Genomic DNA, 66,684 nt, shown 5'->3' with positions numbered 1-66,684 from the left:
CATTTTTAGAGGTATGGGTTTCTGAGGTGATCTGCAGCTGACTTTCCTTATGTGCTTTGGCCCAAAAAGGTATTTTAAAAAGTATTTTCTTTTACACATGATTATAACCAATATTGGATCTTAGTTTTCATTACATTCCTTAATTTAATTACAACTTCGATTGATAAGTAAAGTCATTAGCTTTATACATTTCCAGTTAGAATATTACACATGGGGGCCCATATCCAGTTATCTTGTCCCAGTTCCAGCTAAAGCTGTCAGCTGGTCTGAGAATATTTCTAAACACTGTACCAGTGTCAGTGTAGGGTTGAAATTTTCTGTTTCACCTTACTTATGTCCTCAATCTATGAAATAAAGGAGAGGAGACTGTTTTCACGTGTTATGTTGGCTTGTTTGCTACACCAACAATAAAACAACCATATAGCTCTGCCGTTGCTCATTTATTCACCTTTTTTTTTTTTTATCAAAACAATGTGAACTTCCTGGTCACGCTAAGGAAGCCTAAACAATTGGCAAAATATGTCTGAATTAAATCTTACCTATAAACAAACAAATAAAAACAGAAATATGTCCAAAACTTAGAGCAATAAATTTCACTTATATTTTTTATTAATTAGGCTTATACTAAATATTGAAGTATAAACCCCTGCAGTGGTTCTACAGGTTTGCATGCTGTCAACAGAGACCTGCATGGCACCAGGACAGCTGTACTCAGCAAGATGCTGCAAAGTTGATGGATGCGTGAGTTGGTCCTGCCAGCAGATGGCGACGGTGCAGAACAAAGTTTGCAGGTCGGAAAAGTTCTTTTTAGGCTCCAAAATTACAAATTATAAAACATATTATCTATTTGGGTCCCAATTAAGTTTTGGTATATTGTTTTAAAATGTAACCCTCTTCTAAAGTGTTTATAGACCAGCCAAGCTGAAATTATATAGATTTTGTCTGTAGATCAGAAACAGTATCACTGGGAACAACTAAATGCAGATAATAATTTTATTTAGGGGAAAATAGTTAAGGGGGCTCATTACAAATATATTCCACCAATTTACTTTTCAATAATTATAATCTGTAAAGTTTAGCCTTATGTGATAATAGATAAGGGCTGTCATTACTTTCATAAAGCATGTATTTTGACTTCTTTTTTTATGAATACATAATAAAAGTAATTCTGCATATTGTGACAAACCTTCATTCATCTGCTGACCCTGGTTCACGTGGTAGGCAGGTGGGCGGTCTGTACCTTCTTCAAGGGGAAAGGAGACTTCATAGGCGTTTAGATATAAACCTCCGCCTCCTCCCATTCCTCCTGTGGCTGATGAAGAAGATGATGACTGGGGGACGTAGTGCTCTGACATGTGGGAAAGTCAGAAAAACATTGGACAAAAAAGCTGACACATTTTGCCAGGAAGTTAAAATACATAAAAGCTACTGGTTTAATCAAACAAAATCTGTATAATTGTCTGAAATTATCATTCATTTCTATAGTATTTTATTCAAATCCACCAGAAATAAAAATTTTATTAATCTTCTTCCAATAGTTTTCCAGACCTTTGAAACACTTTTGTATTTCCTTATTAACAGTTTACAGGGAAAACTAAGGCTACAAATAGTGATTTTATGAGATGAGATGAGCCAAGGCTTCGAGGCATGTGTCGAGAAGTGGAAGGAGCTTTTCCACAAGGCGCGTATCGAGGCTTGCTTCATTTGGGGGAGGAGCCGAAATAGATGACGTCCGAAGCCTCTGTACGCCATTTGACCCCTTTAGGAAGTGGTTCAGCTCGCCCGGAACTTCAGCAGGCATTTAAACAGCCTCATTATTTTGTAGGAGAGTTGCGGTCAGTTGGATAGAGTTTGGATATACTCTAAGAATAGATTGGTGGTTTTTACAACCAAATTAGTTGGTTTAAACTAGTTTGGTTGGATTAAACAATGTAAAGATCAAAATCTGATCAAACCACTGATTAAAGTTATGACATTGGTGTTAAGTAGTATTGCTTTGTGGAGAGCTGTCACCTTACTAGTGGTGTCAGCTGTAAGACATAGACTTCCACTCCTGAGGTTGTTGATTCAAAAGCCGCCTCAGACTTTTGAAAGTTGCGATAAAACACAAGTATTTTGGCTAATGTAACTCATTTGTATCGGTTTGCCCTAGAACAAATATAGATTGGGTAAAAACACTTCCAAATTAGATTGGTTGGTTTAACCAAAAGATTGGTTTAACACATAACTTTCAACCCGACTAAAACCACAAACTATGGAAAAACTATTACGTTTGAATAAAAATGACTAACACTTTGCATTTTGCTCATCATTGCCCAATTTGCACAAACACCTTCACTTTCTGCTGGAGATTATTTCACTTAAATGGCAGAAAAACAGTGTAGCTTAAATAATTTTTCTCTTTTGAGACATTTACACACACAAAACTCAAAAAAGATTTTACTATACGCACCAATCATTAACAATTTCAAAGGAACTTAAAATAAGAAAAACAATTGCAAAAAAATCTATTATATCACTAACTGTAATTCTGCACTCCACCAGTAGGTGGTGACATGTTCACATGAAGCTTCAAGAACTGTGGGGATCATTAAAGCAATTTGCCAAAACGGTTCAATGCCTCATGAGGCTTAATTTCATCACCACTACCAAAAACAACCTTTAGCTTTAGTCTTTGACACCTTTCAAACACAAATACTGACCTCAATACTTAAACATTTTTTTAAATCTATTGCTGGGTTAATTTATTGCAGACACATCTATCTTTACTTAATCTGAAAACTACCTAAAGAAAAGGGCAGAGGCAAAACTGGAAATCTGTACTAAAAAGATGTCAGTGTGTTTTCTAACCACTGAGTTAATGACCAGGCCATGTTCTTCCAAGTACAATGTACTTCTACCTTGTTCTCATTCATACAAACGTTTTTTTTTTTGGCACTGCATGGCAGAAAAAGGTGCAGACAAACTGCATTTAAACGGCAATTATCATTGTTTTATTAGTGACTTTCTTGGATTCTGATGTATGTTTTTCCATATAGCAGTAAAAAAAAAAAAGAAGAAAAAAGAAGAAATATTCTATGTATGACTTTACCACTTTAATTGATAATTCCACTTAAAATTAAATGTACCCAATTAATTTTATGAAATGTTGTCGAAATCACGCGAGACAAGCCGAGAAATTGACAATTTATACAGTTATTACACAGAAAACACAATTATAGTGATAAATATACCACTGAAACTAATAAAATAGATATTAACCAACAGAAAGCTGAAAACTAGAGAGCCGTGGGAGTTTAAACGTCTTTGGGGAAACAAGAGTTGGGCTTACCTGGCGTGTTTGTGTCGTGTCTGCTGGTTGCGGGGTTCATGACTGCAGTCTGACAGGTAATGATGAAGAGGCTCAAGATTGGAGTAACAGTTAACACGAATTAACTTGTTAAAGTTGATGTCCAGGCGTCTTGTTCGCGGTTATACTTCAGTAATACAGCGTGAAACGGAGCCACGTCTGCCGCCAGCCTGCAGCAGCAATTACCTGATTATAATCAGCCTCCACAGGTGGACGCTGGATCCGCTGCAGCTCACACATGCGCAGAGCACATCTCTACCAGTTACATCTCATGCATAGAAAAAAATCTGTATGTCAAGGAGGATACGGAAGAGGATTAGGGCCAATGAAAAAATAAAAAGTTAACTGATTTTTAAATTTTATTTGAGTTTAATATAGGAAAAAAGTCAGAATTCTGAGATGAAAGTCAGAATTCTGAGAAAAAAGTCAAAATTCTGAGAGAAAAAGTCAGAATGATGACTTTTTTTCCACGTATCAAACTGAAATAAAATTAAAAGATCAGTTAACCCAGAATTATGAGAAAAAAGGCAGAACTTTTTTCCTCAGAATTCTGAGAAAAAAGTCAGAATTTATGAGATTAAAGTCAGAATTCTGAGAAAAAATTCAGACTTCTGAGAGAAAAAGTCATAAATCTAAGAGAAAATTCAGAATTCTGACTTTTCCCCCCATATTAAACTGAAATAATATAAAAAAAATCAGTTAACTTTTTTTAAAGGCTGAATTCTGAGAAAAAAGTCAGAATTCTGAGAAAAAAGTCAGAATTTATGAGATTAAAGTCCGAATTCTGAGGGAAAAGTCAGAATTTTGAGACTGAAGTCAGAATTCTGAAAAAAAAAAAAAAATCAATCCGAATTCTGAAAAAAAGAATTGTGAGATTAAAGTCAGATTTCTGATTTTTTCCCCCATGTTAAACTTAATTAAAATGAAAACTTATAAACTTTTTTTTTTAACTTATTAACTTTTTTTTATTTTTTTTCAGTGGCCCTAATCCTCTTCTGTAGGTACGGAAGAGGATTAGGGCCAATGAAAAAATAAAAAGTTAACTGATTTTTAAATTTTATTTGAGTTTAATATAGGAAAAAAGTCAGAATTCTGAGATGAAAGTCAGAATTCTGAGAAAAAAGTCAAAATTCTGAGAGAAAAAGTCAGAATGATGACTTTTTTTCCACGTATCAAACTGAAATAAAATTAAAAGATCAGTTAACCCAGAATTATGAGAAAAAAGGCAGAACTTTTTTCCTCAGAATTCTGAGAAAAAAGTCAGAATTTATGAGATTAAAGTCAGAATTCTGAGAAAAAATTCAGACTTCTGAGAGAAAAAGTCATAAATCTAAGAGAAAATTCAGAATTCTGACTTTTCCCCCCATATTAAACTGAAATAATATAAAAAAAATCAGTTAACTTTTTTTAAAGGCTGAATTCTGAGAAAAAAGTCAGAATTCTGAGAAAAAAGTCAGAATTTATGAGATTAAAGTCCGAATTCTGAGGGAAAAGTCAGAATTTTGAGACTGAAGTCAGAATTCTGAAAAAAAAAAAAAATCAATCCGAATTCTGAAAAAAAGAATTGTGAGATTAAAGTCAGATTTCTGATTTTTTCCCCCATGTTAAACTTAATTAAAATGAAAACTTATAAACTTTTTTTTTTAACTTATTAACTTTTTTTTATTTTTTTCAGTGGCCCTAATCCTCTTCTGTAGGAGAATGTTTTGGTTTAATTACTTTTTTTGAATGTTTACATTGAAGGGCAGAAGAGTTTTACGTTTTAAAAGAGCAGAGTACTCTATATTTTCCTTAGTGGTTTCTTTTTATGTGTAACAGAAAAAGATAACAGTGAGGGAAATATAAAAAATCCAGCAACTGATAAAATTTGTCATGTCCATCGGAAAAACAATATGGACTAATTATTTTTTTTATTTGCATTCTTCATAACATCAATAGTAGGCTATATGGTTATAGTTGTAACAATCTTTTGGTTTTATTGTTTTCTGATCTTTTTATATAAAAAAAAAATAATTAAATGGGCTTTTACTCAATAAGTATAAAATACCCTACATAAACAAAATATTAGTTTGAAATTGATAAAAATAATCATCTAAGCAGACCTGACTGTTATTGGCGACAAACCTTTGTAACTTGGCTCCTATCTCTAACCCGTAGCCTTTTTCACTTTGGAAACGCAAAAATTCAGTTAGTCCGTGAAGGCGACAAACCCGCGTGAGGAATGTCTCACCTGAGGGAGGGGCACAGGTAGGGGAGAAAAGTGAGGGCGGTAAACACGGAAGTGAAGAAAGTAAAGGGAAAAAACTTCTACAACTCTCAGCGGGCCGTTTTAATCAACACAAACTGAGCAGGAGTCGAAAAAACAACAAGTAAGAAAAATATTTAATTGGGATTGTAGTTAATTGTTTTATTAATCGAGAGGTAGATCTATGATTTAGGTCTAAAATCTCTGCTTTCTGTGATTTTAGGTGGGAAACATGAGATGAGCCAATTAACAGTCTAGTTGAATGTTTCCGACTTTAACTCTGATCTTTACCGTGTAGCTGGATAATTATTAACTCAGGTTAGACCATTTAATCTGCTATCCAGTTGGTATTATTTGTGTATAACTGCATATAAAATACTTTGTTTTCCTTACATACATGCATCAACCAGTCTAGATGCATCAGCATGTGCTCAGTGAGCTTCAGGTTATTATTTGCACGAAAGCTAGTTAAGATTAAAAAAATAATAATAATAATAATTAAATGAGGAAGACCAAAGCAGAGGAAACAGATTATTATCAAACCACAGAAAACACAAATAATTAGTTATTAAGCTTTTAGGAAATAAAATAAACTGAGAAAGGAAAGGGAAAAAAGCTTGACTAATGTTCTGTAGTGTTTTAAAAAGCTAAATAAATAAATAACTAATTAAATGATAAAAATGTATTTAAGTATGTAGCTCTACACATTTTTTTCTCATGCTTTATGTTAAGATAAAAGTAACGTGTTTAATGGCTTAATATACTATAAATGCTTTTATTATGAAACATGCAAATTCTCAGAGAAAACTACAGAAAAAGCAACAATTTTTATCATGCTATAGAAGTTGATTCAAGCAGGAGTTTTGGGTTGGTGCCATTTTTACTTTTGGATTCATTTGAATAATGTTTTAATCGTCTCTCTGATTTTTTTTTGAAGCATTAGAGGTTGTTTTATCTGAGAAGCTGACCATTTTCTGCAACTCTACATATATATATCTAACTGTGCAGTCATCCTTCTTATTAGCTGACAGGATTTACTCAGACTTTTCACCGTAAACCTGAACGCACCACACCAGCTTCATCCTTAAACCTGAGCCACCAGTTTGACACCTCATTATTTAGTGTCTAAACTTGTAATATTAGGGATTAGCCTCCTTTCATTCACTCAGGATCAGCAGCATAACTGCTGCGTCTTATGTTTTTTTTTAATGAATCTTCTACTCCTTGTCAGTCTGATTTCATATTTCTCTTGGTTATTAAGTAAAAACAAAAATTTTCTGCCCCAAATTTTAAAGCTATTCTTAACATTGGTTGAAATATAATCTTATATATATCAAATATTTCCTTTGTTTTGAAAGTTTAAATAATTGTTCTTAAATTTTTTCCACTTCTTTAATACATCCTCTGATTCAGCTCTCCTCATGTTTCTTATATTACTTTGTGGGCTAATTCCAGTTAAAAAACATACCAAAAAACAAACAAGAAAACATATATTTTTATATACTCTACAAAAAAAATCCTTCTTCACAACCACTGTTGAGCATTTTTCCTCTCACAAACAACTACAGGTGCTTGGCTCCAGGTACTTAAAGATTCACTTCCATACATAAAGCTTATATTCTTATCTTCAGGTACCACAGTATACATGTCAGATTCAATAATACTACTTAAACTTCAGCGATAGTATCAAGGTGTTACTTTACTGTATCTTTTATACTATATCCATTGGTTGTGCTGTTCTTTTTACATCTCTTTGCAGGTGATGAAGCAGACTGAAAATGTTTTATCGCTATCTCCCTTTTATCTCCTCTTTCTTTTATCTTTTCTCCTTGTTTTTGTTTTTCCTTTGCTGTTCTACTTACATTGCAGTGTCCATACAATCTGTAAAACTCCCTGCATGAATTATAATAAAGCTATTTATATGCATAAATCAAGCGAAACACTTTGGCGATAGCCGTACTGCTCCGCTTGTGAAAGCAAAATCTGATGGGCTCTCTTATTGGCATCAAGACAATTATTCTTATTGCCACATTGGCAGACAGGACACTGTTGAAAAAAAATAATAAAGTAAAAATATAACTGGTGCTTATGTGTTGTTATAAAACATAATAGTCGATAATGAATTTAGAAGATTAAGTAAATTTAAACAGGAAAACATTATCTCATCTAAGCTTCTTGCTGTCATGTTTACCACCATGATGGGATGTTTGCTTTAAAAAAAATTGTTTGGTTTTAGGAGCTTTACAACTAATTAGTTGTTTTATAGTTATTTCTCCTTGGCAGAATAAAAAAAAAGATTTTTCCCTTTTTCTCAGCCTCACCATGGGCCTGTGTGAAGACCTGTCTCACTGTAAACTGGCCCTGGTGTTTGCGGTGCTGATGGATGTGCTGGGAGGAGTTGCTCTGCTGGTGGGAGTCTTTGCCCCTTTGAAGTTTCATGGAGAAGAATTCGGGGACCTCCTGGTTTATAGCGGTAATTATCCAAATTCAGGATTTGGCTTTTTTAAATTTTTTTTATTTCAGAAACTGATCTTCTTCTTAATGATTATTATTATTGACTGTATGATTCAGTGTACTGCCCACACAAACAGTGGGTGTGCTGAGCAACATAGTTGTTTCTATATATTTGACCCTTTTTTAAATGACTCTTAAATGTTTCAAATCATCAAATAATATTTAGTTTAAAAAAAGAATAATAATATTGGCTAATGTGATATAAGTATCACATTATATAAGTGATAATAATATAATAATATAATTATATCTTAATAATAAGATATAATATAAGTGATAATAATAATAATAATAATTGAAACTATTGATCTCACACTGTAGAGATTTACCTCTGCATTTAATCCATCCCTTTGGGGGAGCTGTGGGCTGCCACTGTGCAGTTACCCAGAGTGCAAGCTGTGGGGATCGAACTGGGTACATGCAACCTTCTCAGAGTACAAGCACAAGATTGAATATAAAGGCAGTTTCCATAATATTTCTTGTAAATAATTCATTTAATTATATATTTGAAAGAATTTGGCATAACATCGAAACACTAAACTTTAAATTAATAAATTAATTAATTGCTAATTTGGTCACATAAACGCCTAGTAGTTGCCAAAAAAAATCACCAAAAAATAATGAACAGTTTCAGTGTAGAAATGGCCACAAAGCAATTTCTATTAATTTACTCAAAAAATTATTTTCTCAATTTAACAATAAGTCTGCTGAGCTAACACATTTTCTATAAGAGAATATTGACGATTCATCCAAGAGGTTCCATGGGAACCCAAAGCCACATCTAAAGCTCTAATGCTCTGTGGCTGCATTTTGCACCAGGTCTCAGAATACCAGACATGAATTTGTGATGGTTTGGGAATGTTTTGCTGCTTGCAGTACTTGGATGGATTGATTTCACAGGTGGAAATATGAATCTATCTGGCAAAACGTTCAGCCATCTGATGGTGATCTATTATATTTGGGTTATTCAGCAGCTAGAAAATTATCTAATGTGCAGCATCTGAGGCTGTTGGTCCTGCTCTGGATGCTCCTCGGCCACCTGAGGAAAAAGGTTCTTTGTCAGGTAACGCAAACAGGCCACAGGTTATTACTTTGAGGAGGATTTACTTTTCCATGAGTCAGGTTGCTTGAGATAGTAATAATAATAATAATTGAACATCATTGATCTCATGTGGAGAAATTCACTTTTGCATCTTAACCCATCCCGTTAGGGAGCAGTGGGCTGTCATTGTGCGTCGCCTGGGGAGAAATCGGGAGTCAAGGGTCTTGCTCAGGGATCCAGAGTGCAGATTGTGGGAATCAAACTAGGTTCTTGCAACCTTCTCAGAGCACAAGTGCGCTGCTCTAACCCACTAGGCCAACACCTCCCCAAGATAATTTATTACCCTTCGTAAATAACATTTTCCATTTGAAACAGCATGTTGGATTTACTCAGAATAAATTGATCTCATGTAAACTTTGTTTCTGAAACCAGCCTGCTGCTACTGCCCCCTATGGGCACAGCCAGGGTATACAGAGAATGTCGCACAGCTTTTCATACTGCCTCTGTTTTGTACATAAAACATAGTCTAGGTTTTGTACCAGATTTTTTTTATTTCCTGATTTTTAAAGCCCAAGAATTGACATTCTTCTTCTTGTTTTTTTTTTTTTTTTAAACAATGACTGGAATTTGTGAGAGTTTAAACCTGTGCTTCTTTTTAACCTCTGCCCAGGGGTCCTTCTCATGGTGGCGTCTCTGGCCGGGTGGGTCCTGTGGTACAGCGGGAACATCGAGGGCCTGACGCCTGAGAAGGATATGGGACATATCAGCTCCGCCGTCGACCGGATTGCTCGTCGACTCAGTCGGAAGATGTTCTCCCACCGGAAGCACTTATCTTATTCACAGTCAAGTCGTGTTTAACTCTATGTGTTGCTGAAAAAGTTGCCGTATTCAAACCAGTGTTACTGATGCGTATTAATCATTTCAGCAAATGTCGCTTTCTAACCTGTTACAAAGTATTTTCTTTTCTATTACATTTTAAAACGTGTTTATTTTTTCTAACTCCTGCTCAGTAAAAGATGTATTTTTACCAATTTCAATAAACAAAACACTTTTAATAATTCACCACTAGTGTTTGTCGTATTTTAGACTCAAATTTATCCAACACTTATTATTCTAACTATGAGGAATAATGCATTCCTAGATGTGTTGCTGCAGCATTTAAGGCCTAAAAAAGAGAGCCGGATGCCTACATGTACCAGGGCAGCTTTGCTCTGTAAAAAAGGAATCAAAATATGATATTTGATTGATTGTTTGACCCATTAGATTCAGATTAAATCAGGCAGGTAGGCATTGGAACAGGGCAAGATTTTGGTTAACAAACCCCACTACCCAAGCCTGCCACTATACCTCCCAGTGCAGGCCAGGCTTGGGAACCAGCTGCCTATACTGCTGTTGGCACAGAGTTTGGAATGAAACAGGCCACACATATCTGCATCCCTGTCTGCTTTATACATGATGTGTCTATGTTAAGGAGAAGAGGTACAATTAGCACAGCTGTGCATTATACACCTAGATAAAAATATTGATTATAGTGATTTCTATATTTCATCTTCCACTTTCCTTCAAATTTAATAAAAAAAAATTTTCAATCCAAAAAAGTGGATTGGATTGAAAAAGCAGTTATTTTCACGAGTAAAAAGTTGAATGCCACAGAGTTAGTGTAACATTGGGATAAAACAGTAAATGGCCTGTACTGCTACAGCGCTTTATCAAGTCCCAAAGAGTCCCCTATTTACTCACTAATTGTGAGCTACATTGTAGCCACAGCTGCCCTCAGGCAGACAGACAAACAGTGCGGCAAACGATCAGCGCTGCCTGGCCTCTGACCACCAAAGGCAGGAGTGAATAAGACTGATGGAGTGTGGGCTCGACCCAGAAACCCAGAAGCTTTAAGGAAAAACTCTTATATCCTGCGCTACCATTGCCACAGATATGTAAAAAAATAAATAAAATAAAAAATAAATTTACATTAAATTACATTTTTATAGGATACTGAAATGCATAATAAGAATAAAATCACATAAACGGCTGTTTGTTAGTTATATTATTTGTCTTTTATCTTTAAATAATGCTTATTATTAATTCAAATACAGGTGATAGAACTACTCTTTTATCCTCTTTCAGGGGATCATTTTATTAGCAGCCCCTGGTTTATACTGTGTGAAAATACCAAAAGTTTTATAATAACGAGGCCCCACTGTAACAGCTACATCTAAAACCCTGATAAATGCCCCACCTTTAGTGAAAATGGAGGTTTACATAGAGATTATTTTATAAAAAGATGTGTTATTTCCAAACTGTCTGTCTTTGTTTTAGTAAAGATATATGGAGACCTTTATATGTTTTAAATAGGGAGAGACAAATGCTGTTTAGTGCAGAACAGGCCAAAAACATTATACTATGAGGGCTATTGATGGTCTTGTTCTCTCTTTTTCTTTTTACTTTGCAAAGTTAAAAAAAGTGCCAACTGAGAGAAATCCATCAATCTCTGTTTATTTATCTGAAGTGAACAGCTGAATAGCTTTTTTCCCACAACAGTGGATTAGACTGAACAATTGTACATTGTGCTACGAAGGGAAAGTCATGTTACATGATTAATTATAAACCTCTATATAACGTGAAATTGACATTATTGTCTTTATTCTTTTATTATGCTGTACTCTTCCAGGATGTAAAACTATGTTTAAGATATTTTAAGTCTGTGAAACTACTCAACAAGGTGAGAATCCAGAGGTTTGAGGAGATTTAACAATGTCAGTTTCTCTCCTCTAGATGGAGCCATTGAGCTAATGTTCACAGCTGCCTCACCTGTTACTCTTCATCTTTATCATCTTCCTGCTACTGCAGATCACTCCAGAGAACAGCTAGTTAAATTCAGTCAATCCATTTAATATGTTTAAAGCTTATTTTAAAATATTTTCTTAGAACTTACCCCTTTACTTTAGTTCCTTCCTGGTGTTGAACGGTTTCTTCATCTGGTGCCATCGCTACAGGACTGTTTACAGATGAGCAGATTCATCTACTAAGCCTCCCATGTGCCCAAGGATATTGCTGTACCTACTCAGACTTGCTTTGCCTTTCTTGGAAACCTTGGAGAGCTCATTAAAGTGAATGCTGTAGTTTCAGACAGCAGGACATTTTATGAAAAAATCTGGTTAAACACAAAGGCGCCTTTGGATAGGTTTGATCCTTTTAGTTTATACCAGTACATTAAAAGTCCCCAATAACTATTCCAAGCTTTTAAGCTATACTGAGGACACAGCCTTTGTAGCTTTAGAGCAGACTTCTTCAACAGGGGGTCCGCGACTCCTAGGGGGTCCACTGAGGTACTGTATGAGGTCTCGAAACTTTTGGTTGAAGAGACTTTTTTTATATATTCCCCCCTGCAATTTTTTCCACTAATTGAAATGTCTTTGAATACACATTAACATGAATTCAACACACTTTAGTAAACAGATAAATGGAGGCAGAAGATGTCTGTCAGTCATCAATGCACACATTCAGCGACACACAGGAGCTCTTCTAAGCTCAGCATCGTTTCATTCACAACACCTGTCCCATCAACCAGGAATCAGAATCAGAAATACTTTAATAATCCAAGGGCGAAAACCTGGAAAACTTTGAAGACCCCTTCTTTAGAGGAAAATTTAAGAAGGAAAATTTCTATTTTGAACAACTGCATAATTCGGGGACTATTGTCTATATTCTATAATAGCAAAGACATATTGAAACAAGTTATAATTTAGAAAACAGTCAAAGTAGAGAATTGTTTTAGTTGCCTTTACTCACAATAAGTCAGTAATTGAACTAAGAAATTAGCATATTTTTTCTTTGATATTATCATCTTAGTTTGGTACATTAGTACATCTTTTTTTCAGATAGCAAAAGTATTCCAGAAGTAGTGGATAAAAGGTGGAAAGCACTTTACCTTTAAATAGGATTAGGCAAAAAAAAAAAAAAAAAAAAAAAATCAGAATCTGAGAGAAAAAAAAAGACAAAGGATTGGGATTATTTCCTCGAAACCTGCTGGAAAAACACAAAGACAATTACAAAGTATACATGTCAAAGGCATTATGAACAAAACTAGGAGGATTATTATGATCCCTTTGCAGCATGAAGAGTTTGTAAGATTAACTCCATGGAAACCTTGGAGAAAACCAGCAACAACTGGAAACATTCAGAATGTGAATGCATGAAAATAAATAACTTAAAAAAAACAACAACTCAAAATATTAAATTCTTGTTGACTATTTTTAATTGTATTTATTGTTTTTTATGATTCACATAAGAGTTTGACAATGGTAAATGCTCTTTGTTTAGTTATTTAGGCATCTTTCATTCTTTTATACATAACACATTAATTTTTCTATAGCTAAACCAATTAATATATGGCCATGTTTTAATCCATTTATAAAAAGAATAATTTAAGGACTAATTGTTCTGTGGATGGGCAATGAAGTGTTATTTGTGTTCTTTTTCATCCAGAAAAACTAAACAAAAAAATGTAGAGAATCCTGTTTCATAGCCAAGCCAGTCCCCACAGAGTCTAGGTCAGGGGTCACCAACCTTTTTAAGGCTGGGGGGCACTTCAAGGGTACCGAGGCGTAGGAAGGGCGACCATTACTGACCCATGAGCTGCAAGGGTTAGCATTAGCCTAAACTTTGTACATTATCAACTTATTTTTATTGTTTCTGTTCATTTCTAAGTTTATTTAGACATTGTCATTCTTGAAATCTCTATAAATGATTAAAAAGAAGAGCAACAGAATAAAATAACATTTCAAACTTAGCCCACTGGTGAGCTGTTCTTTATTTAGAAGACTCTGAGGGCCCCCCATGTGGTCCTTGAGCGCCCCTTGGTGCCGACGGGCACCGTGTTGGTGACCCCTGGTCTAGATGCAGATGTTAGTCTGGGATCTTGGTAAAGAATAGAAAACATGCAAATGAGTGTATGTTCAACACAAACAGCTCTGCATTGATGGTAGTGTGAAGTAATGTTGCTCTTATAAATGAAGAGCCTGGTTAGGTCTTTTAAAACACCTGCATTAAAATTGTCTCTAAAGGTAGAGGCTGTTCTTTCTGTAATTAGTAACAGTGAAGTGATTTTTAAAACCAGTTTTATTTTTAATGAAGGATGTAGTCTATGCTTATAATACCGATAATAAGGCATTTTATTTCTTAGTACTTCACATTTGTAAGACCAGATCTCAAAGTGCTATAAAGAAAAAGTTAAAACAGACAAAAACACAAGAGAGAACCAACAATAAAAAAAAAAAAAAAAAAAAAACTGAGAGCCCAATAGAATATTAGTGGTAGCCCTTGATTAATAAGAATGTTGAAATGGCTTATTTCCTCCTTCCTGCTTGGATCTGCCTTCCTCCTTTTACATGAAGTGGCCAACGGCCACATTCAGATGTGTGTTTTATATCATACCAATTATTATAATTAGATCCTTTACAGTTGCTTTTTGTATCTCTGCTTCAGACTCCTTGAACCCCAATCAGCCTCGGCAGATGCCTGGTTCTGCTGGAGGTTTCTTCCTGTTGAAAGGGAGTTTTTCCTCTCCACTGTCGCTACAAGTATGCTTAGTGTGAGGGATTGCCTTCGAGCCAATGAATCGATGCAATCAACAGGTTTTCCTTAGATACAAAACTTTGAATCAATTTGACTGTATGATCTGTTTGAACTGTAAAGTGCCTTGAGATGACATGTGTTGTGAATTGGCGCTATAGAAATAAACTGAATTGAATTAAAACTGAATTGAATTTACAGAATTGTTGACTGAACATCTATAATAGAATTTGAGAGCTTTGGAAGTCCTTTGGGACCCTTTAAATGTTCTTTCTGCTGGAAGCAATCAGTTCTGTAAATATAACGGACCTGTAGATGTCCCTCATTTCCTCCAGTCTGTACTTTATCTGACCTCACTTTCAGTCATGTTACTCTCAGGGTTTCTGGATTAAACTTTCTTTTTCTGGAAACAGATACCATGAGGTCTGGCCAAAGAGCTTTTAGAAAACTTTAAGCTCAGTGCTATTAGCGTCACCAGGTTTCCATGGCCCATAGTCTATCTACCTTGGTGCCAAATCCTACTTACACTGCACTGCGTCACCACCTTCGCTATCCTCGACTCCTTTTGGTTAAAGAATTTCCTTTCTTGAAACTTAATCCCAACCAGGTAGTCAGGGTCAAAGGTGAGACTGTGGATTGTGCAATGAGAAAGGCTGGTGTACACAGCCACACAACATCAACATTAAAAACCCTGCTAATCCAATCAACCAACAATCTTATCAGTCTGTGTTCTATAGGAGGATCCTTACAGTAAAAGATGAAAGATACCAGATCCGTGGCAACAAACAAGGTGATAGTCAGATGTACATTGTGAAAATAAAACAGGAAAACATATTAGTCACGTTTAGATTCAGACTGCTTGTAATAAGGCCTCCATCACTGCTCTGTTAAATGTAATTACTCCATTTTCTCTGGTTTCATTTCAAACTAGTGACGGCTGTCATATTGGGTTCTTATCAGTTGTTGCCGATTACATAATAAAAATGAATGAGATTTTTTTTAAGACAATTGACAAACAACAAAAATTATTCAGGATATACTTAAACAAAAAAATCTTGTACCACACAAAAAAGTGATTGATTACAGGTTAAGATTAAAATAAATTGATTTGGACATAGACAGAAGATAATAAAATAATCAAAATTATCCACTTAATGAATCTGCCAGTATACGTAGCCTGATTCATTTGTGATTCTTGATTATTAAAATATGTAAATTGTCCAAAAAGGGGTATGAAGAAATGAAACAGTAAAAACAGTTATACATTAAATGATAACACAGTTACTTCACAGGCTACATTTTGTAAAGGTTCTACCATATCTGAATGATGGTACATAGGTAGAAGAATGTACAACTACACTAATGCTGCTATGTATTTTTATTAATTGATGTTTTCCATCTTGAACAAATAATGTATAGAAAAAAAAAAAAACAACAACTGCTCTGGCTGGATGCAGGGTTTTTATTCTTACTGAGATGGGGACATAATTTGAGGAGGGGGGCATGCACAACGATTTGTCTGAGCAGAATTACAACACATTTGTGTTTCAACATGTGCAGTGAAATAGTGGGATGGATTAAGTTTAGAGCTTAAGCAATGTTCAAACATGACCCAGATCAGAACAAATGGCTCAAAAGTATTTTCTACACATGGAAAAAGGTTGGGGGGAAAAAAAGTTGGTTTGACGGGTTGTTGAAACTCTCACTACAAAATGAAATGAAAAAAATTAAAAATCCATAAAAATAAGACAACACATAATGAGACCTTTTGGCTGCTCTCTCCAGGGCGCAGCCTTTCCCGACACAATGATCCAATCTGAGTCCCCTGTTTTAAATATATATGGACTAAATCTATATTTTCTATACTTTTTAAACGCGCAAACAAAGATCTTCATCTTAGATGCATGTCGTGTGGCTTGATTAGAATAAAACTGAAGCTCAATCAAAGAAGGGGACACCTTGCCAGCCCAAAAGCACCAATGTTACTGTAAAGCAGATGGCAGCATCACATTCCACTGTTTGCTAATGCACTTCAGATCTTGATTATTTCATGAGGAAAGGACATAATTTGAAAATATGAAGAACAAAAAACAAAAAAATTGTTGTATGCTGTTTGCTTGGATTTTTTTGTCTTCTATAAGTTGTATAAGGAAAACAAAGCCAGCGTTTCAGATCTTCACAAGTCATATTTTGTACAAGTCATGTAATCCTGACTCAGATACAGCCGGTTTATCAGGAGTAGCAGGTCTGAATTCCAGAAAACTAGTGTTATAGGCTGGTGGAAGCATGTTTGAGACCAGGTTATATAGGGTTAAGGCACTTCCAACAAATACTATGGACATTTTAAGTTCTTTACTCACACAGAGAAAAGTTGCAATTAGAAAATATTAAATTTATTTATACAGGTAACACAATCATATTCGAAATATTTCTATCTAAGGAAAACAGGTTGATTGCATCGACTCATTGACTCTCCGCAATCCCTCGCACTGAGCATGCATGTAGCGAAAGTGGAGAGGAAATCTCCCTTTTAACATGAAGAAACATCCAGCAGAACCAGGCTCAGTGTGAGCGGCCATCTTCACAGGCAGACTGAGATTCAAGAAGACAAGCAGAAAAAGACACAAGCAAAGTTCTTTGGCACTTGCGCACCGGCAGAAGACTTCAATGCTTTGAATCAACATACGCTTGGATGAGTAACCTAGAAAAGGATTAGAGTAGTCTACCACTGGGGCCCGGCCGCTGATGGTGGAATAAGCCACTGGCTTATTGGGTGAGTGGGACTGAGTATGAGGGAGAGGATAGGGTGGAGGTGGGTGAAATTTAGCTTTTGATGGGAAAGAGAAGCAAGGCCAGGCACTAAATGAAGGGGATTTTGCAAGATGATTGGCTTCGGAGAAGGTTTGGTCCATAAGTCGATTGTCTGGAGCTGAACGAGGGACATGGCAGGGGCTTCAATTGAAGCTGATAAGAGTCTTCCAGGTTGAATTTAGGCTCAAGCTTCATTTCCCCCAAATATCTTTGTCTTAATTTTGAAATTTAGCCCCCAGGAATAACTTTACTGTGCACATTGCGCTTCAGTATCAGACAGTGGGAAAATCCTGTGTCTTTTATCTGTTTATGGAAACCTGGTTTCAGCTTATAATACTGAAATACGTTGAAAGGCTTCTTTAATCCACATTTCTTCAAAAGGTAGTTTCTTATTAAAAAAAATTTAAACAAAACCTGCAGGATGATGTTTAATTATAGCAACATTTATCTGCATGAAAGAAACATATACATGTACAACAGAGTTAAATGGTCTGTAAAGATCTACAAACATACCTCAAACAACTGTTTTTCAGTGTTTCTCCTTTCAAACTAGCTACAGTATTTTATATATGTTTTATGTTGTTTAGTTCAGAACCAAACCAGTTTGGTGATTTCAAAGATTTGGACAACACACAACTTTGCAAATATGATGTTTTAAATGGACTTAGTTATGATCAACCTGTTAGAAAAATACATTTATGCTTACTTTTTTTTTTAACTCAATCTATTTAAAGAAGTAATGTAGATAGCCTAGCAGTTTGAAAGGCCTTCTGTAAAGGAGGGAAGATACCTTTCAGACTGGCAGTTTAAGTTCTTGCAGAACTAGCATTGAACAGCAGCTTAAAAATAAGCAAGTTGACTGAACCACATTCACTCTGTAGGATTTAGAAGCCATAAAAATAACGCAGCGTTGTTTCCAAAACTGTTGTGAACCTTTGAAGAGTTCAGGACTTAACAGTTTAAATCCGGTGGGTGGAGGGTGGCTCTGTAGTCGGTACGAGATTTAAATGCGCTTAATTAACTAAGTGTTGGCTGCTGAATCCTCCATCTGCTTTGCTGTAACTGTAGATCTGTACATAAGGAAACCCGCACCTCGCTTTGAGCAGGTGTGAAGGCATCTCAGGGTTAGCTGATCTTTTCCAATCAGTACATTTTCATGCTCATATAGCTTCAATATAATAATAAAAACACTTTTAAATTTTCCATAAAAACAGTTTCATAAATTTAAATGTGTATGAAACCTAGACAATAAATATCAAAAGAAATGTCTTTTATATTGCATGAAGGTACAGGCAATGCAAAAGGTGAAATAAACTCTTCAGCAATCTTGGGCCTGTTATGCAACATCCTACTAACAACCAACTGGTCACCAATATCACCAATAACCAATATTATTTTATTGCACAACATTCACCTGTTATATACACACATGTCTTCTCTTTCTAAACAAAAGTTCAGTTCATCTACTCCAGAATGCTGGCTCCATGTTTGCCCCATCAGCTGGTCAGGCTTCTCAGAGATCTGCCAAACAGACTTAAGAAACATATCGCAGTTAATTCCAAACCCAGCATAACTCCTAGACAAAAACTGATTCTCTCACCTTCAAAGACAGAACAACCAAAGCTGTGTGAGTTTGTTCATGCGGTCTAGTGCAGCAAGGACTGCTCAGACTCTTACATTAGAGAAACCAAACAGCAGCTACACAAATGCATGGCACAGCAAAGGAGAGCCAGCAGCTCTGGGCAAGATTCAGCTGGATACACGTACTTTAAGAACAAAGAACACCACTAACAACCAAAATGTTCTGATTTTGGGGAGATGGCAGTTTGAAATAGGGGAGAAGGAAGCCATCTTCATTAAAAGGGAAAAGCCATCACTAGACAGAGGGGGAGGATGGCGGTTTCAGCCCTGAGGAATCATTCTGTCCTGAAAGCCATTCCAAAGAAAGTGCACAAGCATCTCCTTATAATTCAAAACTCAAACAATAAACACACTCTAACGACACAGGAAAAAGACAGGTGGGTCTATTATTTGCACCGCACTTGGAATGTGTAAATAGGGATGGGCCACTCGGAGCTCTAACTTGTTCTAGAGCCTCCAAACTGACTAGGTCTCCTGAACAAACAAAATGTTTTCTAAAAAAACTGAGCAAAAGTCCAGCTGATGCCAATTTAGGCCTGATTTGTGGACGTCATGGATTTGTGGACGTCAATTTGTACAGATATCCCTCCTAAAGGGCTGGTTATACTCTAGCAGCAGTGTGTCGCAGTGAGCTTCTTGCAGGTATGACGCAGATATTTTTGATTTATGCCCAATATTGAAGCGTGGTCTGTGTTGTTATTCAATGTTACAACGCCAGAGGGACAATCATGAACCAGCTGTTGGTCTAGATATGGCAGTGAGGAAGTGGGGGCAAGTTTGTGTGACAACGGACGGACATGAGGGCCAAAAAGAGCGGAAAAGAGGTCTCAGTTTTCTCACGCACCTCGGTCTTCTAGCTGGTCCATCTCATGCGTCGTTTTCCATAATGGCGCTCATACAAACAACACAAGTCGGTAAGGTACCAAACAGAAAATACATATAAAGTAGAGCGTATGTAGATTTGACCAATCAGAGGCCTCCTGTCTGTGGAACTGTCTTTGGTCACCTACAATTTTGGAGGTGCACCAGAGCGTCTGCGGTAGGGGTGGGGGCAAATTTGTTTTCACTGCGACACACGCAGACGACCTGGTTTCTGAGTATAAATCAGCCTTAAAACCTTATGGCTCCTCCAGTCATCTGTACTTCACATCTATCTTATTTTTTTGCCTTTCATAAACTTAAATAGCATAATATTCTTGTTTTTACAAAGCCATAATCATATACTCTGCTATGTTTATTGCTTAAATTGTCATAGGCTGACAAAAAAAACCTTTAAACCCTTAAGTTGTTGATATGAATTTCCCCTATACAAGGTATTTTAAAAGGTTTTAAAGCTTAAGGTCCAATTTGAGGACACTGTAATAGCTTCCATTATTGGTGTTAAATATTTTTGTTCATAGTTTCAGTTCTCTTTAAAGTGGCTCTCTGAAAAGGTCATTTCTTTTGTAACCCTCTAGTCTGTTCTACATTTTTGAACCACAATTTTCTGTTGTGTGTTTGAAAAGATAAAAATGCCAATATCCATTTCTTTTTTCTTTTCATATCTTGAGCATTCGGCCATATCCCCCATCAAAAGCTGCCAGACAACTCCAGGCTCATCAGTCAAATTGTTTCAAGTCAATGAATCCATAACCCAGAAGGGTCTATCTTAGTATTTTTCCCAATGATTGCTGGAGCCAGGCACCAGCAAAAGAAAAGGGATGAATCCATAATTATCTTTAAACTAACAGCTTTGGTTGAGCCTTTCTATGTACTAAGCTGCAACCAAAGGTTTTAAAAATTTGTCTTGAACTTGGATTCGCCAGGCCCACTTACCCACTTAGAGAAGGACTTTAAGCAAAGTCTGATCCTACATTAACATCACTGCTCCATATTAAAGATTAACACAGTCTGACAGTCATGGTTTTAATAAATTAGGAAACCATCTAACCACCATATGGGACCTTAGAGTTAGACCATTTTAAGATAAATGTCAGGTTATAAACGAGTAGCTCTTTAAAAACAACCTAGTTTTTACTGAAACATTATTTTGTAGACTAAAAGTATAACACATTCATGGCACCATTAATATTTTGAATTCAGTTAGGTAAATTATTTACTGATCTGATTTTACCTCATTGGGCTATACATTATGGAACTCTGAGTGTTTTATGAGGGCTTTATGAAAAATATTATTAAGATAATGACAAATGTATTGGTAAGGTTTTTTATTTTTAAAGAAAGTGTAAAAAATCAGAACGAAAAATCCAATCAATGGCCTGGAAACCTGGAGCAAATTTATGTGAGAAGAATTATTATTTAATTTCCTAAAATGAGAAGAAGTTCCGGAAGCTGGGGGTTGATGTTGGTGTTGGTGTGGCTCTGCCTGTGAGGGGGAATCCACTTTAATTGACTTATCTCAGCAGGTGGAAGCTGATTTCCTCTGCTGTTCACAGTCAGAGCATCATTGTTGGGACAGAACCGCTCCGCTGATTGAACAGGTAGGACACAAACTGAACTTTGGAGGCTGTTTGTCCATATTGATTTCACTATATATTGCTGTTTAATAAGGTGGACCTGGACTTTACTTGTTTTTCTCCGGCGTTTCTCTACATTTATCCGTGACCTAGAGTAATTATCTGTAATGAGGCTGGTGTTGGAAGTTAATTGTTCAGTATGTGCTTACAGTAAGATGCAGAAAACTATTTTTAAAATGTTCTAAATGAGAAAGTTACAGATTTTTACTTCACAAAGAATACCCTATCGACAGTGTTCACCTGCTCAGGACTTTAGATGTTTATGATTTCAGAAATCTCCATTTTATGTAAAATTAACTAAGGAATTTCTGCTGGTATTTTGCTGAATTTTAACCACCAAAAAAAAATAAATAAATAAATAAAAAAGTTTCGCAATATGTATTGAAATGATTCCCTATTAGTAGTCTCTATATAACATAGCCTACACAGAAATAGTAAAACATATTTATTTCAATTATGATGCAGATATAATATTTTTGACCAATCAGAAAGGGTAAGATTTAGTTTTCATTAAAACTATATCTTGTTTAACCTGGTAATTTCACTTAGAGGATAACTAAACCCTCCATCCATCCTCTATTGCCGTTATGTCAGAGTCATAGAGGCTGGTGCTCAATGCTAGAAGTCTATAGGTGAATGGTTGGGTACACCCTAAACAGGTCTATGGTCCTTCATGAATCATTGATTAAATCTCAGAAAAGTTAATATTCAGATGAGACATTGTTTGTAATCAGTGAGCCTAAAATACCACTGAAACACGTGCTTTAATTCTTTTTAGAAAACAGAAAAAAAAGGTGTAAATGAAACAGTTACCAAACCACCAATAATTAGTCATTTGACAATTTAATGAGCTAATTTTAAATTTAGATTTGAAAGAATTCTCTAAACTTGAGGAATAAATGGAGATCACCGTACAGAAAGTGCAAAGAAAGAAGTAGAAATTGTTGCAACCCTTTTACTGACAAACAACATCAATAGTATTCACACATTTCAAAGATCTGGGAGGAAGACCGAAGGGTCATCCTTCTGCTGTTCTGCAGGTGTATTTGGCTAATTTAATGTGATTTAGATTTCCTTTACATATAAAGCTTCTATACATCAATGTGTAGTAAAACTTGAAGAGCAGCAACCAGAAAATTGATAGAAATCAGAATCAAGTTTCAGGATTTGCTCTTAAACCAACATATATTTGGTTGTATCAACCATAACCAAACCAAATGTAGTAGAAACCCTTTTTTTTTATTTATTTTTTTTATTTTCTATATTAGCAGACTTGTTTCTGCCTTCTTTATCCCTGCTGCATCTCTAACAGCTTTAAACGCTGTGCATCAGGTCACTCCAAGTCGTTTGTCATTCTGGATTATGGCAGCAGGATTACCAGCGTCTGTAGATCCCAAGGCTCTTTCCCGTTTCTTCAGGTTTTTGTGAAAAAAATCCTTCCTTGGCCCATATAATCTGACTTAAAGAAGGAATAATGACACAACACACTTTAGGAAAATACTTGAATATACAGGACACTACATGTTAGATTCTATGGGGCATTATAATTGCTTCAGTCAAACTTAATCCTGTCTCTTCTCGTAGAATTTTTCTCATTTTACCTGATTTGATTTTAAAACCTCATTACCGTCAGAGGAACATTTAACTGAATGAAAAACAGGCATTCGAGATTTGACCTACGATAAAATGTCCTTGATACCTCTTAGTGGATCTACTCGTAGGCTTAATAAGCTTACCAAATGCCTTCTGCTCTTTTCACAGCATTTGCGTCTGCGAGTTGAACAGCAGACCTACAGCGCCACAGAGAAGAAAATTACAACTGTCACTTAGAAGTTGTCCTCATTTTGCCTCTTCGAAAAAACACTGGGATATTACTGAGATTGAAATTGCCAAGAATCATAAATTATTTAAGGGCTGCCAATTAAGCACAGATATCTCCTAGAGATTTCCAACACTAGCAGTTATGGGTAATAGCAAGAGCGGAGCTGTATCGAAGGAGATCCTTGAGGACCTGAAACTCAGTACCAAATTCACAGAGACTGAGATTGTCCAGTGGTATGAAAACTTCAAGAAGCAGTGCCCATCAGGCCGCATCTCAAAAGAAGAATTTCAGAACATCTACCGCAAGTTTTTCCCGGACAGCGATGCCAACACTTACGCCCAGCACGTCTTCCGCTCCTTCGACACTAATGATGACGGCACACTGGACTTCAAGGAGTACATCATTGCCCTCCACATGACGGCAACAGGGAAGACCACCAGCAAACTGGAATGGGCATTCTCACTTTTTGATGTGGACAAGAATGGATACATCACCAAGTCAGAGGTCACAGAAATCTGCACGGTAAGTTTTTGGGTCCATGTATAGAGAAAAGCGCATCGTCAGCATAGAGTTTGACATTAGAATAGCTGACATGTTTTCAGGTCTTGAAACAGTATACAAAAATGATGCTATTATCTCATCTTTCTAGACACTATGGAGTTAAGTACCATGAAGTAGAATAAATAACTGGCTACTGACTATTGGCATTATCCCCTTGACTGTTCTCGTTTTACCTATAAAAGATGAAAAACATATCCTAGAAAAAACTCAAATTAGAGGAGTAAAGTGATAAAAAAAAAACCTGGTTTGATAAATAACAGACCAACATTATTTAAAAATAAAAGGACATTAAACTGCAAGAACATATTTAAAAAAAAATCTGCAAAAACATGTTTTTTATTCTTAATGTTCTTCTTTTAATTTGAAGATTTAAAACTTCAACAAATTCTTTTTAAATATCTGGCAAGAAGTCAGTTCCCTAACCTATTTTCAGCTTGAAAGCCAGGGCCTTTCTCTAGTTAGGTAACGTTCTTTTAGGATTAATCTTTTATTCATGCCGTTAAACAGGTTAAGATTAGTCAGGAGCCAGAGGACAGTAAAGTAACACTAAATGGATTCACTTCTCAGTGTAAATTCACAACAGTCTAAAATTGAATAAAATCAATCAAGTCTTAAACGTATGTTTCACTTTTATTGTTTATCATCCAAAAAGAATGTTCCTTTGCTGTTTCAAGGCGTGGAAGGAAATGTTTGACTTCTATCTCAATAATTTGTGATAAAGTGATGCTGTATGTTGCACTAAACTTTCTCTACAATCTACAATTATTCTTTTAAAACATACAAAAAAAAAACTAACAAAAAAGAAAGGAGGATTGTACAACTTGAGTGATGAAAAATCAACCTGTGGAAAAAAAAGAGTAGAACTTTTCCTCTGTAGAATAAAGAGCATACATGTTTTTTTAAGGGCTTCTATGTGTAATTTTATCATTCATTTCCTTTTTAACAATAGTAATTTTTTACATACAAAAAATGGGTAGTATTTCCTTTCTTCAACAAAATTGGTAAAATTTTTACTATATTGGTAAAATTTGGTACTATATTTCTCTGTATTAGAGATATGGCTCTAAAAAATAGTTTGAGAAATGATAAGTTTTGATATTTTCTAGAAAATGTTATTAAATCTTGCAGCATTTCATATTCTTTAAACACTTTCATACCTACTAGTAGAAATATTTTAAACCCTTATTAACTCCTTAGTAACTACTTTGTTACTAAGCAGAGTAGATGCTTAATTCCTCTTCATTTATTATTACATGAATCACATAACGTTTAAGTGACCTGAGTTGGAACTTGATAAAATGTAAAGAAACATGGATAAAATATTTTAATTGACACAATTTTTTCAACCTTTCCTTTTTTCTAACAGTCGATTTTCAAGCTGATACCGAAAGATGAAGTGGAAGATCTACCTGAGGATGAAAACACACCAGAAAAGAGGGCAAACAAACTCTGGAAAGTCTTTAATAAGGAAGACAATGGTAAGATCAAGTGATATTATGGTGATCAACAGATGTAAGAAAATCTTCAAGCTTTGACATTTTTATCTGTCTGGCAGCATATGTCACACTAACAAAACAATTTAGCAGTCAGAAAAAGGAATGTCCAATTATTGTATATTTGACTTGTTGTAATTTTCTTGAGTACACAAAATTTTGCAAATGTTTCACTAAAACATTGCTAGAAATAGCAAATAAGTCTCAGTTTTCAGCAAAAGTAAAATATGTCAGATAGCTTCAGATTACTATCTATAAAAGACCAAATGTTATCTTTATTATTTTGTTATTGTTTTGCTGTTAAAAGGGGAATGTAAAGCATTGAAATGCTAATAAGTAGTGGAATTAATGTACAGGGGCACTTCTTGCATTCATGGGGCCCCGGGTGGACCCCTCATCCTGGGAACTTCAGTCAGTTAAACTGAAATAAGAGATTCTACAACAGGATAAAACACAGTGTGAATAATTTTCCCACACTGTCATTTGCAAATTGTAGACGTTCTACCATCTCCCTGTTCCTTGTAAATAACAAAACATCTTCAAGGCAAAACTAATAGTTACATGTTTGTTTTTTCTGTGTTTTTTATCTTGTTCTAAAGGAATTTGGCTCTTTTTAATTATTGATCTAATTATAACTGTATAAGCAATGAAGCGAGCATAATTCATTGTATAATTGTTTGTTCTCTTTTTTATCTTGTTCTCTTCAGACCGAGTTGCAGAGGGAGAGTTCATCAAGGGCTTGTTGCAAAATGAAGACGCCCTCCGTTTGATTCAGTATGAGCCTTTAAAATAACCTCAGTCTGACCGATTCATCGCTCTCTCTCTTGGTCATTCTGTAGATGCAGTGGCACCTGATGGTATCCTCACACAGCATAAACAAATAGGCCGTGTATACTGCCCCTTACAAAATACTGAAACCTGACCTCCTGCTTGGTTTCATGCTTGTTTCCTGTGCATGTGTGCTGTCCAAGTTGTTTGTAGTTTAAAAGATGAAAATCTGGGGAGTGGAATGTGATGCAAGCAGATTACATTGATGGTAAAATATCTTTGTGAATATGCTTTCCAGCAGATATCTATAACCTGCTGTCTTTCTACTACTTGATAGACAGAGATATCCCAGGAACCATTCAGCACAAGGTCTTTACAGCGAATAAAATACATGATATAATTAATTTTATTATGAATTTTGATGCAGCCAGTAGTTTAGAGCAAATAAAAAGGATATAATGAAGGTTTGTTTTGCTATAATGTTTTCACTGTACCAGTAAATAATAACATTGCTATTCTTTGTAAACCTTGACCAACATGCAATACTGCTTTAGCCAAATTAGTCTTTTACCATTTTTGCTTAACCATGGGGCACAGTTTTACATGTTTGATGTTTAAGTGATTAATATGGAAAGTGGTGTTGGTCCTAGATGTTCCTTTGTAATATATGGAATAAATGTAAACAATAAAGTTTTAATAAAACGAGGATTGAGAATATATATCTTTTTTACTTCCTGTTGTTTACAATGTGAAAAGGTCTTTTTTTTTTTTTAAAGGTTTACAAATCCTCCATCCATATTCTTAGAATAATGTCTTATATCATCGCTGGTAAATAGTCATTTAGGAAAATGAATACATTTTTATTGTAGTAAAATTTTTGGTAACACACTGCTTCGAACATCGGGCTGTTAAGGTTACTGTCCATATGGTTGCAGTTGCATAACTGCTGAATTATCTAACCTCTTAAATTACATTTTTAATTACTCTCCTTATACAGAGGCATTCAATAACCTCGGGGTTCAGTTTATCTCCGCCTCACTGCCTGCATTGAGTCAATCCCTCTCGCACTCTCTCTCTTATTTCCATGACTGGTAGAGATTACTGACATAATCTTCTGCTCAACATCTAAAAACATCTGTCTAAAAACCTCTGCTTCTGTCATCTCACTTTTTTCTAGTATTCCTCAATAGACTTATCCACTTTCTCAGAAGCACATAGCAAACACCGCGCGATGCCAGAATACATGACGAGTTGACAGAAATATTAGTCCAACAATTAAAGGACAAGGAGGAGGAGGCAGGAAAGAAGATTGAATGGGCAAAACAGTGGATGTAGTTGGTCTTTTGGTATGGCAGCTATAATTATATAGATCTAAATGACAAAAGATGAAAATATCTTTGTTTTCGGGGGTGTTTGATTTCAGACAGTTATCTGAGATTTGGTTTAGGAGCAACCCTGAGACACGGTTGGAGAATATTTGAGACTCTTCAGCTCTTTCTGAGTAATACCAAGTTTTTCTCAGACCAGCTGGTTCTGGGTCTGACCACTGGTCTTCTCACATATTCATAAAATAACCATCAATGAGTAGGAGAAAGCATTCTTATCCAACACTTAAACCAGCTTCAATGAGTCATTTCTATGCAGATGAGCAGTAAATTTACCTTTATAAAAGGTATCTTGCCCCACTGTCAATGTGTCCAGTTTGTGCCATTTTCAGAAAGTACTTTCGAACAGCAACTATGGCTAAAATTGACATGATTAACATTTATTTTTTCCCCAATAAATGTTTCAACAAGAAAAGTAAACTGGTTTAGTTTTCTATAATTCCAGCAACAATATACTGATATGTCATGAATAGCCTTTAAAAAGTGCTGTGTAATCTCCAGTGTGACTAGATGGTATTCAGCCTCAATTCGTGTTGAAAGAATTACCAGCAAATATCCCCATATGAGTATGAAGCGGTCTTTGAAAAGTTTCTAAAATGTGACATATTATGAAATATTTTCAAAGTCTGATACTTTGGTTGCTTGGTTTAATACACTTGAGGTTATATTTGAATTATTCAACAAATTGGTAAAGACTAGGGCCCATATTCACAAAGAACCCTAATAATAAATTATCTCATTAAAATGCCATTTTAAGAAATATCAGAAAACTTTGAATTTCTAGAACTTTTCCTTGGTAGCAAGAAAGTTAATCAGAAAGTACCTTTGGCCTTAACAAAGCTTTTATGGGGGAAAATATAAAGAAAGGAGGAAGACCTTTATGGTGCTTTAGGAGAAGTTGTTGCAGACAGGGAGAATATTTGGAATAATCCACCAGAGAAGCAGATTAAATGAGCACAAACTTCTATAACAATCATAAAATTATGGTTGGAGATAAGATCAACATTATCATCCCCATACACTGAAAAAAGTGAAAAGACTTTGTCATTCCTTCAAAGTGCATTTTTAAATTGGTTGAATGAAAAATCGTGGTTTCCGTTTTGAATTTGATATTTCCAGTTTGTTTCAAAGCAAACGACATTCCCCCTGGATAAAATTAAATAAAACAATTCAAAATAAATGATATTTTCACTTAGGTTTACTTAGGTTTCACTTTAGGTTTTCTTGTCACGTGACAGCGTGACGTCACATCAAACCCCATTTTTCGACTTTGCAGTCAGCCATTAATGCTCCCTCGCATCGAAGTCTTCGACCGGCTGTGAGCTCAGACACACTTTTGATGCGCTGCAGAAAGTCTTCATGGAGACTGAACCAAAGAGAATGACACGCAGAGTGTGCAGTCTGAGTGTCAAGCTCTAAATATGGGGTTGGTCAAAGAAAGACGGTTGGATGCATGTGCAGTTTTATTGCTTGTATTCAAAGGCATTGCAGGTTAATCCAAGGGAAAAATTAGATTTAATTCAAAATATTTAATTTGTGATTTTTTTTTTTGTATTATTGGATTCATTTCTGTTGTAGAAATATTGTGGCATGTATATCACCTTTGAAATGTGAATACTAAATTCAGTAAGTCACATCAGCACTAGCTGTGTTTTTTCTTTCTTTAACTGCGTTTATTGATATTTTAACGCACAGCCCCTTTTTTTCTTAATTTTTTGGGTCTCCTAATTTTGTAATGGTTCAAAGTTCATTTTCATACTCTTAATGGGTATTTCAAATGTTAGCAATGACAGCAATGTTTATCCTGTTTTAATACTCTCACTTTGGATCTCTGAAGTTTTAAAGAGGTGAAGAAAGTATTTTTTCATGTTGATGTGTAGGTTTATGTTTTTGCAGTTTCATTAGGTCTGAAAATAGGAAAAACCCACATTTAGTTTAATTTTACATGTAATTTCTTTTCCCTAATCTTTGTGTAAAATATGCACTGGCCTTTTGAAAGATGGTATTTTCAGAATCATCAAAAATAAATGGCATTTAAAAGAGACTTTTCTGTTTTTAATTTGTATCTGCAGTGAATCATTTCAGTGAATTTTAGTTTTATATTGTTGGGAATTTGGCTTGTAATGTCATGACATTTTCACTTATAAAAGGCAAAAAAAAAAAATCTCATTGACCTAAATTAACACTTTAGCTTGGGACTATATAATGTTTTTAATAAGGTACAACAGAAAATTGACTTTGTGTTGATTCAGAAATTTAAGTTGTAAAAACTTAAAAAAAATTCATGTAACAAAATTACAGCATTTCAATTGGTTTATTCCAAAGTGAATCTATACTTATTTGTAATGTAAAAAATTAGTTTTTTCCAAATTGAAAAATTAAGTTTTAACGAAGTATAAAACTTGTTTATAGTCTTTGTCATAAATTAAAGTTTTACTTGGTATGAATGCAATTTCTTTCTTTGGTTTAAGGTAAAAAATCTATTTCTAGTAAATCAAAATGTATAGTTTCAACCACATCAGAAAGTTAATTTGAGATAAAGTAATAAATTTAGGTGTAACAAATTACAGTAATTTTTTTAAGTTCATCCAAAGTATCTTTTTTTTCAGTGTAGGGTAATTATAGCTATTTTACAGTAGCAGAATCAGTCAAAGTTTCAATGTACACAATAAGATTTAATAAGATTTTAAGAAGAAATGATGTAAAAACATCTTTGACTAAGAATAAATAGTAAAAAATATACAAACAATATATGATTTCAAAAATAAAATCTTTAAAAAATGGAACAAGTCAAAGACAATATTCAGATAGATAAAAACTCTAGATAAGTAAAAGTACAACAATATAAATACAATATACATAAGAGGGAGATGTAACTGTGTTGAATAATGAAATATTTGCTGTGTTGTACATGGTTATGTAAGCAGCCATAGCATAATTATGGTCGCCTACAACACCCATGAAAAAGATGTAGGTGAAACAGGTGAAAGCAGGGAGAATAATGTATTGATCAACTCTATTCTGTATTTCAAGTCTACTGCTTTTTGATCCAAATTAACCTTCAGCTCCTCTAATTTCCTTTATCAGCTGCGCCAGCAGACACTACTCCCCTGTCCAGTTTTCTTTTCACCACCTTTTTATCCAATATATGAAATAATTAATACATTTTTTATAAGATTCATCATCATGATTTACTCTTTTTTTAATCCACTCGAGATTGGCTTGTTTTATTAAATTCTTTTTTACTTCCAACCACCAACCAATCACAGCTCTTAGTAGACAGTGTCAATCCTAGCAACAGTGTCAACCACCCCTTCTCACTAAGATAAAAGTTTCACAGAAGAATTTTTTTAGACTAAGTGATGAGCTCTCTGGGAGGACTCTGAGAATCCTTTTGAATATAGGCCCAGGTCATTTTTCTGGTAAAACGAAAGAACCGAAAGAACTTATAGAGAACTTAACCATTTGGCCATTGAAGTCGTTGATGAGTTGCACTTTGGGAGATTTGTTGTGTCACAGCTATTGTTATTTCAGATATATTAAAGCCCTGACTGACTTTCTCTTTGATGCTTTTACAATAAAAAAGAAAAAGTGTACTGTTTTCGATACTGCAAAATATATTGAGGCATATTCACAACATGTAGACTAGTGCTAAATAAACTCAGTAAGCTACATCTATAAATCCCAAAACAGTTTATGTACAAATAAATGATAAGGTGATTTTTCAAGTCATGTATGGTTTGCTAGTCTTTATCCTTTGTAAGTCCTAGCAAAGCGAGTCCTCTCTGCCCTCCCGCAGAGTGTAGTCTATCTCATCCATCTCTCGTTCACACTCTGTACATCCTTCAGTCGTGCATCCCCCCACAACTACAACTCTGTGAGTGTTCATCATTCTTCCTGTTCCCATTTTGGCTCCTGCCATTGTTCCCATTGTCCCACCACTGCTGCCCCTTCCCATCCCAACTCCACCTTCAACACCAACTCCAACAACTCCCCCCATAGCTGGTATTCCTCCAGGTCCAGCTCCTCCCATACCCATCCCAATGCCTCCGACTCCAGCTCCAACCAGCAAGGCTCCACCAGCACTGCATGCCAAAGGTCCAACTGCCGGTCCCACTCCTCTTGGCCACAGTGGATCCATAAGGGCGCCCTGCTGCCCAAGCTGAACCAACTGGCTGATTGAGTAAAGGCTGCCTCCTCCTGCTCGGACAACCTCCTCATAGGGGGGGGCGATGGTAGCAGCTCGGGCCTCCTCCAATCTCAGCCTGGCTCTGTGCTTCATCTCAATGATGGTCTTAGTGTAGGAGTTGAGTGTTGCAACAGCGGCGGCCATGCAGCAGCTGAAGGAAAGCCATGCTAACCTGAGAGATGGAAAGATTTAAGAAAACATCTTTACATATAGTTTTACTGGAATGGACAATACAATATGGCCGTCTTAAAAAGAAGCAACTTCTAGAGTCACACCTGGAATTTAAGGGTATTCATGAAACGTTATTCTGCACAGTGTGGGATGTATTTTTTTAATTCTCATTTACCCCCTATGTTTTCTGTTATTATCTTTTTACGGCAGGGGCAGCCCCAAAGGCCATAGCCTCAGGCATCTGTCCGCTAATATTTGTTGTTGTACTGTGTCTCTTGGATGCTCTGTATAATGATAAATAAAGGCATTCTAAATCAGATTTTTCTGCTAACAGTATTTAAAAGTGAATTTTACTACTTGGGGGACGGAAGTTTAGGTTCTCCTGGAAAAAAATCTCTATTGCTGAGAGTCAGCTAGCCCCGAAACTGAGGTTTTTCTGCAGATGATACTGGGTAGTATTCATACATTGTTTTCAAAGCCTTCTACCTAAACGTCCGTTATTGCATTTTACCATCATGGCATTATAATCGTTGCTGGTATTGAACAATAGGTAGTTTGCGGGAATTTTAAAAAAGCAAACAAAACATAACCATCTATTATTTTTACCTGTACTTTCAGTTAAGGTATTAAAAACAGGAATACCACAGAAAATGACTCACGCAAAAGACCATCCATAGTCCCAAGACTGTGGCCTCCAGTCTTTTGGTCCAATGCTCACTGTCATCTGAAAAACTGTGGTGTACATCATGTGGGCGACCATCCCCATCAGGCCTGTGGCACATGGAGAGAGGTTTGTTAAAAGGGGGGAAGCAAATGCTGCCTTTTGATAAGCTGGTGACCTGTCTGGGTGTACCCTGCCTTTTATCCAGAGACTGCTGGAGAAACCAGCACCACAATGACCCGATTAAGAGGGACAAGAAAGGTGGAAGGCTGTATGGTTGGATGGGAACAAAAAGTGACTTAAAACTTATTTAATTTATAAGCTTAGAGGTCCACAGTATAAACTGTAGGAAGCATTCAGAACAAATAAAAATAAATTGTATGATTAGTTATAAAAACACAAAAAAATGAAAAAATATTGTCACATCTCTCAGAGAATGTTCATATGAGAATGTTCAAACAACTCATTCTCTCTGTAATGAAAGCTACTGCCCACTGAATGCGTCTTCGCCTTGAAGCTTTCCTTCCCATTCTTTTTTTCGCTACGTTTAATCACTCTTCAACATAACACAAATAAATCTAATAAATGACTATAAAATAAGAACAGTTAAACTGGATTTATTCAAAATTAGATTGGAGAAATTACAGGGAATCACACAGCTGTTGGCTCAGGTCGTTGGTACACCAGCTGGTATCAAAAGAGAAATTATCCCCAAAAAACACTTTCTCCTCCTACTTATACCTCCTGACTCTATATGTTAACTGTGGTGTCATTATTCGACGAGGCTGTCAAAGCTCCTCGTCTTTCCCTGCTGCATCTTTGCCTTAGGATTACACACCCAAATTCTCTTTATCAGCCTGGCCCTAGAGAACTATTATCATCACCGTCTGTATGCTCCCATTTCATTTCTAAACCCTTTTTACTTACATAATGGAGATGATTACTTTTGATCCCAATAGAAGAACTGTCATAACTAAATAAACTGCTTGGGAAAAGCATCAGCCTCTATATTTTATGGCTTTACACCATGGGTAGGAAGACTAGAGAATACATCTACCATACTAAAAAGGTAGGTAATATTTGGGCTTAACAAACACAGGCAAAGATAAAGATGATCCTAACATCTGATAATGACTGCATAACAGCTAAAAAACATGTTAGGTCCTTCTTATTTAAGTACAGAACGAATTCATTTTAATTCAATTCAGTTTATCTATATAGCACTAGTTATAAACACATGGCATTATACAGTTATTTTTTGGGTAGACCAGCAAACTAAAAACAAATCAATCCGTCCATTTTCAGTCACATCTATCCCAAGCATAGGTCACTTATGGGCCAGAAGCAGGGTTCACCCTGGACAGGTCGCCAGTCCTTCGTAGAGACAAAGACAAACAGGAGAAACAACCATTCAAGCAAACACTCACACCTAAGGACAATTTAGAGAAGCCAATTATCCTAACAGTCATGGTTTTGGACTGTGGGAGGAAGTTGGAGTACCCAGAGGGAACCCTTGCATGCACAGGGAGAACATGCAAACTACATGCAAAAAGACCCTGGGCCGGGAATCAAACCCGGAATCTGCTTGCTGCAAAGCAGCAGTGCAACTCACTGCGCAGCTGAGCAGTCCTACAAATAAATCATAATTTAAAAATAAATATGTACAATCCAATACTTTTTAAGCATTCACCAGAAAGGACGGTGCACATAGCAGCGTAGGCGTTGACCTTAAGGGAGCTCATCTCCTTCTTGGCACAGAGGCACAAGGCTTCTACACACATGAGGAGGAAACCCATTGCCAGGAGGCCGATGTACATAAACTCACTTATAACAGCCAGCCACAGCACACCTGGAAGCATCGAAACAGAAAATATACAGTTTTTGTTGTGTTAACATTTGATTTAGAAGTGTCACAATTTGATCAAATGGTGTTCTTTGTATTTTCTGTGAAAAACTGGTGTTGCTCCAACCTTGTGTCTCCCCTGGGGTCAGTTCAATGAAGCTGCGACACTTTTCCTCCTGATCGTCTCCTAAAAACAGGAAGTTCTGCATATAACTATTTTTCATGATTATTTAAATGTGTTTTTATATCACTGATCAAATAAACTAAAATACAATGTCCTTGAAATTTTTGTAGTTTCGAACTAAACCAGACATGTTATAATCTGTTTATGTTTGCCTCAAAATTAAAGTTTAAATAAGTTTAATTTCTATCATCTAAGGCTGCCTTTTTATGATAAAATCCCTTTCAGGAACATCTCTTGTCATAAAAAATAGCCTTTGCATTTGCTTTGAAAAACATAAAACTTGTGCACTACAGGAAAAGTTTACCTAGAACTCAGGGAACAGTCATTAAAGGATTTTTGGATGAAGGAAAAATAGGCTTTCACTGTTTTTCTCATATTTTCAGTTTAAATACGAATTAGTATTAAGACACAGTAATCATATGTACTCCAACACCAACCTTCATTGTGTTTTTCACAGGAAAGCCAGAAGCCTGTATGAAAGTATCTCAGCATGTATTTATCCTCCCCTGTTTCCCAGAGATACTGCACGGCGTTGGCCAACTGCTTTTTCCTCAGGAGAGCCAGTTCCTCTTTCTGCTTTGGAGAGAGCGTCACGTTGGACACAGGGCTACTAGGGTCCACGGTGGGAGCCTCTGGATGGAAACAGAGAACAATTCAGGTGATCAATGTGATAAAAAGCAAAGCCTCAAAATAAAGCTGAGGAAAAAAAATACATGTTGTTGAAAAGAGAAAAAAATGAGCAGAGGTGGGTAGAAAACAAAAAGAAAACATACTCAACAAAGGTAGCACTACTTCAACATAAATCTACTTTACTACAAGGTAGTCATCCATTAATCTACTAAAACAAGAGTAAAACTTATAAGGAACTAGTACTATTTGAAATTATGTTTTTAAGATCATGAATCAAACAAATAGGGGAAGAAGAAACAATTTTCATGATAAATTTTTTGACAAATAACATATTAAACCATTTCTTGAAGTATATAAAGTATGTATGATGCAATAGGATAAACAAACGTCAGCGACAATAAATACGTTTTTTTTTTTGTATATTAACTACTATTTCTTTGTCTCAATAAAAGAAACATTAAAACTACAAATATGGTGTTCAAAACAGGATATAGTTTTATCCTCTTGTGTCTGCTGCATTTTTAGGTTGAAATGTGCTTGTTTTTCTACAGTGGAGTTACTGACAGTGGGGAGAGTAGCTAAAGATGTAAGGGTAACGGTTAGCGATACTTGATAATATTACTTATGTTAAAGCAAATGTTAAGGTGCAAATAAATCTAGTTAATGCAACTGAGTAAATATAACTAGTTACTATCCCCCCTTTGGACATGAGATTATATTGCTTGAAATATTGGTGGAAATGAGTACTTAAAGTAAAGAAAAGAAAAAAAAAAAAAAAAAAAAAACACTGTACAAAATCCTTATCTGACTGATATCCCTGGAAAAAAAAAAAACTCTCAGATGCTGTTTTTAGTCAGCTTTGATTTCTATATTAAACTGTATTAAACACACTGTAGTGAGATTACAGCCTACATGGGATTATCTGAAAAATGTCTACATGTAAAGCTTCATGCAGTCATGGCTGAGCTCTACCAGGTTAGAAACTTCACATGTTTTTACACGACTAACATGGGGATTAATGTCCCACGGAGAACACCCTGCAGTTTGACATCTTTCTGCTGCATACTGAGCACAGACATTTTATTATATTTATCAAAGAATGAATTCTAAATATATATTAGACTGCACTGCACATTCAAAGCTTAGCACCGAGTTTAAGCCGTCTTAATATGTTATGTTTTTGTACAAAAAATGCTTTACTATAATAGATAATCAAAAAAGCTTATTTTAACTTCAATTTGATGTTAATCATGTAAAAATTATCTTACAACAAATAATTAGAGGGATTACAGTAAAAAAGATTATATTATAATATAGACAAAAACATCTGTGATAAATCTGTATTTAAATATTTTCACACAATAAGCTTTAGTAATATTTTCCTGAAATGTTCTTCCTCTGCATCATTTAGTGGAAGCCATGATTAGCAAACAGGACTGTTCCTAAAAGAACTCCCTTCCAACAAACAAGAAAAGTTCAGCAAAAAGGTTCCCAGGGTCAGAAACGGGCAGAATGAAAACAGACAGTGGAGAAATGATGCTACAGAAGAAACAAAAATATATTGAAAATATATATATTTTCAAGATGGCGGCGCCATAAAGGCTTCGGCTGCTACATCTCTTCGACAATTTGCAAGCATTTCTTCTACTGTAAAAAAGCTGTATGCATCAAAATATTGTTTTGTATACACTTTGTGTATACAAGATGATAATGAAGTTTAAGTCTAAAAACAAATGTTATTAAAAAAAATAATAAAAATCAAATAAATATGCATAGATAAAATTGAATCTGGTCTTGAAGGCTCCAAAGAGACTAAAGGGCATAATGAGGTTAGCACTGGCAAAATTTGTTCTACATCTAACAACACTGAAAAAAAATATACAACCACTTTTTTTTTGCATTTACTTTATTATATTCAGTTACTTTAACACAATTGTTTCATGTTAGCAGGGTAGGACTTAAAACAATTGTGTTAAAGAAACTAAATATGATAAGTAAATGCCAAAGGTATGTCTGGATTAAGGGGTAGATTTGCAACATAGAATCATTTTCTTCAAAATATTTTTTTTATTTTCCAGGCTAAAATCTCCTTTCAGGGAGAAAGCCTAATCAGCATTAAAAAATTAATATCATATGTGATATTAAACATAGTGATGGTGCAGTTATGCTCTGGGTTAGTTCTCTGCAGATATTACTGAGGTTTATGAGAGGATGAAGTTATGAACTGTTATTAATAGTAGTCTGATTTACCAAAATCTCAGGCTGTCTGCCAGATAGATCAAAATGAAGACAAATATAATTTCAGCATCATAAAGTACGTGACTAAACAAAATCCCTCAATTTAAAAATTATTTCAGTTTGGAATAATGAAACCAGAATAGTTCAGAGGTACATTTTCCATGTTTGGGATCTCTAATCAAAAGGGGCATCAGTAAAGTTTTAGTTCAGGTTTCCTGTTTCTAACTAAATTAACAATGTTTTTCTTTTGTTTAGTTTCGCTTTCAGCTCAGTTCTGCAGCTTATATTATATATATGCATATAACCTGTAATTAATCATTAGGCATTAGAACCTGGCAGTCAAACACAGAACACATTAAACCCACTGTTGATTGTATGTTATATCAAATTCTCACACAGGATTTCTGTACGTTGAATATTTTCCTCAGATATATTTTTTTAAGTGGAGATAATTAATATTCATGGTTACTATCTGAAGGTTTGTCATAGTTCTTTTTCAAAGACTGGATGTCATTTTCCGTTCGGATTGAGCGAGATGTCTGCTTAGAAAATTTGAAATGGGAAAAATGTGGGAAAAAAGGAGGTATGTGAAAACAACATGCTTATTGGCTGAAGACCTTCTGATTCTTAATTCCAGGAAACAAATGATTTAGACCCCCCACCCACAAAAAAACAAACAAAAAAAAACAATAGGTGAATCTTCCTTATGTGATCATCAGCACATGCCGAATTCTTTAGCTAGAGGATATTTAGAAATGTTTCCTCACTAAAATAAAATTTCCTTTAAAATGTCCTTTAAACTATGAATTTTGGTATTTTGGGTGCTTTCAACATTTGAAGTCCAGTTTTAAATAAATATATATTTGCAGTTTTATATGTTAATGCAGCATTGGTTCATCCATGACGTCAGGAGCCTTTATCATATGATAATAAACAGACACTTGACTCAACAGGAGCACTAAAACAGTTCATGTCCAGCTTCACCTGTTGTATACGGCTGGCTGTTGTTCTTCCCACAGTTTTTCAACTTGACGGGTGACAGGCAAATTGGTTTCACCACCTTATGAGTCCCTTCACACCAGTACGAGGTGCAGAAAGCCGACACAGACATGGTCAGGGCCAACGAGGTGAGACCCAGAGAAAGCAGGGTGCGGTTTCGTCTGGACATTTTCTCCAGCATTGTTTATGCTGGACCTGACCAAAGCCAGTGGAGAACTGCAGCAGGTGTAAGAGGTGAAGCCTGGGCTCTACTGTGAAGGCCCTAAAATGGCTACATGTGCCTGACTGGTTGTGGTGACCTGCTGGGATGAGGCTCAGTGGACTGAAGCATCGGCATAAGGACGACTCAGGGATAAGTCAGATCAGGCACTCGTGGAAGATGACCGAGGGGAAAATAAGATCAGGATTGTTTGAGTTGAGGACCAACAGTCAGGGACGAAGATGAGAAGCAATGATGAAATGGAAGGGGGGCGGAGTCTGAGGAGGAATATCTGATGAGCGGGGTTAAAGGACAGTGGAGGGATGGCAGATAAGAGCTGGGCTTTAATCAAGCAGAGGCAGGAGCTCCAGCTGTTACGTCGTCATGGAAGCAGTCTCAGCTGGAGGATCCCTGTTGTAGTATCCGTTACAGAAACTCTGGATTTGCTGGACAGACAAAGTAGGATATTCGATCTATATGTAGGAGCTTTTCTTCCTGAGAGCAGAACAGCCCCAGCCTCTCATCTAGCCCATGTTCCGCGTTTCCATTGAGGTTCATCAAGTATCTGCCTTCTTGATGATGCCTTCCTCCCTCTTCAAGACAGAATTAAACTTGATGTTTGGATTTGACTTCTAATCAGGGTCCAGGCTGGTGGCACAACCCTCCTTTAACCTGTTCCCTCACCTCTCCAAGAGGGATCTGGTTAAAGAGGGAGTGATTAGTCCAGGATCTCAGGCCTGCCTCTGGGCTGGCTAAATCTCATTTAATCTTGAGCAAAGTGGAGGAGATTAATTCCCGGTGATTCTCCTGCTGTACCTATAAAGAATAAAACAAGAAAAAGGTTGACATCTGGCCAAAATCATTAAAGAAAAGTTTAAGCATATCCTGAAAGATTATCAGTTTATCCCGTCAGCGTAACCCTGGCAGCTTAACCCGAAGTCATCTGGGATTAATCTTCACTTCTTGAAGACATTTCACCTCCTAGCCTCAAAGCTTTCAGTGAGTGAAGGGAAGTTCCTGCCGTTTAACGTACAGTTGGCTCCTCTGTACTTTAAGAGTGTTTGTCCTGTTGACCTATTTATCTAGCTGTCTCTGGAAGCATGTCTTAATTAGAAATATTTAGTCTTGTAAAAATAGATTTTAGTGACATAAAATAAGGCTTTGCACCTTCTTCTCGAATCTTCGCAGCTGAGAGACGACTCATCCTTTTAGCTTCCAGCTCTCACAGGGTTGATGGTTTCTTTGAGAAGTGTCATACCATCCTACCGTCTCTCGACTTCATCTTTTAAAGTCCTCCTGATCAAAAAAAAGTTATCCAGGGTATCTAAAACAATTTTATTTTTATTATTTAAATTTGACCTTTCTGGACATTTTCCATCAATATCTGACCTCCTGGAGGGATATTTATTCTTTATGCTATTATTTCTTTGTAGTATGAATCGATTTAGTTATTCAAACATAAAAACACTCCTGAAATCAACAGATGAAGCAGCTTGTTTTCAATTAATCTGCCAAGACTGCCTGATTCTTCTGTTGATTCTATAAAATATCTAAACTTTTAAAGATGCACTAATCAGGTTTTATCTCAGCTTCGAATCCAATGGATAAATAGATTTATTATTTAACTTCATCTGTTGATTGATTTTAAGAGAATATCAATAAAAACCGGGACACATTTCTACTTTGGTACCAAGATAAAAATGATTAATTAAATTCTTAAGACATGTTGAAGATGATTGAGGCAAGGATGAAGCATCTTTTAGAGTCATCAGTTAGTAGAAGGTCTGCTTGGGTCTGTTTTGTTTCCTTCATTAGACTCATTTGAAGTAGACCAGCCTTTTCTATAAGGAACAAGAATTTACTTTAAGGAACATGCCTGTTAAGAAAAGGATGGAAAGAGCAGCAACGCCAAGAGAAAAAACCTTCACATGAGCTTTTGAAATCAGGAAGATTTACTGACAATGATTAAGGTCCCTTCAAATAACATGGTTTATTTGAAAAAAAGTATAAAAACATCAGGGGTGCCTTAATTAATGAGCTCTGTAAAAAAATACCATACGAACCTAAACTCCCAGACCTCTGAAATCATTCGGTGAGGATAATAAAGAGGATTCAAAACATGTCTAAGATTCTACCAACAATAATTAGGAGGAAGTGTCTGATTCTGAAATTAAAAGCAAAACCAATTTTAATGCCATCAGAACAAATCATACTAAAGCTCCCAACATCCATTCAAATTGTTGAAACAGCTTGTTGTGGGAAATGCAGAGTGAACATGTGCTGATCAAATGACCAATAAGATCCAATGAGGCTTTTCAGAAGTTTCCACAAAAAGGCAATTATTTCAAAATGAACTAAGGTGTTTTTAGATAAACCGAACAAAAAATAAATTGATGTAAGTGGGACTTTAGAGGAGTCAGATTTAATTACACCACACACTTTCCAGATTCAAAATTAAAACACAATAAATGAAGGATCTTGAATGTGCTTTATTTTGCATCAGTTTTCATGTTAATAGCCTTAAAATTAATTGAAAGAATTGATACATTTATAAAGAAAATATCATTTTTCTTTTTGTTAAATCATGAATAAGTCCATTATGATGTAAACAAGTGGTTCCAAAACATGATCAAGATTTTTTTCATCCTGAAATATTTTTTCTTTAGCCTATCCAATCATTTAAGATTCCTAACATGCAGAGTTTGTAGTAAATTACTGAGTAAAAAACAGCAATGTCCACATCAGAGATGTGATGGTTGATCTTTTTTGTGCGAGCTGTGCATCTCGCCAGAATCAGCGAAAATCTTTTCCCTCAGGGGTGGGATTAGAAAATCCAGCTGCAGCTGGAACAGCTCAACTTTTGGTGAGAAAAACCTCAAACAGCAAGAAATAAGAGCAATAAATGACTGAAATGTGACTTACCACAGAAGAACAAATACGTTCAGTTTATTTCCTTTAACTTTCTTGAATAATGGGCTTAGGTTTCCTCACTTTTTCTCGTGGTTCCTCATCACTCCCGGCTTCTAGCAGAAACCCACCCAGATTCACTCTAATCCTCCCAAGTCCATCTGTTACTTTCCCGCCCCTTCGCTCTTCAAACTGCGCCCATCGTTCCACCAGTGCTGCTTTTTTCCTTCCTCTTGTTGACTTCATCTCTCCTCTCTCCCATCCAACCTTACTGACCCACAATGATTCATTTAACACCATGGTATAGAGCAGCTTGGAGCTGGATGAGAGCACCAGTGATAAAATCTGATGCTTCTTAAGCTTTGACTCTTCAACACAATCCAGCTCAGCAGCGAACTGTGGGCAGATGTTTGCCCACACTAGTCAGGGATCTGATTGTCACGACATTATTGGACTTTTAGCTGGTCCTTTTTTCTGAGCACACTGTATGTTTTTTAATGGTGGATAAAAGTCGAGTTTGTTCTTCTTTTAGGGCACTATGTAAACATCAGCTGATTCTTGTCTCGTTGGGTTTCTGTTCAGTTTGTTGAATCAGTTCTCATCATCTTTGATCAAACTTTAGGGATAGCTGCTCCGGAGTCATTTCTTTCCCTTCCTCACCCAGATTCTTATTATTTGGTGAGTTAAACAGCAGTGAGAAGGCCACTTAAATTTTTCCAACAACATGATCCCACAGGATGATACTAACACCGCCATGTATTTCCGTAGGTTGAATGTGTTTGGCTGGAATTTGGTCAAATCCTTTCTACCCATCTAAGCATTATAGCTTCATATTTTCTTTTATTTTTTTACAATAACCCGAAGCTCCAACTGCAAAGCTTTCATTGATAGAGGAGCAAATTATAAGGGACTATTGCTTTCTAGGGCAGAAACTGAGATGTAAATGTACTTCAACATTTCTCTAGTAGCTTTAAAATCATGTGAATACTGGAAATCTGTGGTAAGTTTTGCTTTTTATTTTAAGAAATTTCTTTAACTGTTACTTTTCAAAACATGCAAATAAACCACTTATCAAATGGTATTGTGTTAAATGTTATATGTTTTGGCCCTGAGGTGCTCCTCTCCACTCCTCCAGGAGGCCTCAGGTGAGCTGATTAGCTGCTCCTGGAGGCACCAAGCTCCAAATGAAGGTTCAGAGCTCTTGCTTCAAGGATCTTCCTCTGAAAAATCAGAAAGACTCCTTCAGTGTCTAGTTTTAAAACTCTTAAAAAAATATACATTTTTTGGCTTTCCATCCAGCATTAGTTTTTTTTGTTTGTTTTGTACTCTGTTTTGTTGATCGCATTGTTGTCTTTAACTTTCTGTTCTTGTAGTTTTTACTTGTTTTATATTTAAACTGTTCTTTTATACTTTATTACAGTAATGGTAATATTAATGAATTTATAAATAAATAAAGTTGTAATACTAGTAGTAATGTCTCTAGGTCTATAATGGTGAGTAAACAGGGTGTGGTTGTTGTTTATCTTTGGAGGAACTAAAGAGCTCACTGTGTGACCTTAGTTCTGCTAAAGTGCATCCATCTGAAGATATTATTTCTCTCATATTAAAAGGTTTTGCTTTGGCTGGGAGATAAATCAGTCGCTGCAATAAGTAACTCCAAGATCGTCTTTTTTTGCCTTAAAGCTGCAGTGGAAGAACTAAAATTAGACAGTTTCACTGATGGCAGACCAGGTATATACAATAATAATAGATTCCCTTTCCCTATTTTTCAGGTCTATCACTTTTTATGCACCTTTATTTTATTTTTGCCACTCAGCAGACAAAATGCATTTTCTTCATTAAAAGATGAAAGCATTCCCCAAACAAACCTTGAAACCTAAGCTTTGTTTTTGTGGGAAAAATTCTGAAATCAGGATTCAGAATTTCTTGAGCAAAATAATCCCAAATGGTTCTTTCCAGTAGAAATGAATCAAAATTAAGCTCATAAAGGGATTCATAATCTGAGACAAATGGAGGAAAGAAAGCAGCCAAAACAAGATGGTGACCAGAGAAATCAATAAAAAGCAGCATTTTGAGGTGTAATTGGTTTAAACTGAGCATATGAACCAATAATATCAAGACAAAATGAAATCAAAGGAATGAATCCAGATGGTCATCTTTAGATAATGAGTTAGTGTGAATGTAAACAAGTGATCTTTTTATTTATTTTATAAAGAAGAATGCAGTTTTTTTCAGGATAGGTGGGTGTTGGTTGAGGACCCAAATTCAAACATTAGGAGGCAGAGCTGAGCTTTGCTGATATAATAAAAAAGACAAAAGAAACACAATTCAAGAACCAAAATACAGGAAACCAAAAACCAGGAGACATCAGGAGAAAACACACATGAGGAGCCAAGTAACAACAAGAAAACAGCAATGATGGACTACAGAGGAGGTGTATATATGGGGGACAGAACAAAGAATGGACTAATGAGCTAATATGGTGCAGGTGTCGATAGAAGTAACAAGAAGGGAGATAGAGGAAAGGAGACTCGCAAAAGGGGGCAACAGAGAGTAACTAAAACAAATTCACCACTGCTTAAATATAGCACAAAATAAATAAACCAAAGATCAACAAAACATAATGATATAAATAAATGAAAACTCAGAAAGAAACTCAAATAGAAGTCTAAAAGGGGAGAACCATTACAGTTTTTGATTGAAATGTCAAAGTGAAGATGCAACTGATTGTGTAAAGAGCAGATGATGCATCACATCTCATTTATCATATAAATGTAACTGAATTGAAGTTATATTCTACTTTACTTTGTGATATCATTAATCATTGAAATGCATAAAAAAAAATCAATTCAATACTGCATGTGAAAAAAGCGATGTTTTACGTACCCCCCTACTGCCCTGGCCTACTGGATGCTGTTGCTCTCTTTACATCAGCATTAGAGGTCATCATTTCTTATTCATCTTCATCTGCATTGCAAAGTTAAAAAGTAAATAAACAGTTTTACTGGTACCTAATGTTTGACAAATTCAGAGGAATGTAGTTTCATATCTCAAGATAAACTTTAAAATAACAACAATTAACAGGAAGGATGATTTTGTCAGAGCAGATGTGATTTCAGCCCCAGACAAGGCTGTTAGCACCTTGTAACACATTTTCAGTTTAATCCCACAGAGGTTTAATCAGTTAAGTGGTTTTTTGATCAGCTGGAGAAATAGTCATTATGTTTCCATAATTCTAATTATTATGGATCTGAGTTACTTAAAAAAGAAACATTTGCGGTGGATTATATTATGTCAGTTACTTGAGTAAAAATAAAAGTGAAACAGGGACTTGTCTGACCCATTTTGTCCTGATTTGACATGTCTCTCTGTTTTTAGACTTTAAGCCCCTCTCTTCATGAATGGAACGACTAAGATCCGGCTTAGCTGGATATCCTGAAATTATTCAAATTAAAATTCTCTAATGGCCTCTACATTATCTGACACCTGAGAAATAATCAGGATATAAATGAGAATGGAATGATTACTGTTAACAATGACCTCGAATTAAAGTTTCCATCTATCTATCTATCTATCTATCTATCTATCTATCTATCTATCTATCTATCTATCATCTATCTATCTATCTATCTATCTATCTATCTATCTATCTATCTATCTATCTATCTATCTATCTATCTATCTATCTATCTATCCTCCCATTAATCACTTGATCAATCTAATTCAAAAATCGGGAATAATTACTAGTTTACAAAGTAAACTCATTTTCAGTTTCCATAACATCCACCATTAGGATGGAAAAGGGAACCATTAACCCCAGTTTTTATGACCTTCAATTATGCAAAACAAGAAATAAAAAACTATTTACTGAAAATAATCATTTTTGAAATTATGCACAAATCTGGCTTTACTTTAAACACACTTACATGTGTTGAAATATGTATTTCAGTCTTAAAGAGTGACTTGATGTCCTTACGGGTCTATATCGCCCTCTTGTGGTGAATTTTGATATTGTGAAAACTAATACTATGGTCATAGATAAAATCCAGAATGAGTCCTGCTATGACAGATTAAAAATACTGTTGTTTATTAAGGACGCGTATTTTCTGATTTAAAATGACAGAGGCACCTGAAAGCAGATAGTAGAACAAATGGTTCTAAAATATAAGGTATCAACTGATAGAAAATAAAAAAATCTAAGTCAAGACTTTGTTAAGGCCTGTTTTCGTAATCAATGTGAAGGCTTCTACTGGCTTTACAGGGATTTTTTTTTTTTTTTTTAATAAATGCTTTTTACGTGTTTTTCACTTAAAATCTGATTTCATGTATTAGAATAAACTCCAACCTTATGGAAGTGCTCTTTGTAATCATCCTAACCTTTATCTCCTTCCTCACATTCTCTTTTGAATCCAAGTTGGGAAATCCAGGAATGTGGTGTTCTAACGTAGAGGAAGTGAGTAAAGCAAACTTCGGTCAGACTGATGTCAGACTAGCTGATGGCTCCAAGAATATTCTTTGCAAAATTATTTAGTTAAAACAGTATAAGCTGGGAGGGCGTCCTTCCTTTTCTTCTGCTGAATTTTGAAGTAGTATTGGTACCCTTTAAGTATTTACTCCCAACTCCAGTCATTTAATAGCAGGAGTGAATCCACTATGGAGGAATATAAAAAAAACAAATTTAAAGTGAACATGAGAGTGGAACTAGACTTTAGGTCTTTAATGTATGTGCTCACTTGGCTTTGCCCCTCCCGCCCAGAAGGGAGAGGCAAAGCCTGATGTGCTATCAGTGTGTCGCCACACAGGTGTTAACTTTTTTAACCAGCTGTTTTTTTTTTTTTTTTAGTTTCTGCATCTATACATTTTTCTAAGGTCCAAATTTGTTTGACCAATTTTTTTTCTATAACGTTTTTGTTGCTGTAAACACCAGAAAAACCCCATTGTGGGACAATAAAGGGATTTTCTATTCTATTTAAGTTTGTGAGCATCAAAAAAGAGCAGTGTATTTGAGTCCTTCATCTCCCCCACATTTTCAGTTCATAAAAAAAAAAATAATACAGACTATAAGTTCATATTAAGCTGCTTCAATCATCCAGGCCTCAGTTGAAATGTCTGATTATATTTAGATGTATTTTGTTTAATAAACAGTAAAAAAAGCAATTTTGTATTTACCTGTAAAGAAGTCGCTTTGATTATCAGAGTAAATAAAGATGACATTCAGTTGTTTATAGGACACATTTAGACAAAGCATGATGTTAGAGGCAACATAAACCATTTATTTCTCCAATTTACTGTACACTGTCACAGTTTACATCACAGTTTTAAAAGTAAATACACAGCAAAATAAATAGATTTCATACAAAATAAAATGTAAAAATCCCAAAGACTAACGACCACGCAGCCAAAAATCCCAAGTTTGAACAGAGGTTGGACTTTTTTTCTCTGTGCTGTTTGAGGCTCAGTGAGAACAGCTCAAACATCTTCACCATGATGTCAAGGGTTTACAAACCTTCACGTATTTAGGATGACTGAGAGAAGATCAAGAGAACATCCACCAGATTTCGTTCTATCTAAATTTTCTTCAGACTATAATAGTGCAGTTGAAATAAATAATAATCTGCTACCAGCATGGCTCAGTTCAGCTGAAGCTTTAAGCACTCAGTCCTCTCCCCTTCTACTGTTCCCACATCAGAGGTTAAAGCAGCTCCATGTCGCTGGCCTCAACTTCATAAACTGAGATCACTTTAAACATGTTTTAATTACATACTTTTTCACTCACACACTAATAATGAAAAGGCAAAACTCACTCTTACACACACGTAAATATATTTATCTATGATAGGATGTTGTGCTCAGAGTTCATGCATGTAACAGAAAGCAATAGGATCAAATTCAGCTTTTAATTAAGAAACCGAAGCGATCATTATTCCTCTACTGTTGGGACATACAGAGCAGGCATGTTCCACTATACAGCATAGGAAACAGGATGAAGCCACAGTCAGAAAACTGGATTTTGAACCAGCAAACTGTCATCAGTTCACCTGATTTGTTTTTTGTTGGAGGCCACTCACTTGCAACTGTAACTGATGAAGCTTAAATTAATAATTAGATCCATAAATACTTCATCTTGATTGTAACACTTTGATTTACAGTATATTTCAAGGTTTAGGAGTAATTACATCCACTATCATTATTTACATCAGCACAATATATATTGATATAGAACTATATACTCCCCCCCACCCACTAACCCACCCACACACGCACCCACACACACACCAGGTCGGAGCACACTTAAAGAAAACAAATATATTTCTTTTGACAATGGAATCACATAGATGTTTCCCCAAACAAACTGAAAAGTTTTCTTTCTCAGACTCAGAAATCCTATAAATATTAATGTCATTCTTGTCAATTTAAAGAAATAATATGCTCGTTATTTTTTTGATAATCAGCTGAAATACACAGGTTTTACATTTTTGACATTGAAAGGAAATCAAATAACGTTAAATATGATTTAAATGAAGGATTATTTCTCAATTCATAAGGAGAACCTGAACATTGTTCATGTTGAACCATTAAGATCATTTTCAGGCACAGATGGAAACAGGCCTTAAACACAACATCTATGAATTGTTATGAAAATAAAAGCTGGATGTCATGACCTGTCAATCAAATTGTAGTGGCCGTTTAAGTGACTGTTCCTGATCTTTAATAGGAATAAAGTTTGACTCAGTGGAAGAATCGGTAAACTGTTAAATCAGAAATGGATTGGTGCTGTTGGTGATTGTTTTATTTGAATCACTGCATATGATGTCTTCGTTTCTTGTCTGTGGCGAAACACTTAAAAATGGATTTACATCTGCTGCATTTGCTCCAAACAAACTAGCTGGAGCATCTCCTGTTCCCATGATATTCCCCACCGTATATTCAGAACCCAACATTCCCACTCCCCTTTGCATGGCAGGCGGCTCTGTTCCGGATTTTGGAGCGTCCTGAGCTGCATGCAGAATATCCAGAGAAGAACAAGGCATTCCCCGAGAATGCATGGGCTCCATAAACCAGAGAGTTTCATCAGAGCGACCTGCGGCTCCGACAGCAGGATGAACTGCACCATCAGTCGGTGCTGAACTCCAACCAAACGGATTATAGTTTGGGGCTAAAGTTTGAGCCAAAGCCCCTGATCCGACCAAGGGACCAGATGTCATGTCTTTGAATGTGCCTGGGAAAGGAGTGTAAGTGATAAGAGAAGGCGGGGGGAGCGGGGAGGGTTCGAAACATTCCAGCCAAGAGAAAGTGCACCAAAGCAGAGCAGGGAGAGGGATGAAAACATGTTGGTAAGTTACTGAATGCTACTTCCTATAGAGGGTGACTTTACAGAAGGACTCTAACACACATATTATGTTACATAGCCTACATCTATATGCAACAGCAAGACCACATAGAAGGGGTGGGTTGGTACAAAATGATCAGAATCGTTCCCATATAAACACATTGATAACTGTTAGTCACACAATCTCAGCTCCATTCTCTAAACAGAAACAAAATGTTTTGGTTCCCAGTTAAATGAATTACGTCTTCTTTATAATCAAGTGATCTGCAAGTAATCCGTGCAAAGGCTGAGTCTCTAAGAGTGTTTGTGATCCAGAGCTCTGGCTTTTGTCTGACCTTACCGATGGCTTGTATTCGAGCAGTGAGCATGTTGGGGAGAGGCTGTTGTTTGGGTTGGGGGTTCAGAGTGAACAGATTATCTAAGTCCACCAGTGATGCCCCCGTAGAGCCCAAAAATGAAGCAGTCTTTCTTCGAAACTCTTCTTCTTTTGTGGTTTTCTTACCTGAAATAAAATAAAGGTCCAATGCTACTCTAAAAGGTGTTTTCTTTAGGCGGCAGGCCAGAGGGGAAGAGAGAGCAAAGTGGAAGAAAGGGTTAATTGCTTGTTAGCTGCTCGATGCCTAATCATAGATGATGTGAAGTAGAAGGATTAAAGGAAACAAAGTTTTGCATGCAAAATTCTTTTTCTTTTTGTGATCATACGATCACAGAATAATAGTTTCAAACACAAATAAAGACAGAAATAAAAGCAGAAATCATGCATGGATTTTAGTGGATGGCTTAGACGTGGGTCAATCTAATCAAAACAAAACAACTTTAAGGTTATTTTAAAAGCAGACAATGAAGCTTTGCTTTAATGAAATTGATGGACACAGAAATAGATACATAAAGCAGCCATACTTTACCTGTACCATTGCCACCTGTGTTGCTCGGTGCACCCCAAGGATCGTTGTTTTTAGATGTCCCGTCTCCAAATGGGTCACTGGATGGGGAGGAGTCTGAAGGGGGAGCAGGTGTTCCCCATGCATCATCTGATGCTACTGGAGCTGAAGCTAAAGAGGTCAATGAACAGAAGCAGAGGTTTAAAACTAAAGCAAACTATATTATAAATGAATGGTAAATAAATTAATTGTATACCGGTTTCTCAAGGTACAGAATGTAAGTATATAAACTGGTCCTAGAAATATCGTTTTGATTTTTGATGGCAATTATTTTATTCAGTCAGATGGACTGATTTAGAGATTGGCAACCATATAAAACACAAAATTCTATCCGACCCTGGATTTAATCAACAGTACAAATTCACAGACAATAAACAGATAGCTTCTCAGAGCTGTGTGTTCATTAGATAAGATTCAGTGAAAGATACCAAGTGGTTTTCAATAAAGCAGTTACAATATAATACCTGTCTGCAGCAGGAAGGATAACCATGTAATGCTACTCAGAAGTTATGAATATGAATGCAAGGAGAACTTAATTACGTGTGCCACAAAGCAAAGGAAAACTCTGAACCTCTCTAAAAATGGTCAGTTCTTACCCCCCAAACAACACAAAACCTTAGAGATGCACATATTCTGGTTATGGAAATAGTTCAGCTATGATTAAAAGAGAAGACAGGATTTGCTGATTGAGGATAAAAATTTGAAAACCCAGGTAGGTTGTTACATGCTTCAGTTTTCTCTCAAGTCCAAACAGATGCATGTTTGTTTCAGTGTGATTTTCCAAATGTGTTCGTTAGTCAGCATTGCATTACTTTCTGTGAGGCAGGCCACCTGTTCCCCTCCTGTTGTAATGGACTCAGTTTGAGCTCAATAAAATATGAATAGAGAATGTCGGACATTCAAATTAAATTAAATTTAAATTTTCAAGTTATCTTTAGTATAATTATCTTCTCAATATCTTTCTTAATATCACAAAAGTTGACAGCAAGTCCAATGGAATGGCCTACTGGACCCACTAAGCTGCAATAGTGGGTTACTACAGCAGCTGTTATGCAAAAGAATTTAATTTCATGTCAATTTGCCTAAATCACAGAAGCTTTGAAGAAAAGGTTTATAAATAATAAACTATCTAATATGTCATAACGTTACCCCAAAGCCTGTGAATGAGCTATAAATGTCATGATTTTGGCACTGATGGCTGGCTTGATTGCTCATTTCATTCACCTGTCTAGCTTTGCTCTGTTTCTCATCACTGCTTATCTGATCCACCTACTCCTGCCTCTATTTAAGCTGCAAGGTGCCAGCCATCAGTGCCAGATTATTCTTGATCCTTTGGTTTTGAGAGTTTTCTAGGGTTACTTGTAATGTTCTGTTCTGATCATAACCTGTCTCTGTATTTGGAACTTTGAGCCTGCCTGCTCCTGTATTATCTGTTAGCATGACCTGTCATTAGACTCCTTTTGGATTCTTCTGTGGACTGAACCTGGATCTGCCTCTTGACCTCACCCTGTGGATTATCATGTCTTCCTTTGTCTGCTTGGGTCTAATCTCCTGTCAGTTCTGCACCCTTCTAGGTTTCCGCATCTGAAACACTCTTGCTGCGTCCGCCACGCCTTGTCAGCCGACCGGCTGGAATTCTCCTTGTTCTCTGGGCACGGACTGAACTGTCAAACTAGGTTAGTGACTCACGCATGTGTAATCATCCTCCGTCAGATTATCGTGGTCACTAACCTGTGTTTCCCCCCTAGAGACATTCCTGTGATAGATGCCCAAGCCGCTGCTTCTGCAGACCCACAGCCCGTGTTTTCCCACTGTCTGTCTTGCGTAAATTTTCGGTCCTCTGTTCTGAGCCTTGACAATGAATTTGAATCACATGTTTTGGAGATGTTCCCACTCATTTCTGTACCCACTACATTTATCCAAAGAGCACAGAAATAATGGTAACACACAAAACAGATAGAAAGGAAAAATGATACAAGAAGCAAAAACAACTGCGGGCTTAAATCAAGCTGCTTTTTTCTTTTTATCATGTTTTTCATGTGTTAAAATCATTTATGTACTGTATTTACAGTGTTCTCTTACTTTATTTTTATTACTTTATTTTTAAAAGATTTTTATGGCCTTTATCTTTAGTTATTTTTGAAAGTAGAAAGACAGGAAATGGGAGTAAGAGGGGCAAGATACATTGGCAAAGGTCACCAGGTTGCTCAAACCGTTGATGGCTGGGTAAAAAGGACCAAAGCCTCTGTAAATGGGTTGCCGGCGGTCCAGTGGCCCCCTCTATTTACTTTGGATTCTTTTTCGCATGTGTTAGTGTGTTAACCTTTTTTTGTGTTTGCTGTGGGTTAATATTTGAAGCATGTTTGCATCTCCCGGCCAGCGTATTGTTCACATGAGTAGATAGCTTTTAAACCACAGCATTATTAACCAGTATGAGGCTCCATTGAAAACTACATTTCTGAGATCACACTTAGGTTTTTAATTGACCTAGGACCTCATTTTGGAGCAGGGCCTAGGGTAGGGGTTTGGCAGTGAGCACCTGGGACCTGCCAGACATGAGGTGTATTCCAGTAGGCCCACTACCTGCAGGGAGAGCCATTAAGGACAACGCTAGGCGGATTGAACAGTAGTCAGAAGCAAAGGTCCTTGAGATAGGCTGTGCAATGGAATTGCCCAAGGGAAGAGACAAAGAGGTGATGGATGATCTAAAGAAGGAACTTAGTAGGTCTGTTGGGGTCCTGAGACAGTAAACGGGTAAAAACTTGGTCCTGGGTGGAGTTCAGAGGGACCTTGGAGAAAGACTATTGGTCTGCCTCAAAGTGATTTTGGCAAACTGTCAGGTGTGTCTGGAGTGGGAAGTAATGCCTTCCTCAAACTGTTTGCAGTGGGTATAAGAAGCTGTTAGAAGTGGGTATAAGAAGCAGCGGACCTGAGGATCTCCTCCAGCTATCAAACCTTCCCTGGTGGAAGTAGAGACTGGGTTCCATTTCATTAGCCAGGCTGGTTACAGAGAAGGTAAAAACACTTCACAGTGGCGGCCATTCAGAGGGTGAATGAGCTCTGCTACGAGTCTTTGCTGAGACTGCTACCCACGACTTAGTCTCATATAAGACAGTTAAGAAATTATTAGATTGCGAGGTTTGAAAAACGTCATGATAGCTCACAAATTTATTTAATAGTTTCTTACCTGGAGCTCCCCATGGGTCATCATCTGGTTTGGATGGATCTGCAAATGGGTCTGAATCACCAAGTGATAATGAGACACTAGGGCCGCCCCCCCAGGGATCGCCACCCTTTGATTCCTTTGAAACACTTGGTTCCCCCCAAGCATCAGAGCCTGTGGCAGGTGGAGAACTGGTCTGAGCTCCCCATGTATCTACAGTTTCTTGGGGGGATCCCAAAATAGGGGCACTGAAGGGGTCTGAAGCAGCTTCTATTGGTGGACTACATGGCACTGTAAATGGATCCTCCTTTGATGGTGCTGATGAAGCTGTAATGGGGGCATCTTTTGTATCTGTTGTAGAAAAAAGGTCCTCTTTATTTGGTGTTGTTGGTGATGCAAAAGGATCGTTTTGAACAGAATTAGTCGGTGATGAAAACGCTGCTTTAGGTGGTGTTGTGTTGCCAGTGAATGAGTCGGCTTTAGACATCATTGGCTCTGCTAATGGTTCTTCTTTTGGAGGTGAAGATAGTGAAGCAGTGAAAGGATCATTGGCTGAGGCACAGAAAGGATCACCTTTTGTTGTTGTGAATGGATGACCTTTTGAGTCTTCAAATGAATCATTCTTGGGAACATCAAATGGATCATCTTTTAAATTTTGTTTTGAAGCACTAAATTGATCATTTTTTGGAGCATTAAATGGATCATCCTTAGGAGCTTTAAATGGATCGTCTTTCGGAGAATTAAAAGGATCGTCTTTCGGAGAATTAAAAGGATCGTCCTTTGAAGTAAGAAAAGGATCGTCAATTGGAGCAACAAATGGGTCGTCCTTTGGACCAAATGGATCACTCTTTGCAGAACTAAATGGATCGTCCTTTGGAGCAACAAATGGATCGTCCTTTGGAGCAATAAATGGATCGTCCTTTGGAGCAACAAATGGATCGTCCTTTGGGGCACTAAATGGATCGTCCTTTGGAGCAACAAATGGATCATCCTTTGGGGCAATAAATGGATCCTCTTTTGAAGCATTAAATGGATCGTCCTTTGGAGCAATGAATGGATCCTCTTTTGAAGCATTAAATGGATCGTCCTTTGGAGCAACAAATGGATCCTCCTTTGGAGCAACAAATGGATCCCCATTGGAAGAACTGAAGGGATCTGGTTTATCTTTAGGGTCAGTGAATGGATCCTCTTTGTCTTTTGGGGCTTTGAATGGATCCTCATCAGTTTTTTCAGCAACAAATGGATCTTCGGGTTTTACTGGAGCACCCCAAGGATCAGTACTAGGTTCTTTTGAAGCTCCCCAAGGATCTGTTTTCACCTCCTCTTCTTTCTCCCCGCCCCATGCATCACTTTTTAACTTATCAGCTTTTGCAGCATCCTCCCATTTAAGCTCATCTTCGCTCATCTTGGCCTAAAAGAGGAAAAACACACAGGCGGGTGATCAGATGGTATTCTACTGTTTTGGTGATAAATAAACATAATCAATTCTGGTTAAATATTATAATTTTAAATTTACAAAACTTCCCAGTTGACAGCTCACTGCATACTCTTGTTTTATCTAACTCACCCGTCTCTCAGCCTCCTTCTTCTCTGCTTCTTGTCGAAGCCGCTCCTCTTTGCGGGCAGCGAAAGAAGCAGTCAAGTCAGCCACAGATGGAATGTTGTCTAAGTTAGGAAGCCCTGAAGCTCCAGGAACATAGACAGGTTTGTAGTTGGGGTCCTTGACTTTGTCTGTGGATGATGCTATTAGGAAGAGATAGGAAAGACTTTCTCTTGAGATTCACGCATGAATAAAGACCAGAAGAGAAAAAACGTATTAAGCAGTTATGGTTTTAATTTAGAATATCTCACCAGCAGAATCTTTGGATGTCTTTTCTCTGGTCTTCACTGCAAATTCTCTTTCTGCCTTTAGTTTTTCATCATCCTCCATAAGAACAAGAACAACCTTGGCCTTCTCTCTTACGTTCAGGCCCTGAAAAAATACATTATTCTTTACTTTCTCTACATAGTTACTGAGTAGAAATCAGGCAGTTGCTATCAAGGTTTTAAAGATCTAATGCAGAAAAGTAGAAAAATTAAATCACATCTTGCTGCTGCTGTGGTGTAAAGTTATTTTTTATGAGATGCCTGAACGAAGCTTAAAAAAGAGAACATTATCTAATCTATTTACTCATGGTAAATCTGTTTTAATTACAGTTATAAGGGTATCTAGCCAACAAGATCCAGTTACTAGTCTGCGTAATTAACCACCTTTAATATCAGCTATATAATTGGCTATATATATATATATATAGCAACTGGATAGCTCGGTAGGTAACGACTCCGGCACAGGTGACCGGGGTTCGATTCTCACAATGCATGGGGGGTTCCACCCCAAATCCAGCACTCTGAGACTGTACACCAAGCGTAGCGAGGGAGGCCAAGGGCTAGTGAGTGTCAAGACCACTGTCTTGGATGAAACAACTAAGATCCAGGAGTACATCAGAAAGATGGTCCCCAAAGACAAATGGCTTGGTGAGTACCTCAGGCAGGAGAAAACCGAAAGTGAGGACAAGAAAGAGGAAGGAGAACCATCATGGAGGGACAAGCCGCTGCACGGCGTATACCACAGACAAATAGAAGAAGTGGCTGATATCAAAAAATCCTACCAGTGGCTGGAAAAGGCTGGACTGAAGGACAGCACAGAGGCACTAATCATGGCAGCACAAGAACAGGCACTCAGTACAAGATCAATAGAGGCCAGGGTCTACCACACCAGGCAGGACCCCCGATGCAGACTGTGCAAAGATGCCTCTGAAACAATACAGCACATAACAGCAGGGTGTAAAATGCAGGCAGGAAGTGCATACATGGAACGCCACAACCAGGTAGCTGCCATAGTGTACAGGAACATCTGCCATGAGTATGGGCTGGAAGTCCCAAGGTCAAAATGGAAGACACCTCCTAAGGTAGTTGAGAATGACCGAGCTAAGATCCTATGGGACTTCAAGATCCAGACTGACAAACAGGTGATGGCTAACCAACCAGACATCGTGTTGATCGACAAACAGCAGAAGAAGGCAGTAGTGATAGATGTGGCAATCCCAAGCGACAGCAACATCAAGAAGAAAGAACACGAGAAGCTTGAGAAATACCAAGGACTGAAGAAGGAGCTAGAAAAGATGTGGAAAGTGAGAGCAGCAGTGGTGCCAGTGGTAATTGGAGCACTGGGGGCTGTGACCCCCAAACTGGGAGAGTGGCTACAGCAGATTCCAGGTAACACATCAGAGGTCTCTGTCCAGAAGAGCGCAGTCCTAGGAACAGCTAAGATACTGCGCAGAACCCTCAAACTCCCAGGCCTCTGGTAGAGGACCCGAGCTTGAGGATGACACATACCACCCCACGAGGGGTGAGAAAACAGTTTTAGTTTTTTTTTTTATATATATATATATTTATAAATTTTAACTAGTTTTTAATATAAGTCTGTATTAAATGTAATTATTAAAGGTAATTATTACAACAGTAAAATGTGTTATTTTTGTTTCACAGCAGAATTGTTGATATTTTTAATACTGATTAAGGAAACTTGGAGCATATAAACATTTTGGTTTTAAGTTTTTTTACTCATACCTTGAGACTGAAAACTATTTCCGAGGTTAACATACCATGATATCATACTACTGTGACTACTGCAAAATGAAAGACGTGTCTAGAAAACCATTAATAACACTTTATAAACCAAAGATCAATGATAAAATTTTAATTTTGTATATAAAACCATTATTCACTTAAAATTATTTTATATACAAGACCTACAAAGGTTTAATTTTCTTCAAAGGCCTTTATTGATTGTGCGTAATATAGTATAACAACATTGCTTTACACCGGGCTAAGAGGTTATGAACTAAAAGAGTCATAAATAGTTTAGACCCAATAATAGGGACTCCATTAACTGACCAGGCAGGAAGCTAAACCCTTCAGATGAAAACAAGTATCACCTGATCCTTGCCATCCTTTTCCACAAAGCGATACTCTGTTAGAGCTTTGACGATGTAGATGTTCTCTTTCATTTTCAGCATCACGCGATCATCACCTGTCTTCAGGAGGTACTCCAATAGAGTCAGAGACTGGGAAGAAACATTGACCACATTACCAATTAAATAGCAAAAACTTCCATTTTTTAGATTTTTCCTTTTGACTCTAAGTTCTATAGTCAAACAGCGAGGAAAGGAACAAAACTGATTATTCATATCTAAAAAAGTGAGCAGAAGTAAATAGTAACAGATGGCCACTACTAAGCTCATAAGACTAGACTGCTGAGGAGTTTGCCCCACAGGTTTAGGAATGGAGATTCAAATAAATAAAACACAATAATGGGGACTTAATTTCAGATATAAAAATCAAACCATAAAATGTCAATGGGAAAATGAAAAACCTCTGTCTAACCAATGTTGTGTTATAAAAAAGATCTGATCACCGAATATTTTAAATTTCGCTTTAACAATTAAAAATATCTGCACTTTACCTTCACTTTCGTGTGGATTTTTTTTTTTTTCGCAGTTGTGTTTTACAAAGTAATAGGCAGATTTTTTTTATTTTTAGTCACATCCTGCTAAAAAGTAATTTTGTCCTATATGCTGCCAACGGGGCATGTTCTCCCTGAGCATGTGTGGGTTCCACAGGTTACTCCAGCTTCCTACCACAGTCAACAAACATGACTGTTAAGTTAGTTGGCTTCTCTAAATTGTCCTTAAGTGTGACTGTGTGTGTGAATTGTTGTTTGTCCTGTTTGTCTCTGTGTTGCCCTGCAATAGACTGGGGACCTGTCCCGGGTGTATCCCGCCTCTAGCCAGTAGACAGCTGGAGATAGGCACAGGCATCCCTCGTGACCCCGCGTGGGATAAGCGTGACAGAAAATGGATGGATGAATGGATGCTGCAATTGTCTGTATGCACACAATGACAATCTACGTAGACAAATATGATTATGAAAATAATTCATAATTCTGTTTTTATCTTGTTTCTTCTTAGAACAATTTTTATAACACATTACTCACTCAACACAATCAATCTTGATAAGTACTTTTGTATCTTTTAATGCAAGAGTAAATTTTAAGAAGCAGTTTTTAAGATGAAATACATAAATAAAAATACACCAATGGTAACCAATGGTCTCTAATATAGAAAGGTTCAATGTTGATATTTTTTGGTATTAATTTACAAAATGCTGCAGGAGGAGGTGAAGAAAAACAAAAACATAGGATTGCAACATTTGAAGTATTAAAGGGTCAAACACGGCATGTTAGAAAGGCATATAATTAGTCTTTAAAATAATATTTAGATAAACTGAAATATATACTTCTACATAGAAAAGTGGTTCCATTTTAATTTACCATTTCTCATCCTCCTCCTCACCTTATGGATGTGTCTCCAGTTCTTGTCATCCTTCAGCCGTTTCCACAGCATTGTCATGATCTCATTGCAAGCCACTGCATTGTAGGTAAGATCAGAGATGTCAGCCATCTGAGAGCTGGACGGACCCCATGGATCATTGGACGTTGCTTCTCTGACCTGCAAAGGAAGCAAAGGGTGAACTTTAAGTGACGCACAGTGAAATACAGTTGTAGCAGCTGAGAAGAAGAACATGAAGGAAATATTAAATCCAAAATGAAAAGTCATTATTAATAAATAGTCCTTAAAAATGAAGTAAGATTTCAGCTTGACTTTATTGACTTTCTATTCAGTTTTAGTCTAGTAAGAAATACGACAAAGACTATTTGGCAGTAATGGTTTATGAAACAAACATTGCTAAGATTAAAATAGCGCAGAATAGAACAATAAGGGATGAAAATCAAATGCATTATTACATTAAAATAAACAATATTAAATTTCTGCTTTAACCACATTTTATCATTATATCCAAGCAGATAAAATACACAAATACTTTGAAATAGTTTAGATTGTCCCTTTCTCTTGGAAACTTGCATGTCAGCTGAAGACACAAAGAATCAACAAAATCAGTATACAAACATATTTTACCTTAACCTCAGCCTCAGAGTAATTCTGGACCAGGTTCTTCAGCTGTCTTCGAAGCATTGAAGACGTCATGTTGTCCAGTGGAGGTGAAGAATGCAGCCAACTCTGCTTGTTTAAGAAACAGCAAAGTAAGAAAGATGTCCTAAACACACTGCTGGAGAGAACTAAACATCAGTAGGCTACCTTTAATCACACATACAATCTTAACAGCAGATACCTTGTTTTAATTCAGCCTCTGTTGTTGAAGTGTTGGGTTTAATGGCTTGCTTTGCAGATTGTAGATCAGTGACCTTTCATCCTGATGTTCTCTCTGCCTCCTGTCTTTACTGGATGGTGTCAGTGAGGGAGAAACCAGATCCAGGTAGCTGCACAGAACCAGCCAACGTTAGAAGGTGCTGAGGCAATATTTGTATCGGCCTTATAATAATAACAGTGAAGCTAAACTATCTCTGGTGGAGATCTCAGCTTGTTTTCTCCTGCGGCAAACAGATCCTCTAGGTTTGCCAAATGATTTGCTAAGCTAAACGCTAGTTAGCCTGCGTGTTACAATAAACTATAAACCTGTAATACTGTGGAAAAACATGGAGGTAATGCTGATCTCAAGTGGCTAAATGCAGCCGCGATCATAAGGATATCGCTGAAGAATCTTATTTCAGCACCTCGGAGAGCGACCAAGACGGAGCGCTAGCGTCAATATGGCTAACGGTCAACAGCTGCTGTCAAGTTTGCAGGAATTAGTTTACACATGAAGTAAAACACCAATCATTTCATGTATTTTTGGCCACGAAACTGGCTCTGTTTGGTGTTTACCGTTACAGTGAATGAAAGAGGATCCCCACTCCCCTAAAACAGGTGTATTTAAGGCGAAAAGAAAGCACTGACCAGAGATATTCAGGAATCTTCCAGCAGGCGACACGAAGCAACGGTTTCCGCTTCCGCAGATATCAGGACCTTCCCGTCTCAATCCCCTACCCCCACTTCCACCACCACCACTCTCATTTAGGTATCCTATTATTATTATTATTATTATTACTGTTTGGGGTTCTTTGACAAACCAGCCTTTTGTGTTTTATGATACTATTTTGTTCTAAACATAAAGTATTGATATATCCTCTTCTAACTCCGTTTAATAGTAAATCGCTCCCTGTATGGCAGGGCGTTGTAGGATATAATCTAATACCTATATCTTTTTGCAAACACATTCTTGAATTTCTGCCAACATTTGATATGTAGGATTGACGAAATAGAAAATAGAAAAAAAAATATTATTTCGACCAAATTTGCTTTGTTTAATTATGACTTAAGGGTACTATAGGCCTACTGTCAGCAGGAATTCATTTCTGGAGGGTGGTGTCCGACAAATACTGTGTGATTGGTCCTAAGCTGAAAGAGGGAGTTACTACACTTATAAAAGCACCAGTGGGAGAGACCTATGAATACTTGTTGAAAAACTTACTGAGTAATTTTCAATATTCAGTGTTGTTTTTCATATATATGTGTGATTCTGTACAGTGTTATGGTTCATGAATGCATTATGGTCTTTTTGTTTGAACAAAGTACATGCAGCTTGATCCCCCAAATCTGTTTAGCTACAGACTCTGTATGTTTACAAATGTAAAAAAGCTACGTTGAATTGAAAATACAGCAAAGCTCACACGCTTTTTTCCCTTTTGTAGAAAAAAAAAATAGGACTCCCTAAATTTTCTTTTAAGTTAGACCATTTCTAAATGAATTTGTTTTTATATTAATATCTTCATCCATGTCCTTAAATGTGCATTGAGGAATTAAGCATTATAAAACAGCAGAAAAGGGACCCAGGGACTGTGTGGGGAATTATTTCCTTTTCCTCAAGTATGAAACTATAAACATTTATGTAGAACATTTATCAGTTATTCTCAGTTTAAAATAGAAATAATACTTCAAAATCGCTACCTTATTTGATCTATAATTCAGAGACTATAGGGGTTTATTTATGATTACGGTAACTTTTCATAAATCAGACATTATTTAGTCAAATTATAGAACAGAAAACTGAAAAAAATTGATAGAAACCTTTGCATTTTTTGTACAAATGGTGATCATGCTAAACAAGCCATCTTTATTTAGCCTACAAACCACTATAAAAACACCAAATAATTAACAAAGCTTGAAACAGAAAGCATTATTACAACAAAATTGTACATTAGAGATTGAGGCCTATTAATTGATTAAAGAACAAAGTCAAAGTTACCTAAAGAAGAAAAATAAGAATTAAAATAAAGCCTTCACTGTATTTGGTCAGAGGATAAAAATAAAATATGAACCCAAGATTAGATGCCAAAGGAAAATATGAGACAATTTTTTAAAAAGGAGTCAAGCATGTAGTGCTAAGATAGCATTTTGATCAGTATAATAGAATAGAACAGAATAGAATAGGATAGAAAATCTATTTATTGTCCCGTCATGGGGAAACTATAGTGGAACAGCAGCAAAGTGACAGACATGGTAGTAAAAGCGTCAAACAATGATTCATGTTAAAAAGGGCATAAAAAACCCAGAAAATTGGGACAAGTGGTTAAAAACAAAAATATATGTTTTTAAAGTTTCTAAAAATACGTAAGAGACATGGAAAATTACTCCTCATTTTAATATCTTGAAAGGTACGTATAAAAAGCTTGAATAAAATAGTGGATATAATTATTGCTATCTAAAATATTGGTTATATTTTACATGAACTGGTGCTTCTTGGTATCAGAGTCCTGTAAGAATTACTTAGGACAAAAACTTTTGAAATTGTTAATATGATCTATGTTTGAAGTATTGATAATAGATTTTTCTTTTTTTTTTATTGAATATATAAGAAAACAATAACAATCTCAAATAACAAGTCAATAACAAATATTTCAATACAAGAAGAAATATCACAACTCCTGCTTTTGAAAAATACAATTAAATGCACAGGCTGGAACAAAGTATAAAATAAAATAAAATAAATAAAAATAAATAAAATAATAATAGTAGTTAAAGTAAATTAATCAGTGGGGACTACCAACTGAAATTCTTCAATTAACTCAAACAATTTAATTGCATTTAAATTTTGCATCTTTCTCAGACATCTTTTGAAAAGGGAAAGTTCATTTTTGAGAGCAGAGATTGAGAGGGAGCATTTTGCATAGCGACATTTATGGATATAATACTTTGTTACAATTATTAGAATATTGATTAAAAATTCCAAATTTTTTTCTTTAATGGATAAACCGAATTGAATGTTTTGCCAGGAAATAAAATCTAAATTTATTGTTTTAGAAGACAGAAAGTTTCGAAGTTGATCCCATAAGTTTAATACTTCTTTACATTCATAAAAAAGATGTTTAGTTGTTTCCAATTGAGTTGTACAAAAGCCACAATTCTCAACATTAAACTTAAATCTCTCTCTTAAAAACTCATTTGAAGGATATATGTTATTTATTATTTTAAATTGTAATTCTTTATATTTAGGAGGAATTGGGAATTTCAAATAATTTGTCCTAATTTTGACTATCATAGATTTCTTAAAATTTTAGTATTGATAATAGAAGTAGAAGGTTTGATGAACCGTCCATCTTTCAAATCAACCGCATTAATAAACCTGATTCAAGGAGCGCGTCTCATCATTACATAATAACACGTTTTGCCATACACACGAACCCCGTTAGAAAGGAGCTGAATAAATGACTCACGGCCGCGATCCTCCCACTTCAGTACTCGGGATAAGATGGCGGCCGAGGGAGAGTATGAGTCGATCCTGTGCGTTAAACCAGATGTCAACGTTTACCGCATCCCGCCTCGTGCTTCGAACCGCGCCTACAGGTAAGGCAACACCTGCGGGGTCCCGACAGCTCTTTGGTCGGGTTTCCTGGTGTAGATCGGATCCGTCGTTCTCTTGGTCAGTGCCCACTGAGTTCCACTAATACAAGTAAAACTGTTTTCCTTATGCTGTTTGTGTTCCAAACATAAACAGAGAGGTTCAGTGTTTTAGACTTAATGCGTGACGCTGTGTGCGGTGTCACACGAGCTGGTTATTTGTCATCATTCTGGATGGATCAATATGGGCAGGTTGCCAGGACAGTCTTCCTGGGTTGGAGCTGAGATTGTTCTAACAACTGACCCAAATGATACAGACTAAATATAAAACCAGTATTTATTTATTTATTTATTTATTTATTTATTTATTTATTTATTTATTTATTTATTTATTTATTTAACTCAACTCCTTCTAAATTCGTGGTTTCTTTAGTGTTTAATTTCACATGCTGGTCACTGCATGGCTGGTATGCCCCCTGGCAAGAGCCTTTGGGCAAAAACTGAACGTTGGGGCCCTTAATTTCCCCCCAACTTTGTTGAAAAGCAGCAGTAATTTTGGTCTGAAAAGAAGATTAAGGAATTATGTATTTTTAAACTTGCAAATGGGGGGCAGGTTCCCAAACATATCAGCCTGTAACCCCCGAAATCACAATAAGATGGACTGGCGACCCCCTAAATACACATGTGGTTACTTTACTCTGAATTTAGTTATAAATGCAAAGTGGGGTAAGGATATATCTTTTTTAGATCATGATTTTTTTTATTACATTAAATTAATTTATAATTTTAAATTATATTCAATTATGAAATGGTTCATTTTCCCATTTGAGTGACATATTTAATATCTAAATCATGTACTGGATAAGAAACAAGTTTATCAATAAATCACTTTTTAAGTCTTGCTACATTTATTCATTTAATCTGAGGTTCACATTTATTTATTTTATGATATATTTCTTACCCCTTTGGGAACTTCTGCCCGGAGGGATGGGTTAAACACAAAGAAAAACTTTCCCCACAGAAGGACAATAAAGCGATCTTTCCTTTTCTAAGACTCCATTTATTCCAAAATGTCACATATAAGTTAATGTATCTAGCTTTATTACATACACAATAAATCACCTTTAAAGCCAGTAAATGCTGCTTTCCCCTCCTAAATCCATAATGTCAATTTTATACAATTGTTTTATTTGTTTTAAATTTTACAGTAATCTCCAGGATTATGAATGCAACAGTTACACCAGCGCAGTATGATGAAATTTAATTGATTGATTTAGTTTCTTAAGCATTTTTATAATTTTTTCATGCAAGAAAAACTTATTTTCCCATTGAGCCACAGTTGGTAACACTTGATAACACTAAGAGAAAACCAAAAATAACTCATTAGGTGTCCCTAGCCAAAGGATTAATCTGGGTCTGTATTCTGTACTGATAGGAGGTAGCCACAAGGTGGCGTTACTGTATAAACTTAAAAATTTGAATATAAACGTTTACTTTTCTTTGCTTGTTTTAAAAGGTATTATGACCTATAGTAAGTCCTGTGGCAAATATGTGTTTAAAAAACAAGTGAGAAAAGTACTAGATGTAACTGTTGACACTTTAAAAATTATAACACAGAACCATAAAGAAAAGACGCTAAAGTATCAGTTGTAGTGATTTAGGCTTTAGATAATCTAGTTGATCTTTTAGAGCTATGCACAATGAGAGAAACAGTAAACATGGCCAACTTTTCTTAAACCTTATTATTCAAATGTAGGATATCTTTTTTTTTCTAGAAGCTAATTTTTATTAGAACCTTGTTCTGTATAGGTTGCATTGAATCAACCAAAATGTGGATGAAAAATAAAACATAATAAAAGTCTTGATGGAAGACTAAAGCTTTCTGTTAAGTTTTTCTTTTTTCATGTTGAGCCTTGGCATTGCATCAGGAGTAGGCATATGTAGAGCCTTCCGTTCTGAAACTAATGTCTGTTAGCTTTTGTCTGCAGGGCAGCTGACTGGAAGCTGGACGCTCCGGACTGGTCCGGTCGGATGAGAATAACAGCCAAAGGCAAAGTAGCATACATCAAACTTGAAGACAAGATCTCAGGTTGGATATAAAAATTGTTTACTTAATTTTTTTTTTTTTTTATCGCTATGAGTCACGCTCCCCGGAGAGTAGAAGTCCTGCCGATGTGACATTTCCACTCAGAAAGAAAACACATCTGTGTTAAGGTCACACAAACTGGATGTAGAATACTTAGCTGACACGAAATGCGCAAACTATTTCTGCTCTTTAAAAACGTTAAGCTTTAAAAGATGAACAGATGCCTTTATTTGTCTGCTGTTTTTTTTTACACGTGTTCGCTGTGTTTCTGCAGGGGAACTGTTTGCCCAGGCGCCTGTGATGGAGTACCCCGGTGTTGCATTGGAGACTGTCAGTGATTCCAGCCGATACTTTGTTCTCAGGATACAGGATGACAATGGTGAGCATACTGACCGTGCATTATAACAGGCTCCACATCACTTTAAAATTGGCATCCTTTTTTCCATGTTACAGCTACAAACATCTGGCTATTTAAATATGACATTTTTTGTTGTTTATGGATTAATACAAAGTAGAGCAAAATTGTGACATGGAAGAATAGAGATAATTGCTTTTCAAAAACTGGTCTCATCTGGTTTTGCACATCTACAGATTTACATATTAATCTCTGCTATCCAGTCCACCTTTATCTGTAAAGAACGTAATGGCAAATACAAATGCCAAAGTCTTTTGCAGACTAAGGAAAACAATTTATTCCAAAAAAGGAAAAAAATAAATAAATAAAAAAAAAAGTAAAAAAACAATCCAATGGACTTTATTTTCCGAGTTTGAAGACGTTTTGCTTCCCATCCAGGAAGCTTTGTCAATTAAACCTGTCAGAATTAGAATTGACTTCCAAGCTTTATAGAGTAGAAAAAAAATATAAAGAATAGATCATTGCTGAGGCCTCATCGAGATGCAGAGAAGACTCGTCCTCTGACCTAAGAGAAGAAGGAGCCACGTAGACTAAAGTCTTTGAATCAATAATAAGAAAACTAGAAAATTTCTAAAGAAATTTTGAGGGGGGCCACCTACTGCCCGTCTGGGTAACTGGGCCAATACGGCCCTGGCAAGTGACATTGGGGCTCCCCAGACCAACTGCTTACGCCTTTGAGGGCTGCTGAGGGAAGGAAAAAGGGCGAGGTCATGGGCAAAGAGAGCTGTGTGCCACTTGTGCTGAAATCTGGGAAATAGACGTGCACAGCATATGATGCACAAGGGTAATATGGGTTGTCCATATTGAACCGCAGTGGGTAAAGCGCAGTTGGCGGGCTCCGCCCGCCTGCTAGGAGCCCTTGCAGGGATGAAAAAAATCACCAATGGCGGGCTCCGCCCGCCTGCTAAGAGCCATTGCAGTGATGAAATCACCAATGGCGGGCTCCGCCCGCATGCTCAGAGCCATTGCAATGATGAAATTACAAATGGCTATGAGCAATATGCCAGAATGTATGAGTGTGTATAAGGAAGAGGCTTTTATTCTGTAGAGTCCCTGTAGTGTTATTTGGAAAGTCTATCATGGATGTGTATCAAAAGATGGGTCATGCCCAGCAGTGATGTAGAATCCATTTCCAAATGTTAAATCACTGGTTTTCCATGTTATTAGGTGAATA

The 66,684-nt window shown here is 36.3% G+C and overlaps 6 protein-coding genes across 11 annotated transcripts in view; 3 read left to right on the top strand and 3 right to left on the bottom strand.

Annotated features, from left to right (window-relative positions):
• Positions 1-3,513, bottom strand: part of LOC119794981 (coiled-coil domain-containing protein 106-like) — a 7,589-nt gene extending 4,076 nt beyond the window's left edge. The window contains exons 1-2 of the mRNA XM_038302774.1: positions 3,332-3,513; positions 1,187-1,348 (exon numbers count right to left, since the gene is read on the bottom strand). Coding sequence (XP_038158702.1) covers positions 1,187-1,348; positions 3,332-3,371 — 202 coding nt within the window. The 5' untranslated portion in view covers positions 3,372-3,513. The remainder of the gene's footprint in view (positions 1-1,186; positions 1,349-3,331) is intronic.
• A 2,060-nt stretch (positions 3,514-5,573) lies between these two features.
• Positions 5,574-10,212, top strand: tmem238a (transmembrane protein 238a). Its single transcript, XM_038302784.1, has 3 exons — positions 5,574-5,718; positions 7,910-8,067; positions 9,821-10,212. Exons 2-3 carry the CDS (start codon positions 7,917-7,919, stop codon positions 10,006-10,008), a joined length of 339 nt encoding a protein of 112 aa, XP_038158712.1. The 5' UTR covers positions 5,574-5,718; positions 7,910-7,916; the 3' UTR covers positions 10,009-10,212.
• Positions 10,213-21,547: 11,335 nt separating this feature from the next.
• Positions 21,548-27,052, top strand: LOC119795115 (recoverin-like). Its single transcript, XM_038302938.1, has 4 exons — positions 21,548-21,653; positions 23,451-24,033; positions 25,439-25,550; positions 26,273-27,052. The coding sequence occupies exons 2-4, from the start codon at positions 23,653-23,655 to the stop codon at positions 26,356-26,358; spliced, it is 579 nt and encodes a 192-aa protein (XP_038158866.1). The 5' UTR covers positions 21,548-21,653; positions 23,451-23,652; the 3' UTR covers positions 26,359-27,052.
• Positions 27,053-31,362: 4,310 nt separating this feature from the next.
• LOC119794999 (germ cell-specific gene 1-like protein) lies at positions 31,363-41,929 on the bottom strand. 4 transcript variants are annotated; one of them, XM_038302788.1, is made up of 8 exons: positions 41,755-41,929; positions 40,000-40,128; positions 38,619-39,648; positions 35,204-35,398; positions 34,710-34,769; positions 34,430-34,588; positions 32,738-32,849; positions 31,485-32,079 (listed from the first exon to the last, which is right to left on the bottom strand). In XM_038302788.1, exons 3-8 carry the CDS (start codon positions 38,812-38,814, stop codon positions 31,485-31,487), a joined length of 1,317 nt encoding a protein of 438 aa, XP_038158716.1. In that variant the 5' UTR covers positions 38,815-39,648; positions 40,000-40,128; positions 41,755-41,929. The 4 variants fall into 4 exon arrangements, with proteins under 4 accessions (XP_038158718.1, XP_038158717.1, XP_038158716.1 ...); XM_038302790.1 differs by lacking the exon at positions 40,000-40,128 and having other exon boundaries at positions 31,363-32,079; positions 34,565-34,588; XM_038302787.1 differs by lacking the exon at positions 40,000-40,128.
• Positions 41,930-46,991: 5,062 nt separating this feature from the next.
• LOC119795051 (epsin-3-like) lies at positions 46,992-60,228 on the bottom strand. 3 transcript variants are annotated; one of them, XM_038302872.1, is made up of 10 exons: positions 60,070-60,228; positions 59,405-59,552; positions 59,191-59,295; positions 58,567-58,722; positions 57,151-57,279; positions 55,025-55,145; positions 54,741-54,916; positions 53,198-54,584; positions 49,975-50,121; positions 46,992-49,571 (listed from the first exon to the last, which is right to left on the bottom strand). In XM_038302872.1, the coding sequence occupies exons 3-10, from the start codon at positions 59,257-59,259 to the stop codon at positions 49,255-49,257; spliced, it is 2,502 nt and encodes an 833-aa protein (XP_038158800.1). In that variant the 5' UTR covers positions 59,260-59,295; positions 59,405-59,552; positions 60,070-60,228; the 3' UTR covers positions 46,992-49,254. The 3 variants fall into 3 exon arrangements, with proteins under 3 accessions (XP_038158800.1, XP_038158799.1, XP_038158801.1); XM_038302871.1 differs by having other exon boundaries at positions 59,191-59,292; XM_038302873.1 differs by having other exon boundaries at positions 49,429-49,614; positions 59,191-59,292.
• Positions 60,229-62,857: 2,629 nt separating this feature from the next.
• On the top strand, positions 62,858-65,528 carry LOC119795073 (adaptin ear-binding coat-associated protein 1-like). The gene is made up of 3 exons (XM_038302909.1): positions 62,858-63,015; positions 64,998-65,098; positions 65,370-65,528. Exons 1-3 carry the CDS (start codon positions 62,921-62,923, stop codon positions 65,498-65,500), a joined length of 327 nt encoding a protein of 108 aa, XP_038158837.1. The 5' UTR covers positions 62,858-62,920; the 3' UTR covers positions 65,501-65,528.
• Positions 65,529-66,684: the final 1,156 nt, after the last annotated feature.

Source organism: Cyprinodon tularosa, unplaced genomic scaffold (genome assembly GCF_016077235.1).
Source record: "Cyprinodon tularosa strain WSP-4 unplaced genomic scaffold, ASM1607723v1 ctg5, whole genome shotgun sequence".
NCBI lineage: Eukaryota > Metazoa > Chordata > Actinopteri > Cyprinodontiformes > Cyprinodontidae > Cyprinodon > Cyprinodon tularosa.
The sequence above is the reverse complement of the archived record's forward strand: the minus strand, read 5'-3'. Positions and strand labels throughout refer to the sequence as shown.

Bases quoted from the DNA above. Each gene is read 5' to 3' on its own strand.
- tmem238a (XM_038302784.1), top strand. From the start codon at position 7,917: ATGGGCCTGTGTGAAGACCTGTCTCACTGTAAACTGGCCCTGGTGTTT. The intron at 8,068-9,820 runs GTAATTATCCAA...ACCTCTGCCCAG, and splicing joins GGACCTCCTGGTTTATAGCG to GGGTCCTTCTCATGGTGGCG.
- LOC119795115 (XM_038302938.1), top strand. From the start codon at position 23,653: ATGGGTAATAGCAAGAGCGGAGCTGTATCGAAGGAGATCCTTGAGGAC. The intron at 24,034-25,438 runs GTAAGTTTTTGG...TTTTTCTAACAG, and splicing joins AGGTCACAGAAATCTGCACG to TCGATTTTCAAGCTGATACC. The intron at 25,551-26,272 runs GTAAGATCAAGT...TGTTCTCTTCAG, and splicing joins CTTTAATAAGGAAGACAATG to ACCGAGTTGCAGAGGGAGAG.
- LOC119794999 (XM_038302788.1), bottom strand. From the start codon at position 38,814: ATGCTGGAGAAAATGTCCAGACGAAACCGCACCCTGCTTTCTCTGGGT. The intron at 35,399-38,618 runs GTGAAGCTGGAC...GTTTCCATCCAG, and splicing joins CAGCCAGCCGTATACAACAG to AGGCTCCCACCGTGGACCCT. The intron at 34,589-34,709 runs GTTGGAGCAACA...CGATGCTTCCAG, and splicing joins GACCCCAGGGGAGACACAAG to GTGTGCTGTGGCTGGCTGTT.
- LOC119795051 (XM_038302872.1), bottom strand. From the start codon at position 59,259: ATGACGTCTTCAATGCTTCGAAGACAGCTGAAGAACCTGGTCCAGAAT. The intron at 58,723-59,190 runs GTAAAATATGTT...CTTCCTTTGCAG, and splicing joins ACTCTGAGGCTGAGGTTAAG to GTCAGAGAAGCAACGTCCAA. The intron at 54,585-54,740 runs GTGAGTTAGATA...TTCCTCTTTTAG, and splicing joins AGAAGGAGGCTGAGAGACGG to GCCAAGATGAGCGAAGATGA.
- LOC119795073 (XM_038302909.1), top strand. From the start codon at position 62,921: ATGGCGGCCGAGGGAGAGTATGAGTCGATCCTGTGCGTTAAACCAGAT. The intron at 63,016-64,997 runs GTAAGGCAACAC...TTTTGTCTGCAG, and splicing joins GCTTCGAACCGCGCCTACAG to GGCAGCTGACTGGAAGCTGG. The intron at 65,099-65,369 runs GTTGGATATAAA...GTGTTTCTGCAG, and splicing joins ACTTGAAGACAAGATCTCAG to GGGAACTGTTTGCCCAGGCG.